The 72089-nt window shown below is 44.1% G+C and overlaps 1 protein-coding gene and 1 long non-coding RNA gene across 2 annotated transcripts; one reads left to right on the forward strand and one right to left on the reverse strand.

The window, feature by feature from the left end:
* Window positions 1-1418: 1418 nt before the first annotated feature.
* LOC137301489 (uncharacterized) lies at window positions 1419-9902 on the forward strand. Its single transcript, XM_067971005.1, has 4 exons — window positions 1419-1665; window positions 5229-5418; window positions 6515-6573; window positions 7582-9902. The coding sequence occupies exons 1-4, from the start codon at window positions 1506-1508 to the stop codon at window positions 7938-7940; spliced, it is 768 nt and encodes a 255-aa protein (XP_067827106.1). The 5' UTR covers window positions 1419-1505; the 3' UTR covers window positions 7941-9902.
* Window positions 9903-29319: 19417 nt separating this feature from the next.
* LOC137301340 (uncharacterized) lies at window positions 29320-50190 on the reverse strand. Its single transcript, XR_010958282.1, has 3 exons — window positions 50162-50190; window positions 38036-38057; window positions 29320-29474 (listed from the first exon to the last, which is right to left on the reverse strand). It is a non-coding gene; the product is annotated as an uncharacterized lncRNA (long non-coding RNA).
* Window positions 50191-72089: the final 21899 nt, after the last annotated feature.

The raw sequence follows: 72089 nt of genomic DNA on the forward strand, positions 1-72089 counted from the left end.
TTGTTTTCTGGGAAGTTACCCAGTAATTACCATCAAAACAAACAAGTCCAATCACCCTCTGGGGACATGATGCTTTTATCACCATGACACTATAGGTAGTTCATACAGTAGACCAAGACAATGAATTGGTCTGTATTATCTGATTAATAGATTGTGCTCTTAAAAGTAAATAACCTCTGTTCTATCGCCTCTCCTTTTATCAGTTGCATATCATAATTCAATATTTTTTATTTGCTTTTACAAATGGAAATTTACAGCATCATACTCACAAACATTTGAATAAAATATATTTCCTTTTCAACTGCACCGTCAGAATGTATTGTAAGAAAATGAGGTTCGAGACCATAGGTTAATATGAGAGATCGAGAGAGCGATGAGCACTGTACTCTTCAGCAGGGTTAGTTATAATAAAAAGATGAAGGATTCTTGCTGATGCCTGTTATAGGGAAGAAAGAGACAATTGTCTCAGGAGGGGGAATTGAGAGGTTCCTCCTCCCCTCTCCCTCTCCACCCCTCTGTCCCAGCCCCCTCCCCAACCACCCCCACCCCCACCACCCTTCTTGAGCAGGAAGGAGTTCAAAGGAATAGCTAGTATCAGTGTGTGCCTTTTGGGAAACAAGGAAAGATCAAAGGCAAGCAAGTGGCCCATCTCTCTCCATTCTGCACAACTCATCTGTCGTCTACCTAAACTTTACTAGAAGTTTAAAAGGAGCTACACATGCCTCAGCTTTTCTGCTGTATGATTGAAATATTCATTTGGTAATGTATAATCCTGAATTATGCCATGGATTAAATATGTGTCAGAAAAAAGCTCTGGGACCAGGGTTTGTTAATAATATCTGCATTAGCACTAACATGAACACAGCAAACAGATTTTTCTTCCCCTCATCGGGCATTTGAATGTTTTTGTGCAGGTGCAGTGATTTAATCCCAAGATTTTCCTTTAAATTCTTGTACTGACTAAAATATTGTACTGAGAACACTGTACAAATTTGATATCTTGGAGTCCAGGTGTTCATGGCATAAAGCTAACTACACCAGAACCACATGTCAAGTTGTAAAAAGTAGTGGAGTATATTTTGACTTTGTGCGATTGTGTAAAATGGGTGATCGCAAATCGGCAGCCCATTTGACTTCTCTCCCGAATTTTATTTCCACTGAAATTAATAGCAATAAAAATCAGGAGCGATATAAAACGGGCGGCTGATTCACGTTTTACACTATTGCACAAACTCAAAATCTACCGCTGTTTGTCCAAAATTTGTGAAAGAAACAATGACAGTAGGGGAAACAAGAAAGAGGGTTAAAAAAGGTGGTCTCAGCACAAGGAAATGCCATCAGATAGTGTCATCAATATTCAAATCTCTTTCATTTGAATAACCTGGGGGAGGTGCATCCTGTTCTGTTTTAAAGCACTGCACCTGACATTCAAGAGGCATCAGAACTAAAGCAGCTGCTGATATTTCATCGTTTTAGCAGCCCAGAGGAGCTTCCAGCAGAGAGAAATGGCTTCAGTTTTACCTGTTCTACTTTTTTGCCTGTTCCTTCATTGTTTACCAACCTACAGAGGGGAACTGTGCATGCTATCATCTACTAATGGAACTAACAACTCGTTCAGTTTGATGGTTATGCCAGAATACTTCAAACCAGACATGACCTACAATGGTGAGTTGCTGATCAACCTCACAAAAGGCATAACTTGTTTGTTTTTTTGTGCAACAGTTCTTAAAATTTTTTTAAACTTCCTTTAAAACTGTAGTAACAAATATGTTTTCCACCTCATAGGATTTGAGATCAATGAATCTCGTTATTTTGTGTATTTTAGTTTGTTTTCACCTTACTTTACTTTTGGGAAAAACTTGTTTGTGAGCTGCGAGGTACAATGGCTATTTAGGTACGTGTGGAGGAAGATTTCCACTGTGCATGAGGTGTAGTGAGATCAGAAACACGTCTTTTTTTAAATATCAGTTTACGATTTTGCTACACCGTGTGCCCAGAGGGAATCTTCCCGGATGGATGTATAGAGGCTTTAGTCTTTTTTCTGTGTTTGAGAAATATTTCACGGTGTTGCAGAAATCTGATTTTAACCAATCCATGTTAATTGGCTTCTGAGCCACGCTACCTTAGCCGAGTAGAACCTGCATGTATTATTTGTTCAGTTGTGGTGCACGTTGCAACAACTCTTGTTTAGCGATTGTACAGAAAGCTTTTGGATTTTAAAATAAAATTGTTGGACTATAACTTGGTGTTGTAAAATTGTTTACAAAAGTACAGAAATAGAGTGAGAGGCACTGGGGCAATTAGTAATTTTGCATGGTGAAATATTAAATTCGGGCTGCAATTTTGTATGGGTCCTTCCAGAGATAGGTACATCACAAACAACTAATTGGATGTTTGCAGTGACTACAAGTGTAGATTGTAGAGTGCATAGAAATATCCTTTTAAAAAATTAGCTCAATAAATGACTGCATTGTACACAGGAATTTGGGAGATAATGGTGTTTATTTCATATATAAGGAGGGAACTTTCATTCTTGCTGACCATCAGGAAAGGAGCAGTTAAAATGGAGTGGTTTCATTTTCCGCTTCTTTCCTGCTGATCTGCGATTTTAACGCCGCTGGTTTTGGTGGCAGTTGAGGCTCCCGACAGACTCTGGAGGGAGCCTCATTACTGAACACATGTTCCATGACGCGCACAGGAGCCCGATGGCATTTTACCCCACTCCGAAGCTAAGACTGTTGGGAAGCGAAGGAGGTTTTTTTAACTTTCCATACTGGGGCCAAGGAGGAGCAGGATGGGTGTGTCACCGTGCATGCACATCACAAGTTTCAGGTTCATTTCCCTGCCTGCGATGAGTCGGCTGATCAGCACAGGAGCAATAGTTGGAGCACAGCAATTGAGTGCAGTGCCCCAGACTAGTGAGAGAAAAATGAACCATCCTTCCTGCTCAGGGCATGTGTGTCGGTGGTGGCAGTAGCAGGCTTGGTTATAACAGCTTCCACAACAACAACTTGCATTTATATAGCGCCATTAATGTAGTAAAATGTCCCAAGGTGCTTCGTAGGTGGGTAATCAGACAGAAATTCACACCGAACCAAAAAAGGAGACATTCGGACAGGTGACCAAACGCTTGGTCGACAGACTTAAAACACCTGCCAATACTCCAGGTTCACACATGAACAACGGTCACTTGGGTGAAATCCTGGAACTGTAGCCCAACAAATTTCAATGCCTTTAGAAGAAAAAGGGGGGGTTTAAAAAAAAAAATTCCAAGATATGCCAAATTAACATATGCTGTGTGGAAGTTAAATATTGGAAAGATTAACGTCTGTATTTTCTTTCTTTTGAAACAATGGAAGAATTGGGTGGAGCTGTGGGTTGGCAAATGAGCCCTTCACAAAATCCAAGTTTGAATTCTTTCCAAACTGTGGAATGAAAGTGTCCTCTTCTGATGACTGTGGTGAAGTGAGATTTGTCAGCCTCAGCCCAGTTCCTATTAGGTATGAGTCCACACCCCAGTTTACAACCACAACTTGCACGTATACAGTGCCTTTTTAGTATAGCAAAAATGCCCTAAGGTGCTTAACTCTTGCTTAGGGATTTACCCAAGCCAAGAGTAAGGGAATAGTCAAGGGAGGTGGCTGATGACAAGATTCAAAAGATAGGTCTTAAGGAGGCTTTCCAAGGTGGGGAGAGATGTGGAAAGGCAGATGGGTGTGGGAAGGGAATTCCAGATTGTTTGGAATAAGTAGCTGAAGGCTCTGCCACTCATATTGAAACAAAGTGGGGGGTTAATAGAGAGTACGAAAGTTGGAAGTGATGAAGATGCAAGTAGTGTGGAATGAGGCCATGGAAGGATTTGTAAACAAGGATTTTGAAATCAATGATTTGGGAGATGGGGAACCAATGAAGATCAGCAAAGACAAGGGTGATATGTGAGCAGCCCTTAGTGCAGGATAGGATGTGGGCAGTGAAGTTTGGATGAGCTGAAATTTCTACATAGCAGAGCTGGGGATGCCAGTGATGAGGGCAATGAAAAAGTCAAATCTGGAGATGACAAAGATTTTGATCAGGATTTCAGTGGCAATGATGGCAAGCTAGGGATGGAAACAGGCAATATTATAGAGGTGGAAGTAGGCAACCATGCCTTCAACTGCCTAGGTCCCACCCTCTGAAATTCCCTCCCTAAAGCCCCTCCATCTTTCTATCTCCTTCTCCTCCTTTAAAACCCACCTCTTTGACCAAGTTTTAGGTCACTCCTCCGAATCTCCTGTTCTTTGGCAAAGTGTCGACTTTTTTCTTATAACTCTGAGGCACTTTGGGTCATTATTCTACATATAAAGGAGCTTTATAAATGCAAGTTGTTGTTGTTGTCTGGATATCGGTTTGAAGTTCAGCTCACAGTTGAACTGGACACTGAGGCTGCACACTCAGGTACACCCTGAGCATGCCAATAGAGATCAAGGGGTAAGGTGCAGAGTTTCTGGTGAAAGCTGAACAGGATGACTTTGGTCTTGCTAACGTTGAGCAGAAAGTCATGATTTCTTCATAACTTGACATTGGACGAGCTGGCAGACAGGACAGCAGCACTAATGGAATTGAGTGCGCAGGTGGATGGATGGATGGATGGATGGGTGGGAGAATAGAACGATGTTAGTGTGCTGCCTTGGAGTTAAATCATGAAACTAAAGTGGTGTATGAAGAAGGGCATGGTTGTCAGTATTGCAAGCTACGGAAAGAGTATGATTGATGAGGGATTTCACACACCACGGTTTCAGTCACATGGGATGTCACTAGCACTCTTGACCAATGTGCTCTTGATGCTGTGTTTGGGGTGGAAACAGAGCTGAAGTGATTTGGACAACAAACAGAGAAAGAGTATATACAGTGTTGTGTACAAATGCCTCATTTGAAAACCTTTGAGAGGAAAAGGAGCCTTAATTGGAGAGAATGGAGGATCCAGGGACACGTGTTATAAGGAGGGGTATGTAATGACAGTAGTTTTGAATGGAGTGGGGGGGAAACAGTGTCTGAGGAGAAGGAATAGTTGACAAATCATTTTTAGAACTGTATCCCAAAGATATTGTACTGTAGCATTGATATTGACACGTATGTGTGTAACACAAAATGAACTTCAGATACCCTGAAAAGCCCTTGTAAAGCTAAGTGTATATTTTTCAGGTGTTGCCTTCCATGCAAATAACAATAATGTGTTTGCTTTTTCCCAGTTAGCATTTCAGGACCTGAATCTGTAGTTACGGTGGCTCTATCAGCTTCCTATAAATATAAGGCCGTTGGGGAGTGGGCCAACAATTCCCCAAACTGCTCAGGAGTTGCTGGGAAAAGAAACTTAACACTTACTGAAAAATGGATTTCACCTTCAAACAACAATAACACGGACATCGAAATTAAATTCAGGTGTGGTTTAATTTCATCTCTCCCATCATAAAATCTCACAAGTTGCTTCCCCTTGAAGTCTGTTCAATGTTACTGATATGTGTGTCATTATTTATAATGCATAAATATCATACAAGGGAGTTTGTATGTAGTAGAACAGGATCTATACACCGTTTGTCACGGATGTGAGTCTGGCTCCTTTTAACACCAGCACAGCTTGTCCTCTTTAATATGATACATCTGCAGTGGGACAGCAGACGAATGGGCCTCAAAGGTTGTTTACAAGGTCAAGAAAGTTGTGCAGGATCTTGGACAACCGTCCTTTGTGAAACACATAAGGAATTGTTTCTTGCACTCATAGTTAGCCATTTGTCTTTTAGAAATCATTATTTTGGCTGCAGTGTTACAAAAAAATATGTATCCTTCTCTCTTTGATTGTGTTAACCTGATTTAATCATTGGCATTGAATCATTTTAATAACTATTCAGATTGGGTGGACATAGTATATACGAACAGTTATCGGAAACAAACAAATGAAAAATAGTGAAAGGCCAGCTGGTTCATCGAGCCTGCTCCATCCACCATCTATTCCTTCGATTCCCCCATTACATAGCAAGCAAAAATTGATGCAAACTTAGCTGCCGGAGTTCATAGCACTTCCCACCCCAATAAACCAGAAGATTTGGTGTCCCACCTTCTTTGTGTCCAGGTAAGTAGCGAAACCAGATATAAAATTAAATAAATTGATCAAACACCGAGCTTTGTTGCAATTGCTCATAATTACTTGATGTAGCTGTTAATTCTCATGGTGAGGAAACTTGTGGTCAAGATAGAAGAAAACAGTATGGTCCATTGCCCATTTTATTAAAAAGGGACAGGCCACACAAATGATTAAAATGAGGAAAAGTCTAAAATAGGATTTGTAAATTAACCTCGTATCAGATTACTTTTAATTTCCATTCATGTATAAATAGCAATGGAGGGATTTTCAACATTAGCCCATATCAGGTGGGCAGAGTAATTACACTGGGTAGTTTGAGTATAATTCAAGGTGTTGCTTAACATGTAATTAGAAATATGGGCACGTGACATTAATATTTTTCTACCTTTTGTCCAGAGCATACATCCAGACCCTTGGAAATCAGTCATTTGTTATGGATAAAATTATCAAACAAGGTAGGATTTAGTGTTGAATAATGGATGGATAGTGATGGTATAATAAAGAGCATTTTCTATTATTTTGATTCCTATGATTTTTTTAGTTATTCTTGTCCACATTATTTTTAAAGTGTGAATACTTAAGAAAATGTTTTGAATTCTCCCCACCACTCCTTCTCTTTCCCCCCTACCCCCCTCCAATAACCTAGTCAGTAATTATTCTACCTATTGTAATAACAAGTCCTATGGACCTGAAGATTACAGGTTCCATTCCTGGACTGTGTTGAGTTAGCTGCTCTCAGCTGGAGCAGTCAATGAGACACTACAATTGACCTGAACACCAATCTGCTTACAAAGGGGAAAATTGGCCTGGTTTCCTGCTCCTCGTCATTATCCAATGACTTCTCCTAGAAAGTAAATGTATGGGAGTTCAGTTAGGATAGGATCTGGCTTTTCCGTTATGTCCTGCATTATCACTGTCTAGGTTTGCACTTAAAGAGCGATCACTTGGGTGAGATACTGTAGGGGTGTTAGGGCCTGTGGAATCATACCTTAGAACCTATAGGAGGGGGAAAAAGTAATCGGAAGTAGGAACCCTGGCTGATTTCCTTAACAATGGGTATTCAGGGCAATTGTAGCACTGCAGTTACAGTTCCAGCTGAGGTCAGTTATCTCACCCAGATGTAACTTGGGAGATTCTGGTGTGTATGGATTAGTGTTACACCAGGCAGTGCTTTTACTCATGTTAATTACAAGAGGTGGCTTTTACCACAAAAACACTATGGCTTTTTTAGATACAGTCCTAAAATTGGAAGCTTAAAACAGATCTACGACAAACCCCTACAGATTGGGAACTGCGGTAAATTAAGTATGATGATTATATATTTTATGCTTGATAAACCCGAATATATTTTTGAAATCTATTCAGACTGAGATGTTCCCTTGTGGCAAATATTTAAAGGTTACTGGCTCATCCAATATAACCAAATTCCTAGGAAAAAGATTATTTGAATGTTTTTTACACAGCTCCTGCACCCACAAATGCCTCAAGTACTTCGGACAACTACACTATGAGTACCAGTATGCCCGTAACTGGCAACATGACCTACACCAATATGACCACAACTGGCAACATGGCCTACATCAATATGACCACAACTGGCCACATGGCCTACACCAATATGACCACAACTGGCCACATGGCCTACACCAATATGACCACAACTGGCCACATGGCCTACACCAATATGACCACTTCTTCACCCAAAATGAGATCAACTGTTGAAGCTGTCATGACCACAGCAGGTGCTATTACCTTCAAGCCACTGGGTGGATTTGCTAGTATGCTGTTGCTATTTATTACAGTCCGAGAATTGCTGTTATAAAAAATTTGAAATGCCTACCTCCACGATTCCTATCAACAGGGTTTGTTACTAACATCTGCAGGCATGGAGGCCAATAAACCATTCTGAATCCTTGTCTATAAAAACAATAAGTCCTTTTCCTCTGTGGTGTCAATCTTAAGGGACCAAAATGTGGAAATATATTATAGGAACTTTTGCTTTCATTTTTAAAAAAGATTGCATATTTACCACAATTACAAATATTGTACTCTGCTTCTCACTGTCTCAAGTTCCAGCTGGTACCCAGTTCAAACAAGTTCAATAGATCACTTTCTGCTCAGGGGTGTAAGTAATATTTTTGTTCTGCATAGAGTTGAGTTTTATTGGAAATATAAACCCCTTTAGAATTTCAAGCAAGTCCTTCAATAAGTCAATATGGGCCTACTATATATCTTTAGGATTTTTAGTTCTTATCTGTGATTAAATTTCCACATCTTTTCCGATCCCTGTTTTTATTCTATTTGCTTTGATATTTCTAGACTGGGGTGCCTAAAATGTCACAATTTGAATATTCAACACCTTCAATGTAGTAGCATGATCAAAATACCTCAGACATTTTGGGCCAGCTGTTAAATTGCTTGAACTTTTTATGTAACTTTGACAAGAGATTGCACTGAAATCCTTGGCCAACCAGCATGGCAGATGTTCTTGTAGTCAAAATGACAATGAACCCAAGAAAAGCCTCAACATTCGAATACCTACACCTTTAAAATATGGAGTATGTGACTGGTTTCTGTTTCTTTAGGATCCTGTTCCATTCTGAAAATTATAGTCTATTGGATTCACAATGCAATGATCTCCTATACCCCCAATGGATAATTTCATAAAGGCTAGCAGAATACATTGATACATTTTTCATTGGAGTGTCACTGTTATTTAGTGGAATGTAACAACCAGCCCTCCCCTCCCCGCACCCCCCCCCCACCACCCCACCTCCAAATTTAACCATCTTTCTACTATATTTGAACTGCAAAGTGCATCATGTTATGTTTCCTGATAATAAAAAATCTCATTTGATTGTTGATGTTCCTAAAACTTCAAAGGGAGAAGCCCAACAACTGTGTCATTGACTTTCTTTTAGCTTTTGTGAAATATTTTGCTTCGCTTGATCTTATGTTGAGTGTTGCACAGTACAAATCCTTCTCAAGCCTTTACAAAAGTGCCAGCAGTCAACTTTCAGTTAATATCAATCAGTGGTCCTGCGACTGCTGTGCTTGATTTAACATGGCTTTACTGGTAATGTAAGCTTAGAAATTATATTACTGTACAAACATTTAACATGTGCATATCAAATTCCATTGTTATTTTAAGTGAGGTGTCAGTCTGTTTATTTTAAATGGGTTCATGGCACCATTGAAACAGCAGGGTTTGTTACAAATACGTTAAGCGTTCATCTGATAATATTGCTCAGTATAACTTCCAGTCTGTAATCATTTGTCATGGTTCCCAAATTAGTGTCCTTCGTGCAGTTATTCAATGTCAAAATATTGTGCACTTTGTTTTGTCTCCAAAATTAAATGGTTTTCAATCACAAAAGGTATTGTTGATCCTAAATGATAATTATTAATCATTTCCTTGGTTTCACTTTTGACATAATCAATGTCACTTCATAACTCCACTTAATGCTTTATTTTTCTTTGACGAAATGTGTAACTATCCTCCATTTGTATTTGGCCAAGAAGAAAATTGCATAATTCTGAACAATCCAGACATGATACCGAAGGTAATAATCTTTTGAAGCACTGTCCATGTTATGAAGACTTGTAAACATGAGCCTGAAACTATTCTAAAAATGAAGTATGTATTTGCTGGTACAGTGTTGAAAGATAAAGCCAAGGTGGATAATTACTGTTAGAAATGTATTAAACTGTTCATAAATACAATGAAGTGATTTACTAAAGCATTGTTAATCTCTTTAATAATAAAAGTTGAATTTGATCTTTATATATCAGTCTGGAGTATTTTTTTGAGAAGTGTAGAAATTGGTCAGTAGAATAGCTTGTTAGACAAGCAGACTCTTTTTTTTCCTCTAAGATTAAAAAAAATGAAATGTGAATCTGGGACAATTTACTACAAGCAACACAAAATAGTCATTGTCCAGGAGCAACCTTTTGAACTATGGGAGAAGGATGAGTGTAACTACTAGAAATTAGGAGAGTAAAAAATAAAAGTTTGAGTTGAAAACAAATCATGTAGTTCTGCAATTAAATTTTTACAATGTCTGGGGTCAGTGCAGAAAACAGAAGCCTAGATTTTTTGCTCAAGTCACTCAGTGGAATTTGCTAGAAAATTCTTTAGGAGCGGTTCTACCAGGAGGCCATTAGCCCTCATCACTTCCAGCTAAAGTAACATGGGGCATACTTTCGGAGGAGATGTTAAACCGAGGCCCCATCTGCCCTCTCAGGTGGATGTAAAAGATCCCATGGCACTATTCGAAGAAGAGCAAGATAGTTCTCCCCGGTGTCATAGCCAATATTTATCCCTCAACCAACACCTTAAAAAAACATTATCTGGTCATTCTCACATTGCTGTTTGCAGAACCTGGCTGTGTGCAATTGGCTTCTACGTTTCCCTACATTACAACAGTGACTACACTTCAAAAGTAGCTAGCTAGCTTTGAACTTGGGGCAATTCAGTAGAACAGGCTTTCCAGGTGAAATCGCGGTTTACTTGTACTTCTTTCAATTTAGTATACTGTATTCACTGCTCACAATGTGGCCTCCTCGACTTTGGGGAGACCAAACGCGGACTGGGTGATCACTTTGCTAAACACCTCTGCTCTGTCCGCAAGTATGACTCTGACCTGCCGGTCGCTTGCCATTTTTATTCCCCTTCCCACTCCTACTCTGACCTCTCTGTCCTCGGCCTCTTACACTGTTCCAATGAAGCTCAACGTAAGCTCGAGCAACAGCACTTCATCTTTTATTTAGGCACTTTCTAACTCTCGGACTCAACATTAATTTCAATAACTTCAGATCATAACCACTGCTCCCATTTTTTCGGTCAGCTAGTGCTGGTAATGGTTCTGTTGTTGCCATTTACAGCTGCTACTGATCGATCTTTTGTTTCTTAACCTGTCCCATTACCACCCTCCTTGCCTTGCACCATCATCCCTTTTGTCATTTAATCACTCGTGCCTTCCGCCCTATCAGAGACCTTCCCTTTTGTTCTTTCCTCCCTTCCCACCCCCGCTCCTTTCCCTGACTCTGTACTTGCTCAAAAACTTTAACTCTTCTTTAACATCTTCCAGTTCTGACGAAAGGTCTTCGTCCTGAAACGTTAACTCTGTTTCTTTCTCCACAGATGCTGCCTGACTTGCTGAGCTTCTCCAGCATTTTCTGCTTTTATTTCAGACTTCCTCTTTTAATGTGCCTTAAAATTTGCTTCAGCTTATGAAGGGATATGGTCATGTCCTTCAGGCACTGCTCTTTGACATTCAGTAGGCTGTCTGCATTCCTGAGCCATTGTGCAGGAAAGGAGCTTCAGGGCACCTCCATTTATCTGATAAATGAAGGAAAAAAAGCATTTGGGTAATTGTAGACCCTTCACTTGCTCAATGAGTTCCTCGCAACCTGCTCCAGCAATGTGCTGAAGGATTCAAGCCTGGAATAAGTGATGTCGCAGCATGTAGGTTCTATTGAGGTAGTCATGGGCTTGCACAGCTGTTAGAGAATACTATCCCTCCTTAAACCAAGGATACTTTAATAAGAAAATGCCTAGTCTCGTCAAAATAAGATGACATGATGAAAGCTAAGGGTTAAAAGCTTGGAAAACCCAACCATGTGCAGCAGTATGACTGACGTGTTCCTATTCATGCAAATAATCCCCTGTTTTATCCTTAGTTCCAGTCAAATTTTCTTTGATGTTTTGCTTAGTAAATTCACCGAAAACCCTAAACTTATGGAGTGATCTGCAAAGCTTCTGGAGCAGTTTTAATAATTCAGCACAGAATATTATTTTAATAGAACATAGACTTGTAACAAGATATATATAATAAGTGACAATTGTAAAACATACAACAGCTTTGTAGCGACAGTGTAAAGAGTTACAGTCAGCTTTTTGCAAAAGCTAGCAGAACTAGCAATAATAATTATTATTTTGTCGCAATTCACACTGAGCAAAAGAGGGCAACTAACAGATAAATGGGAATATATACTTAGTGTATATCTTAGTATTCATACACTGTATATACAATACTGTACACTAGCTAAGTAACCTGCCCAGTGAACATAGGAACTGGTATTCAGTAGGAATAGGCAGCACAAATTAACTCTGAATAATAACTATGAAACATACAGCAATTATTTATTATTTAGTAAAAATAGAAGCAAAACTACAATGTTTCCTTGTTTTGTACACTTTAGATTTGACAAGAAATGCTGATAGCTAACAATCAGGAGCTTGGAGCACTGCTATGTACCCATTTGAGAGGTCAAAGTTCAGCAAGATCACCTCATTGCTCAACATTAGCCTTTTTAAAAAAATTGTACTTTAGTTTCAGCTTTGAGTTCTGATTCAAATACTCAGCTCACCTAATTTGCTCTAACTTCTTAAAATTTGTGTTAGTGTTTTTCTTTATCTTGTGAGTCTTTACCCCTCCCCCCTCCTCTCCTGCCCTACACCTGTGACGGCATTGAATCTTTGCTGGAGTTTGGTTTCACAGGCAGCAGTTGTCCTCCAGTACCTCGTATAAGTAGCCATTATTTACGTGAGCCTTCTTTGGCAGCCTACTCGGCTATGAGGGTATCACAGCTAAGTCCGATCCTGGTGTCCACACCACAGGTTGCTGGAGAGCAATCTGAACTGGAACCCTGGCTGACTTTCCCCTCTCATACCTAAGGGCACAGAGGGCAATTCAACCATCCAGCTAAGATTGGCTAACTCGACAGTGGCCAGGGATTGAACCTGGAATCTTCCTGGTCTGCATGGCTTAGCTATTCATTCAAGAAACCAGCTGAGTCATCAGGAGAGCCCCTGTTCCATCTCCAATGACACAACAGCTCACTGTCCTTGTTTTAAAATTGGGATTGCAAGCAACAAGAAGAGAGATTGTTCCTTTTTAGAAATGGAGCTATTATTGTACTTTTGTTGATCTCCAATATATGTACCAGCATTTGTGTACATATGTAAAGAATTAGCTGGCATCAGTTGGCAGCTGTTTTTTGCATTGGACTTAGAAGTTTCTACATTCAGGCTCCGCTCCAGGACTTGAGCACGTAATTTAGACTGACACTGCAATGCAGGACTGAGAGAGTGCTGCATTATTGGAGGTGCTAATTTGGGGAAGATAATCAAATTGTGACTCTCTCTGCCTATTTGAGTACCGAACATTAACAATCTCAGCATATTTGAAAAAGAACAGCGAGTTCACCTGCTACCCTGGCCAACATTCCTCCATCAACCAACACCGCCCAAAAGAAATTAACCAATCGTTCATCTCATTGATGTTTGTGTAATCTTCCTGCGTGCAGAATAATTATTGACTCTCCATTGGATTGTACTCCCAAATTAATTTATTAACACAAATTACAGGGCTTAAAGTGTGCAACATTTGTAATTCTAAGTATATGTAAATATATTAACTTTTTTGTGCAAGGACGCCATCTACATGAGAAAGTATTTGCCAAACCTTTCTTAGTTTGGGGAGGAAGAAGAGCTATTTTCATCATGGTGCAATGCCCAAGTGATGCAATGATGCATTTTGATATCGATTTTGTCATCATTTGTATTTTTTGAATAAATTAAAGAAAACAGTTCTTATAAAGACAGCACCCCTTAAAGCTGTTTTCTTTTCTTCACATGTTAAAAGTCAATAATGAAGCCGCGACAATATAAACGGACAAGCTGACTATCAGTGATGTTATGGTCTAAGTTTAGAGAGAAAGTAAGTTGCACATTTATTGTTTTATACATAGGGAGTGTGAGGAAATATATATTTCACTGTGTTGAATTGTGCACTGTTTGTTTATCTATTTTATGAAAATAAAACTATTTATTGGTTCAAGCCTCTGACTGGGTAGGAGTATTTATCCAGTCTGCCATCGATAGGAGAATTCAGATGACAACACGTGATACATTGCAGTAACCAGTGTACAGACTACCATTCTCTGTTATGAATCCTGGATCCTGTTATTGTTTTCCGAGTCAAGCTCTTAATGTACACATACCAAATCCTTTGCACTGTTTTAACAAAGGCATCAACCCAAAATGTCTCATTAAATTAGCATGTTTGACACAAGCACATTAAACATTTGTATGATAACAGCCCGGCCAGTTATTTCTACCTGATATTCTCCACATTTGATTTTTATTCAGTAACAATATTTTTTCCTGTTCATTTTACATTTAAACTTAATGATTTTTTTCTGTACTTCTTTTTTAACTGTTGGTGCAGTAAGCTATTTTTCTTTTCCATCCTGTATCTAATTGAATCGAACAGAGGAAAAGTTTGCAGGGCTATGGGGAAAGAGCAGGGGAGAGGGACTAATTGGATAGCTCTTTCAAAGAGCCAGCACAGGCGCACTGGGCTGAATGGCCTCCTTCTGTGCTGCATGCTTCTATGATTGTAAGATCACTGGTTGACTGTCCCCCAGAGCTTTTGAAGGTGACATGAAGCTTGCTGTTACATTGGAAAAGGATTGGTATTTTTACAATATTTATTATGTTCACATAAAGCATTGCATACAAAACAGTTCTCATGGTTGCAATGAGATATGCCACGAGTTTAGGAAAATACTGGCGATAGAAACTGCATCACAGCACGCATGATGGGACTTTTAAAAAGCAGATGAACCAGTTCCACAGGAAATACAGCTTCTTTCATCTATGATTAGCAAAGTGCTTTCCATAGGATAAATAAGATGTGTTCCTGGCAGAACAAATTAAGTGGAAGTCAAAACAAGTTATGCAGTCACCATTGCATGAAAAACAACTTCATTTAGCAGTGAGGAGTGAAAAGTCTTAATACTGCTCTGCGCCATTAATTTATCCATGTTTCATTTTTGCATGCTATCCTTCTGAATAAAAGCTCTAATGTTTGAACTGCTCAATAGAATTCAGTGAAAGAACTTGCCTTTACATATGCACCTTTCGTGACCTAAGGATGTCCCAAAACACTTCACAGCCAATGAAGTAGTTTTGAAGTGTAGTTACTGTTGTAATGTAGGAAAACACAGCAGCCAATTTACACACATTGAGGTCCAACAAACAGCCATAAGAGAAATGAGCAGATAATCTGTTTTAGTGATGTTGGTTGAAGGGTAAATGTTGGTCAGAAAACTCCTCTACTCTTCTTCAAGTAGTGCCATGGGATCTTTTACATCAATCTGAGAGAGCAGACAGGGCCTCAGTTTAATGTCTCATCCAAATGACGGCATCACCAATAGTGCAGCACTCCTTCAATACTGCACTGGAAGTGTCAGTCCAGATGTTGTGCTCAAGTCTCTGGAGTGGGCTTGCACCCATGACCATCTGACTCAGAGGTAAAAGTGCTACCACTGAGCCATGGGGCAAATTTTAACCCTCAAGGACGGGTGGGTTGGGGGCAGGTGGGAAATTGTAAAAAAATAAAACCCGACCCTAATTCACCTCCAGCCCACCCACTTCTGATTTTAATGGTGGCGGGTCAGTCAGTGAAACTCTTAAGGAGGCTGAGGGCCTCCATTTTAACAGCATTTTCACTTTTAGCTCCTGGGGGTCGGGATTCCCGAGCCATCTGATTCTCGCCACGTAAGAAGAGGTGAGAAAGCCTGGATCAACAGGTGAGTGCCTTTATTGCACTGCTGGTGGGCCCGGAGAAGCAGGAGTGTTTCCTCCAGGCCCAATAATCTTACCTGCCGTGATCCCACACAAACAAATGGCTGACCCCCCCTCCACCCCCAATATACGACCCACCCATGGGGCATCATTTTAGCACCCGCTATCAGGTGCGTTCCTGGCAGGGGGGGGGGCTCCAAAAATCGGGGAATCCTGGAGCGGGTTCGGAGCCCGGCTCCAACCCGCCCACTTCCGGGTTCCCCACTGACGCGCCAGCGTGCGCACGCAGCCCCCGCAGGTGGGAATCCCGCAGGCAATTAAAGCCAGCAGGGTGCCACTTGAAAGTATTTATGTTGCTAGTTCAGGTCGTTTACAGACCTGATTGAGCTGTTTTATTAGGAGGGGTGGGATTTTACACTGAACTGAGACTGTTTCCCATACTGGGGGAAACACTCCCAGTTCAAACGGAGGTGTTGCAGCCAGCAGCCTGTGGCAGCTGCAAAGGTGCATTCGACAGGTGGCCACTCCGTCACATTGGACAAAGTTTGGCCTCCACCACCCTCCTCCTAACAAGAAAATTCACTGACCTGGAACCGCAACCCCGGTGTGGGGACACATTTACCTACCTTGCAGACCCCCTCAGATATACATCTTCCGGATGGGGGCCGCCGTAGCTGCAGTCATGACCTCCTCGGAGGGCGAACAGCATCACCAGCCTCGCCGTCCACCTCTGACACGTGGAGCTCCACAACAGAGTGCTGTGACACATCCACCTGTACAGCAGGAGGGAGGGCTACTGCAGAGAGAGATGCGTCGCAGAGGGCACTACCCTCGCCACAGGGTCCACAGACCGAGGCTCAGCTTCCTGGACCTCTCTGAGCAGCAGTGCACACGGAGGCTCAGAGTCACTTGACATGTAGTCGTGGACATCTGCAGCCTCCTTCATGCCGAGCTGCTCCCGGTTGGCGCAAGCACCATCTTCTTACCTGTCGCTGTCAAAGTCACCACTGCCCTCAACAACTTCTCCTCCGCATCCTTCCAGGGTGCCACCAGGGACATCGCCGACGTCTCTCAGTCGTCTGCACAAAAGAGCCCTGCAAATACACCTACACCCACTCTGCAGTGACACAACGGGTGTCATCAGTTGTGGGTCTTCATAGTGATCCTCAGGAAAGGGCATTATTGCACAAACCGGACAAGATTCACAAAGACGTGGCAGTAGTGGTGCCAATATAATATGTAATGTGAGTTGGTCAGAAATTCAATATAAGTAAAAACCATGACAATCCCTCAAACACCCTTGTGCATCCCCTTCATGCTCATGACACGTTTGCCTTACGCTGCCTACTGCACATATGTGATGCATGCCGTGTGGCTACAGCACAGGTAGTGGCAGGTTGAGTGAGGCTGAATGTGAAAGAGATGCATGAGAGGGTGAGTATGAGATAGAGCCATGAGATTGTATGAGGATTGGGTTGAGTGGTAGTGGCGGGATGAGTACTGGCGAGGTGAGTAAGTGCAGGTAAGATGAGGATGAGCTTTGAGTGGGTATGAGGGGTGATGTGACAGAGTAGTGTTGGCAGTGCAGAAGGAGATGTGGGGTGGGGGCGGTGATGTGGCAGACGGAGTGTAGGGGAATGAGTAAGTGTACTCACTTTGGCTGACCTACTGAGGTCATTGGAGCGCCTCCTGCACTGTATGCAGGTGGGCGATATGTTGGTGGTGCTGGTGACCTCCTCTGCCACCTCGAGCCAGGCCTTCCTGGTGGCAGAGGCAGGCCGCTTCCTCCCTCCTGCCAGGGGGAAGATCTCCTTCCTCCCCCTCCTCCTCACCACATCTAATGATACCTGGAGTGAGGCATCATTAAACTGGGGGCAGCCTTCCCCCTGGGCTGCTCCATGCTGTAATTTTTTCTATTTGTTGCAGCATCTGTCAGTGGAGGACTGCCCCTTTAAATAGAGCTCCTCCAGCTGACAGAGCTTAGTGCGCATGCGCAGCCCGCCTGATGCGCAGATCAGCAGTGGGGAACCCGGAAGACCAGGTAAGTGGATCCAATTGGGCTGCGATCGCGCGGGGGGCAGACTAATTTCACCGGGCGCGTTACCCACACGCCCAATAGCCCCCCCGCCGCGAACCTGCAGCCCTGGTAACATCGAGCCCATGATCTCCGACCCCCCTCCCCCATGATCTCCGAACCCTACCCACGGTCTTCAACCCCCCCCCCCCCCCACCATTGACTAACCCCGCCGATGACCGACCCCCAACATGATCAATCACCCCCATGACCAAACCCCCACCCCCACCAATGACTATCCCTCCCCACCAAAGACTGACCCCCCCCACGATGATGGACTCCTAAGCCCCCGATGTCAGACTTACCTGCTGGCATCTGCTACCCGGCTGCTCTCCTGTCCAACTGACAGCTAACCTATCAATCTGGCCGGCTGTTGCCCAGGATACCTACAGAAAAAAATTGAATGATGTCCTTACGTCAAAATTGTAAGGATGTCCAGGAAACCCATATTTCCGAGTTCCCCATTCGGAAATCCGCCTACCCCGCACTCTTCACGGTCCCAAGTAATTATCGGGGGTCAAGCGTCAGCACGGCTCAGTGGATAGCGTACTTGTCTCCGGCTGAATTCTGGGTGCACGAGTTTTGTAAGGTTGAGTCAATACCGGAATTTGTGCACATTATCCAGGCTGGCACTTGAGTGAAACACTAAGGGAGTGCTGTACTGTGCGAAGTGACATCCTTCAGATGAGAGGTTAAATCAAGAGTTCATCTGCCACTATCACAGGTTCAAGTGCATGTCAAAGATCTTATGGCTCCATTCAAAGAAGAGCAACGATCCCTCCCAATGGCCACACCAACATTCATCCCTCAACTAATGATATTAAATACAGTTTGAATGGACATTGATCACATTTCTGTTTGTTGGATCTTGCTGTGCACAAATGGTGCCCATGTTTACCTACTTAACAGTCACTGTATGCCAAAAATAATTCATTGTTAGTGAAGCACTCAGACACCTGTTAAGGCACTAAACAAATGTGCAGTGTTGATGTTGGTGGTGGTAGTGGTATTGGTGGTGGTGGTTGTGGTGGTGTTGGTGATGGGGTCTAGGAGTGAGGGAGATGGCACTCTTTGCCATTGCCACCTCTCTCCAGGCAGCACAAGTTATATTTCTGGGTGGCTTGGTTGCAACCACACACAGGGGTCTGTCTGCTGCCTCCTGCCTTTGATTTCCTTGAGGAGAACTTGTAGGTCTAAGTCAGTGAATTTCTATGTTCTTCTTGGCTGGCTTGGTGCCATGTCCTGCTGCCTTCCAGGTCCAGGTGGTGTCTGCGCAGTCATAATTCTGTACAAGTATAATAAAAATATTGCTAAAACTTGCGGTGCAGTTATTGGAGAATGAAATGAATGGGCCTGTGTGTCCCCCCGTCTGTGCTGAAAAGGGCAGACTGAACTGTAGTTTTAAGGGCTGCTCAGAAGTTTCCAGGTAGTTCAGCTGCTAACATCCATTTAACACTGATTTTATGCCAATGACTGCACCAATAGGAATGAAAATGAGCAGACCCAGGAAACCTGTGTGTAAATCTCTTTGCAGGCCATGGAGGGCAGAATTTCTTTTTAAAGGTGCAACAGTGGTGTAACTCATTTTGAGAAATTCTAAGCCATTATTTTTAATCTTAATAACAACCCTCGTGTAAATACAAAGGTCCTGAAATTACACATGAGTTTCTTCTGTAACTTCAGCAAGAGGCCGGGAGAAAGCCTACGGAATTTCTGGGCGAAACACAGCCAGTAAACTAACTTGTGTGACGGTAGTATTGTCACTTTGGCAGCCAACATAATGGGGCCGATTTTCAGATGGCGGAGTGGGTGCGTTGGAGGCGGGGTAGGCTCCTAAAATCGTAGAAATCCGGAGCGGTTCCGAGCCCAGCTCCAACCCGCCGATATCCGGGTTCCCCAGTAACACGCCTGGGTGTGCGCGCACCTCTCGAATGCGGGACTCCCACCGGCAATTAAAGCCGGCTGGATGATCATTTCCATAGTTTGACAGGGAGTTAAAGTACTTGAAATACTTGATTGACTCGACATTTTGGCAGGGGTGCAATTTTGAAGGATCCTCAGCGTGTTTCCCGTGCTGTGGGAAACACTCCCTGTTGCAACAGACGTGTTTCAGCCAGCAGCCAGTGGGAGATGCAAATGATTATTTGACAGGTGGGGAGAAAACGTCATTTATTGCTCTCGGACACTCTGTCACTTCAGACAAAATTTTGGTTGCACGACCGCAACTAACTGCGGACTGGGACCCACCGAGATGTGTGCATCTACGCTGATGGATGGCTCGCTCACATGTGACGGTACACCCTCAGAGGCCGGCAGGTCCTCTGAGGAATCGCTCTCTACCAACACAGTGGTTGCTGATGGCCCTGTAAGAGAACAGAAGGCAATATTAAGCATGAGGACAGATGTTGAGGTGCTGAAGGTGGCAAGGCATGTTAACATCAATTCATATTGTGTGTGTTGAATGTTAAAGTTCTGTCTCCAGCCATTTGGCGGGTGCCAGACTCAACGTCCCTCGACGGACAGGCACTCGAGGGTCCTGCTCAGCTTCAGAGCCTCCTGCTGCGTGTCTGAGGACGACTATCTGTTGCGGACCCCCTCCGGTCCTTGCCCTCTCCCGTGCATTCAGGGCTCTCTTCTCCTATAAGGAGAGAAAGTACAGACGCGTGAGATGGCGAACCGATGAATGCATTGGTTTGGGTGAGGCTGACCATGAAAGAGATGCATCAGAGGGTGAGTATGAGACAGAGCCATGACATTGTATGAGGATTGGGTTGAGTGGTAGTGGTGGGGTGACTAATGGGGAGGTGAGGAAGTGCTGAGGAAGTGCAGGTAAGTTGAGCATGAGCTTTGAGTGGGTGTGAGGAGTGATGTGATAGATTAGTGTTGGCAGTGCAGAATGAGTTAGGGGGTTGGGGGCAGTGATGTGGAAGATGGAATGTAAGAGAATGAATAAGTGTATTCACTTTGGCTGACCTAGTTAAGTCATTGAAGTGCTTCCTGCACTGGATCCATGTGCAGGAGATGTTGCTGCTGCTGGTGACCTCCTCTGCCACCTCGATCCAGGCCTTCCTGGTGGCAGAGGCAGGCCACTTTCTCCCGTCCATCGGGTAGAAGACATCCCTCCTCCTCCTCACCCCATCCAGTGGCACCTGGAGTGAGGCATCACTAAATCTAGGAGCAGCCTTTCCCCTGTGCTGCTCCATTGTGCTGTGTGGGTATTTGCTCCAGGAGCAGCCATTGGAGGACTGCCACTTTAAATAGAGCTCCTCCGGCCGATAGCCTGTGATGCGGGTGTGCAGTCCGCCCGCTGGGCAGCTTTCAGACGGCAAACCCAGAAGCCGCATTAAGTGGCTCCAATTTACCCATGATCGCGTGGGGAACGGACAGATTTTATTGGGCGGGTTACCCACCCGCCCAGTCACCCCGCCTCCACGCTAATATCGGGGCCAATGATGTGGTAGTGGGATTATCAGAATCAGCTGTTTTTAGAATTCAGTCTCTCAAAGCTCTCTCTTAGTCACCTCCTTTTCAAACTGAGAAGCGCAAGTCTATCCAGTCTTTCCTCATAACTCAGACCCCTGACACCGAGGATCAGCCTTAAGGCTCTTCTTTGTACTGCCTCGTGCATTTGAATCTTTCATTTGTTTCTTGCCAACCAGAACTGGACACAGTTTCAAGGTGCGGTCTGACCAGAGAACAATAATATTTGATGACTACCTCCTTTGACTTATCTTCTCCTGTTTTGGCTATGTGTTGTGACATGCTTGTGGCTTGTTGCTCTGCATTGGTTGGACATGTTTAGCCTTGAGTCTACTAAAACTCCTAGGTCCCTTTCAGCTTCATCTTTACCTATTTCAACACCATTCATGGAGTACATGTCTCATCTGTTTTTCTTCCTATGTGCAGTACTTCACACTTGTCTGCATTAAATTTCAGCTGCCATTATTCTGCACACGTATATGTCCTGTCCAATTCATTCTGTAATTTTGATGTGATTCCACTGCTGTTCCTGGTTGAGTACCATTTGACCACTTTGCATTGAGGTTCTGAATCCAGGTCATTTAAGTAAATTAGAAACAGCTCTCAATACCTCACTCTGACATAACTCCTTGAATGGGTACTCATTGTTTCCCAACCTTCAGCCAGCTTCTTAATCATTTCCACAGTTTTGAGTTTAATGAATAGATTTTTGTGTGGAATTTTATCAAAAGCCATTTGAATATTATGAACACCATGTTGTAGCGCTTACCGCAGTCCACTTGGGTTGTCCCTTCCGCAAAATAGATGCAGAGGCTGATCAAGTAGGATCTTCTCCTTCTGAATCCATGTTGCCTGCTGTTAACCATGTCATTAGTGTACAGATAATCCTCAATCTTCCTAATTTTACAAATGGGACTGTAGTTGCCTATGTTCGTTTTGTTACCTTTTTTCATTATGGGCACCATATCAGCCTGTTTCCAATCGACTGCTAACTCCAAATGCTCACTGTCAGTACCTCACAAAACTCCTCCCTAGTCTCTCACAGCACTGTACAATAAATATTATCTTTCCATAGGGATTTATTTGTTTTGAGTGCCTTTAGCCTGCCTAGAACTATCATCCCATTTATAAAAAGTTATTAATTTTACTTGGGATATCTGAATGCTCGATATTATACCTTTAAAGTTATTCCGCTTGTCTTTTACTTAAGTACAGTTGAACAACCTCTCCCAATTTGTTTGCTTAAGCTGTTCCTTTATTTCAATAAATTTAGCTCTTTTAAAAATTCTGAATGACGACTTTCTCCAAGTAGCCACAAGATAAGACATGAACATGTATGTTACTGGACTAGTAATCCAGAGGCCTGGACTAATAACGCAGAGACATGAGTTCAAATCCCACCATGGCAGCTGTGGAATTTAAATTCAGTTAATTAAATGAAATCTGGAATAAAAAGCTAGTATCAGTAATGGTGACCATGAAAGTACTGGATTGTCGTATAAATCCATCTGCTTCACTAATGTCCTTTAGGGAAGGAAACCTGCTGTACTTACCCGGTCTGGCCTATATGTGACTCCAGACCCACAGCAATGCGTTTGATTCTTAACTACCCTCTGAAATGGCCCAGCAAGCCACTCAGTTGTACATACCTGCTACAAAAAGACAAAATAAGAATAAAACCAGATGGACCACCCAGCATTGGACCACTAGGCACCAGACATGACAAAGGCAAACCAGTTGACTCTGCAAAGTCCTCCCCAGTAACATCTGGGGACTTGTGCCAAAATTGGGAGAGCTGTCCCACAGACTAGTCAAGCAACAGCCTGATATAGCCATACTCAGAGAATCATACCTTTCAGCCAATGTCCCAGACACCTCAATCACCATCCCTGGGTATGTCCTGTCCCACCAGCAGGACAGACCCACCAGAGGTGGCGGCACAATGATATACAGTCAGGAGGGAGTGGCCCTGGGAGTCCTCAACATTGACTCCGCACCACATGAAACCTCATGGCATCAGGTCAAACATGGGCAAGGAAACCCCCTGCTGATTACCACCTACCGCCCTCCCTCAGCTGATGAATCAGTCCTCCTCCATGTTGAGCACCACTTGGAGGAAGTACTGAGGGTAGCAAGGGCACAGAATGTACTTTGGGCGGGGGACTTCAACGTCCATAACCAAGGGCGGCTCGGTAACACCACTACTGGTCAAGTCCTGAAGGACATAGCTGCCAGACTGGGCCTGCGGCAGGTGGTGAGAGAACCAACACAAGGGAAAAATCTACTTGACCTCGTCCTCACCAATCTACATGTCGCAGATGTCCATGACAGTATTGGTAGGAGTGACCACCATACAGTCCTTGTGGAGACGAAGTCCCATCTTCACAATGAGGACACTGTCCATCCTGTTGTGTGGCACTATCACTGTGCTAAATGGGATAGATTCAGAACAGATCGAGCAGCTCAAAACTGGGCATCCATGAGGTGCTGTGAGCCATGAGCAGCAGCAGAATTGTATTCCAGCGCAATCTGTAACCTCATGGCCCGGCATATCCCTGACTCTACCATTACCAACAAGCCAGGGGATCAAACCTGGTTCAATGAGGAGTGTAGAAGAGCATGCCAGGAGCCGCACCAGGTGCACCTAAAAATAAGGTGCCAACCAGTTGAAGCTACAACACAGGACTATATGCATGCGAAACAACGGAAGCAACATGCTATAGACAGAGCGAAGCAATCCCACAACCAATGGATCAGATCAAAGCTCTGCAGTCCTGCCACATCCAGTGATGAATGATGGTGGACAATTAAACAACTAACAGGAGGAGGAGACTCTGTGAATAATCCTCCGCATCCTCAATGTTCACAGAGCCCAGCACGTGAGTGCAAAACACAAGGCTGAAGCGTTTGCAACCATCTTCAGCCAGAAGTGCCGAGTGGGTGATTCATCTCGGCCTCCTCCCGAGATCCCAATCATCACAGAAGCCAGTCTTCAGCCAATTCAATACACTCCACGTAATATCAAGAAACAGCTGAGTGCACTGGATACAGCAAAGGCTATGGGCCCCGACAACATCCCGGCTGTAGTGCTGAAGACTTGTGCTCCAGAAATAGCCACACCCTGTAGCCAATACAGTTGCAGTACAGTTGCAACACTGGCATTTACCTGACAAAGTGGAAAATTGCCCAGGTATGTCCTGTCCACAAAAAGCAGGACAAATCCAATCCGGCCAATTACCGTCCCATCAGCCTACTCTCAATCATCAGCAAAATGATGGAAGGTGTCGTCGACAGTGCTATCAAGCGGCACTTAACCTGCTCACCGATGCTCAGTTTGGGTTCTGCCAGGACCACTCGGCTCCAGACCTCATTACAGCCTTGGTCCAAACATGGACAAAAGAGCTGAATTCCAGAGGTGAGGTGAGAGTGATTGTCTTTAACATCAAGGCAGCATTTGACCGAGTGTTGCATCAAAGAGCCCTAGTAAAATTGAAGTCAATGGGAATCAGGGGGAAAACTCTCCTTTAGGTCATACCCAGCACAAAGGAAGTGGTTGTTGGAGGCCAATCAACTCAGCCCCAGAACATCGCTTCAGGAGTTCCTCAGGGCAGTGTCCTAGGCCCAACCATCTTGAGCTGCTTCATCAATGACCTTCCCTCCATCATAAGATCATAAGTGGGGATGATTGCTGATGACTGCACAGTGTTCAGTTCCATTCGCAACTCCTCAGATAATGAAGCAGTCCGTGTCCGCATGCAGCGAGACCTGGACAACATCCAGGCTTGGGCTCATAAGTGGCAAGTAACATAGCCAGACAAGTGCCAGGCAATGACCATCTCCAACAAGAGAGAGTCTAACCACCTCCCCTTGACAGTCAATGGCATTACCATCGCAGAATCCCCCACCATCAACATCCTGGGGGTCACCATTGACCAGTAACTTAACTGGACCAGCTATATAAATACTGTGGCTACGAGAGCAGGTCAGAGGCTGGATATTCTGCGGCGAGTGACTCACCTCCTGACTCCCCAAAGCCTTTCCACCAACCAAAAGGCACAAGTCAGGAGTGTGATGGAATACTCTCCACTTGCCTGGATGAGTGCAGCTCCAACAACACTCAAGAAGCTCAACACCATCCAGGACAAAGCAGCCCGCTTGCTTGGTACCCCATCCATCACGTTAAACATTCAGTCCCTCCCCCACCAGCGCACTGTGGCTGCAGTGTGTATCATCTGCAAGATGCACTGCAGCAACTCATCAAGGCTTCTTCGACAGCACCTCCCAAACCCGTGACCACTACTACCTAGAAGGACAAGGGCAGCAGGCATATGGGAACACCACCACCTGCACGTTCCACTCCAAGTCACAAACCAACATAACTTGGAAATATATTGCCGTTCCTTCATCGTCACTGGGTTAAAATCCCGGAACTCCCTACCTAACAGTACTCTGGGAGAAACTTCACCACACGGACTGCAGCGGTTCAAGAAGGCGGCTCATCACCACCTTCTCAAGGGCAATTAGTGCTGGGCAATAAATGCTGGCCTTGTCAGCAACACCCACATCCCATGAATGAATAAAAAAAAGTTGTACGTCTTCCCTTTGAGCACGTTGTCCTTCTTATGCTAACCTGGTGGTCTATAGCATTTCCCCACTCTTAGCTTTAATAATTTTTGCATTTTTAGCTGTCTCTTCCACACCAGTACTAATGCTCATGGTTCTGCCAAGAGCCACAATCCTAGTCAATTACTTGCTTGACAACTGCTCTCTGGAAAAGAAAGATTTACATTTAAATATCATTTCTCAATTACATCTCAAAGTACTTCATATACAATGAATTTGAAGTTCAGTGACTGATGTTGTGCATGCAAACATAGGAATACTCTAACAATTTGTATCACAGAGTAATAGTCTGCACTTGAGATTAAAATGTGCATTGTGGGCAGTTGCCAAGTGAGGCCTAGCACTTCTCCAAAGGAAGAGAAAGCAAACACAAAACCATATGACTGACTATAGTCTACACTTGCTGTGTGGATTCGGTGATAGTTCTGCCTACTAAGAGCATTCCATTGCCATCTTTTAGTGGGGCAGAAATAAAGGAGGACTGAATCCCACACTCAATCTACATCACATTGGGCAGGCCACAAATGGAGCCTCAGAAACAAACAAAACAGCAGGTGCACCAAGGGTCACTGCAGGAGTGGGGATCCCATTGCAAAGTTACATCCTTTGCAAATTTACACCATAGTAATGTGAATCTGGAACACTTTAAGAAGGTGACAACAGCATTGAAATAGCCACCTCCTGGATTTTAAAATTGGCACCAGGTGTGATTCCAGGATGTCCACTCTTTGCCAGCTTTACTACCTGACATTCATGCATAGCGTGTCCTGCATCAGAGCAACCTAATGTATGCTTTGAACTGTGCTACAATAGTGGCAGATAAAATATCTGATGGTGAAGATAGGGACATTCTGAAAATTCTTGCTTTACCCTGCGTGTCAGTTGATGTGCTAAAACAGAAAACAACATTTGAAGGAAACAGAAATCGAACTGATGGCTTATTTGATTGTTGTGTGTAAAATAAATTTGTGGCAAAAAATCCAGGGGGAGCTATTAGGAGAATTTTTTTTACGCAGCGAGTTGTTATGATCTGGAATGCACTGCCTGAAAGGGTGGTGGAATCAGATTCAATAGTAACTTTCAAAAGGGAATTGGATATACACTTGAAAAGGAGAAATTTCCAGGCTGTGGGGAAAGAGCAGGGGAGAGGGACGAATTGGATAGCTCGTTTAAAGAGACAGCACAGGCACGATGGGCCAAATGGCCTCATTCTGTGCTGTATGATTCTATGAACAGTAAACAGTAAAGCCAAGTGGTGAAAGACAACACTCAAAATTTGAATGGTGATCTGCTGAATGTGCCAGTGTTTGGGAATGATCACACATGTTGCATGGGTGAGAAATTAAATTGAGCTTTGATCACGCTTTTTTCATGTAATTCACGCTACATGCATTGCACACATGCTGGGATTTGCTGGTGACATTTTCTAAATGGAATCAAAAAATCTTTGCTTTTAGAAAGTCTTCATTTTGTGCACAGCATGGGTAGCTCACATCAGACAAAATTTTTATAACATAAAAGGATGAAAGGAAGTTCGGATGAGATGTCGCTTGTGATTCCAATTAACAGAATACCACAAACATCTTCATGATTGTATTGAATTCTTTCAAGGTACGCGTGCCAGTATACTACCACAGAATGTGTGTGATCTAGCCTCAGTAGACAATAGGAATGCCTACCCTGACATGTTTCACACGTACGCTACTCCTATCCAAAGAAAGCACAGAGTATGAAGGACCATGAAATACGTTAGTAACTATTTAGAATTAAACATGTAATTTACAGGGGCTACAACTCAAGGTGAAACTGCCCCTAAAGTTGCAGTTATCATGCTCAACTGAACATCCAAGCAATTTTTGCTGTACATGTGCACAGGAGCAAAGATGCACCATAATTCAATTAGCCAGCCAGTGCATTTGCTGAATATTTTTGGTCCTGCATAGGCTGCATTTACACAGCTCAATAGAGATGAAGTTTGAAAATATTTGCGGATTTCCTATGCCATTGCTGGGGTCTGCTTTATGATTGTGGTGTTTCGTTCGTGACATGGCCTGTTCCTTTAAGATCACAGCTCAGGTACACCCTGTGGGGTAATGGCCAAAATAGGCCCTGATGTCAATTAGAGGCTAATTAGTGTTGCTGTTGAAAATTTCTGCCTTAGCTCTGGAAGGGCTGGAAACATTTTCTCTCTCTCACACACACTCTAATTTTTTTTTAAATCCATAGAAATTTGACTTCACTAAAGCTTTTGACATTTTTCCTCTTATTTTTCAAAATGTCATTAAATGAAAAGCTACTGAGTAAAAACTGCAAGAAACTAAAGAAAAATATTCCATTGGTTCAGCTGACTGAACTGCACTGACGCATCCTAGAAAATTAGATACAATTCTCCTGCTAAAACGATGCAAATTCAACTCACAGAATTATAGCTTTGAGAAAATATATCAGAATATTCAAGCTTAGGGCTTTAGGACAGGCTGAAGCCGTCAAGTAAAAATTTAACAACGGCATTAAAAGACAATTCAATGGATTAATTCACTCATATTATTGTGAAATATGCAACTTTTAAATTTTGTTTAAACTCTTAATTAGAACCAACAGTGGTATTTTGAGTTATTTTAGAAGCTCAGTGGTCAAATTGCACAATGATGGAGTGGTGAGTTGATATAGGAAAAATCCATTATAAATGTGGACATAGCAATTTATAATGGGGAAAAGTTAACACTAAAGTGTGTCAAACACATAGCAACAGGAAGTCAAGTTGTGCAGACAGGAAAGATTTAAGATTTTTATTAAGAGAATGCTGCACCTGTTGTCAATCGACATATTTTGATGTATCTTGACAGAAATTATGAAAAATGGAACCACCTACACCTTTTCTAACTCTCTACCCTACAGTGAGTAATATAGGCAGCTTTTCAGAACTTACAAATAAAGTAGTTCTTAATTCCTTTGTATAATATGAGTAGGTCTCTTCCCACAGCTTTATGTCTACTTCTTGCACTCCCTTTTTGATAAGGTGTATGACTTCTTGATCAGCGCTGAGAGCTTTGATGAGGCTCTCAAGATTTTCAATGATTTTCTTCCTCATCTCAGCTGCAAAGTGATTGCATTGCACGTGTTTTCACAGGAGGGTTCATAGGTTAACTCCGTTCAGCTGTTGCAGATCCAGCTGGTTGTCATGGTCACTGAATGGTTGGTGAGGTGGTAAGTAATCCTGAAAGCATCCTCAGGAGCTTGATCCGCACCCGCTGCCATTTCCTCCATCCTGCTCTCAGTCGCCTTTGTCCACCTCTGTTCTGCTATTTTATGTCCCTGGATGTGTGTTCTGGAATCACAGAGTGATTTTCATCTCTGTTATGCCCCATGTGCACCAATTTATAGGGAATAATCGAACAGGAGGTTTGAACTGTGCATGTGTTTCTAGGTGTAAAAAGGTAGCCAGGTAGCTCCCATCTAAAAGAGAAGGGAGCCTTATTGTAATATTAAAATTAAGGCTGGTTTTGACATCATTTCGATGTGTTGGTGTTGTTAAGTGCAATTGTGCATTAAACTTTGAGACCACTGAATCCTTCGAGCCAACCCTGGGGATGTATGAAAATTTAGCCAATTAGATTTCAACATTTGCAAGAGACAACAAGAAAGGAAGTATCAGCTGGACAAGGCAAAAATAGTTTTCTGGGTGCCAGGTTTCTAAAGATTAGAGAGCATCGTAGGTGTCACCCATGTACTGCACAGACCGCTGAACCTAGCCGCCACTTTCTAACAAGCAAGGTGCACTACTGTCCTCTGGGGAGGGGTCCCTAAAGTGCAATGCTTGCAAACCCCCCTCGCATCCACCTCATAAAGTGGTACAACCACTTTGCTAGCCATCATAAAGGAGCTTGGGCACTCCGCTGCTCCATCACTTGCCCACAGACTCTGTCTTATATCTCTATATCGGATTTCCTTTCACTTCACCTTTGTCTGACATTTCTCCTCCCTCACCCCCTCCATCCTTCCCTAGCTTTGGCATAAGCTAGTAATTAGTTAAAATCCATTTTGAAGCTTTATAAATGTTGAACCAATATTTGCTTCCATATGCAGCTACTTACCTTTGACTGCACACATACCTTTAAATTTGAACGTAACCTAGCTGCTGCCACAAAGCAAGCTGCATTGGCAGTTTATGGTAATTACTCAAACAAGCAGACCTGGCAACATTGACCGGTCAGCTCAGCGTATGGTGGATCAGCTTGATCTGGGCTGCCAGCCATTCCCAGTACTGACTTTGCCGATCTTGCAAACCCGAGGCTTCTGTTCCTTGATCTATTATTCTTTCTTCTCACAGTTTAGATTCACTTCGATTTTCCTTTTTGAAATTTGAAACAGCTATGGGAGCCAGGAGGGAACAAAAAAAAACTTTCCTTTGCATCCACCTGAATTAAAAGAATATTAATAGCTGTTTTTAGCTATTAAGCATGTGCGTGCCAATGGAAAGCAAAAATGGATATATGTTGGATGCACTCCACAATACCCCTGCACAGAGCTGTCCCCCAGCAAGGAATCAACACTACCAGGAGAGGAGAGGATAAGAGATGGGGAAATTGACAAGGAAGGAGGAGGAATAAAGGAAAGTTCAACAATAGAAAAGACATCAACTATTTAAAAGAAGATCTACCATCAGATTATTTTTAATTATCGTAAAGAAGCCAAAGCAATGTGTTGAGGATAAGTGATACACCCTGAGGTAAGTGATACACCCTGAGAAAATAAACCATCATCTACAAAGAACCACACATCCTCTTAAAGAAGATAGACATTCATTTCTGTAAAACCAGTTCCCCACAAATAATCCCTGTCTGCAGGGTGAATTGAAAATGTCACGGCATGAAGATGAAACCTTATTGTGTATGATTGATGTCAGTGCGAATGACTCAGGAGTGCTCCAGTGTTTGAGTATTTTGTCCTCATGAGGGGTCATTTGGAAAATATGAGCTTGAGGCAGTACAATAGCCTTTTGTTTCCCTGTAGGTGAGTCCAACTTAAGCGAACACTTACATAAATTCATTTGCATTGATGGTAGAAATTTTAATATCTTCTAAATCTAGCCTCCTAAAGTAAATAGATGCAAATATTTTGACCTTATATTTACCACACATTAGTTGTTTTTTGAATAACTTTGCATGGCATCGGACGTTCCTTACATTTTGTTCAAGTACTACAAGTGGAAAGAGCCAATATTCCCCCTGGAACGCCCCATGATCACAATGAGCACACTGATCTACTGGCCCACTGGGGAGCTTGGTAGCTGATAATGTCTGTTTTCAAGAAAAAATATTGTGCTTGTAATTGGAAATGTGGAAATTCTTGTATTTAACTGTAAATCAGGTCCCCACAGTCATAAGGCAAGAAAATGTTAAATCCTGTGAAGCTTAGTGATTTTTTTTGCTGTTTGTCCTTAATGCTCTGAAATAGCTGTCAAAATTTGCTGATAGTATTTGTAGATCTAAAATCATTGAGAGTCAGACTAGTAGAGAGAGAGAGAGAGACCAAAGATTCTATAGAGTGGGTTCAGAAAGAAGCAAAAAGTCTGAAAAAGGGGAGAAGGAAACAGAGTTAAAAAGTTGACAGAATGGAAGAAATAAAGAAAAAAGTAGACAGAGAAGCAAAGGAAGGGAGGGAAAGAAAAGCAAATGTACTAAGAAACAAAGACAAGTATAAAGAGGAGAGAGCAGGTGAACAACGAAGAAAATAAATAAAAACAGAAAATACTGGAAACATTTAGCAGGTCGGGCAGCATCTGTGGAGAGAGAAACAGATGAAAGGTCATCGACCTGAAACATTAACTGTTTCTCTTTAGATTTCAGATTTCCAAAATGAGAAATAAAGAAAAAGAGAATTAAAGTAAGAGAGAACAGAAAAAGTCTGCTGTTCATTGTTCTACAATTTCTGATGGATCTTTTTGGAAAAGTTATTTGTTTTTAATATAACATTATTTTCGGTGTTCATTTCAGTCTCAAAGCACAGAACAGAAAAGTGGAAATAGAGCTGAATGTATCAATAAGCCAGTGGCCCTGCTGACCCAGTGACAGAAGCAGAGCTCATTGAGATATCCATATGGCTGCTGGTACATTCAGTTCAGCAAGGCTTTTTTGGGGAGGAAGGAGGATGGTTTGAAGCAACATCAGCTTTCTGAGGTTAACAGTGCAGCTGTTGGCCCTATTGGAAGGTCAGGGCCAACAAGTAAAAAATTGCCAATCACTTCACAGAATTTCCGTGCAACAACCATTTGCAACGGGTGCTAAGCAACTGGAGAGCTTCTCAGCTGCATTATGGAGAGAATACCACTTTTAAATAGGAAACGTGGCCTTAATGAACCTCATGCACATTTGCTGTGCAGGCTCTATGTGCTGCCTATGTAGTTGATATGCTTCAGGTCCTGAATAGACTTCAAGCCTCAGCACTCTATGATGAACCTGCACTTTTGGCACCAAGGATTTCATTATTGACGTCTGGGGTTCTTGGCCTGGATTTTCTCCAGGGCAGGTTTGCCGCTCGAGAAGGGTCTAGATTGTTCCATCCCGTCTATGACCCTAACCCATTTTCCTGAGTTGGGGCTGTTCAGCTGTGCAAGGTGTACTCTTGATGGCATTCCTGCTGACAATGACAATAACTTGCATTTACATAGAAAAACATCCCAAGGCAGTTCAGATGGGGTATGATCAGGCAAAATGAATGCTAAGCCAAAGAAAGAGATATTAGGAAAGGTGACCAAAAGGGTTTTAAGCGAGGTCTTGAAGGAGCAGAGGCGGAAAGGTTTAGGGAGGAAATTCCAGAGTGCGGGGCCTAGACGTCTGAAGGCACAGCTATCAATGATGGGGTGAAGGCAGGGAGTTCTCAAGAGGCCAGAGTTTGAACAATGGAAAGTTTGGTGCAGAGGGTTGTAGGGCTGGAGTGGTTACCAAGATAGGGAGGGGCGAGGCCATGAAGGCCATATGAACGGACAGATGAGAATTTTAAATCGGAGATATTGGGGATCGGAAGTCAATGTAGTACAGTGAGGATAGGGGTGCGAGGGGACATGGTGTGGAAAAGGATGCAAGCAGCAGAATTTTGGATGAGCTGAAGTTTATGAAGGGTGGAGGATGGAAGGCCAGCCAGGAGAGCATTGGAATAGTCAAGCCTGGAGATAACAAAGGCATGAATGAAGGTTTTAACAGTGAATGGATTGAGGTAGGGGGCAGAGGCAGGGGATGTTAATGAGGCAAGAGAGAGCCCACACTGCCGGGGAGGAAGACAAGGTGTTGCTGTAGTGGGGCGCCCATTAACCGCAGAAGATAAAGATCAAAGTTTAAAGGGAGCAACAGAGACCCGAAGATCTGTAGATCACAGGCCTGAGGAAAGGGAGAGTTGCCCACCACTTAGCTCTCTTTCCAAAAGAAGTTTCGCTGTTACCCCGCAGTCTACCATAACCCTTCTGCCGGTAGTCCTGGGGATCAGTGGTAGTAGCGGGGGAATGGGGAATCGAGTGGGTTTTTGAGCCACATCTCTCTGCCATCTTTTTAGATGAGGTGGGGTGGTCAGGGGCAGCCGGTCGCCTTGCCTTCTGGAGCAGCGGGGAGAAAAAGTGAAGGCGGCACTGGTAGGGGCTAGACTGTGGCTTCGGACCTCCCCACCTGCTTTCCCTTGATTCTCCCCTCCTATACTGCCTGAACTAGGGCAGTAAAGCAGAGGAGAATTCAGCCCCTTTCGTCTTGGTGTTGGGAGAGGAAAACAATGCACAAAGTCATCTAGAGAAAGATATTAGTTTTGTGGGGATGCAATGGACTATTGGTTTGGTATTATTGTCTGATCAGAAACTAATCAGGTCACATTTCTTTGGTTGGTCCATCAAGTTAAAGTATATTAATTTGCAAACCCATGTCAAACATTTAGGATGACAGCTGTTGCGGCCCAATATTATGAGTAAACAACTCAACAGACAACCAAGCAACTGCTTTTCACACCTTGTAGTAAATTTTCATCTGTAGTGCTCCTTAAGCAGAGCTTCCCATGCTGCAAGTGCATATTTGGAATTCGTACATGCGTGGATTCCTGATACGCACGGCCAGCATTCAAACCTCTATCCTAAAGCACTAGTGACAAAAAATGTGCCCTCTTTGCTGCTTGAGTGGTAGAACTGTTTAATGTTCTGATTGCCTGACTATTGAGACAGAACCCCTCTGAACTTTAGAGAGAAGTTGCACTTTAGAGTCCCAGAAGAATTGTTTAAGAACAATGTGCTTCCCCTTTTTTGACTGTCTGTTCCAGGTTGAGGTGGTGAAGTGGGCTTTGTGGTGTCAATAGTCTATCTAACATTTCATCTAGGACTCAGTTCAAAAGTTATTGGAATTGACTGTTAAAGATTTAGCATTCTTTCCTGTTTTTAAACAGTTAATGTAGATGGCAAAGTATCCTTATGTTTTTGCTTTTCTGTAATTAGTCTGCTTGGAAATAAATTTGATTATTAGTTTTAGCCTGGATGCAATAGTCTGATGGTGTGGAGTTTTCTGCCTTTTGAAACGATCAGGATCAGATATAGGAGAGCCTATATAATCTCAGGTACATCAGCTATGATAAAGGTTAATTGTTAGTCCTGAGGCATAGTATCCCATTCATATCAAGCATAAGATTACCAGTTTCAGTCCATAGGAGTCATGGATCTGCTTATGGAAGCTATCTTTTTGGTGTGAATATGAGTAACCAGTGTTCGGAGGCTGCCTAAAATATTCCCATATCTCTTTAGGAGCACTTAAGGTGTAGGGCTGGGAGTTTAAAAGCACTTTTATACTTTCACTTGCACTGCAGTCAATTTTGAGATAGGTATCAATGCATCAGAATGGGCTGTTGGTCTTTGTAAACACACCAGGCTCCAATTTTACACAGACACTCACAGACAGCAAATGTTTACATAACTAAGAATAACTCTCTTTTCCCAAAGGAAGGTCATACTACAATGTCATCAATTGCTAAACACCTGGGCTTTACACCGTAGGGTACAACTTGCTGCAGTTTGCTGCATTGCATCTGCAGTGGGCTGTATATCCATAGTGTAAAGCACTGTAAAAGTCTCTTATGTGCATGGTTTGAACTGAATTCTTGCTGGATTGGGCTATAGTTCTACTAATGGGCAAGAAATGCTTTCACCTTTCCCTAAGCTGCTGGTCATCACTCACAAGGTATGGTTCCAATAAGGAAGACAAATCAACCAGATCTACTGGCTGAACAGCATAGAAGCCACCATGAGAAAGGCAAAGAAACAAAAGTATTAAAAACAGCGAGCTAACAACAATAGAGTGGCGTCGAAAACACATTACAAACATCACAAACCCAAAATACCATTTACATTCCATGAATGGGCTTAACCCAACAACATTTCTTGCTTAGTAGCTAGTGAATGTTTCTTTTTCTGGTGACTGATTTTTCAAATCTTTATAGTTTATTTTCAGTTAAGTTTAGTTAATAAACTAATAAATCAAGGCATGGCAGGGCAGCTCAGTCCCATGGAATTCACATCCTGTGCCATGTGCAAAATCCAGGACGCTTCCCATGTCCTGGACAACCACAGGTGCAGGAAGTGTTCAGGCAAACTCTCTTGACCAATACGTTTCTGGCCCAACAAGGAAGGAGGCATTGCTGGACTTGGTTCTAGGGAATGAGGTGAGCCAAGTGGAGCAAGTATCAGTGGGGAAGTATTTAGGGGACAGCGATCATAGTATCATAAGGTTTAGAATAGCTATGGAAAAGGACATGGACCACTCTAAAATAAAAATATTAAATTGGACGAGGGCCAATTTCAGTGGGATGAGAACAGATCTGGCCCAGGTAAATTGGAATCAAAGATTGGCAGGCAAAACTGTAATTGAACAGTGGGCAGCCTTTAAAGAGGAGATGGTTCGGGTACAGTCCAGGTACATTCCCACGAGGGAGAAAGGTAGGGCAACTAATGCCAGAGTTCCCTGGATGACAAAAGAGATAGAGAGCAAGATGAAGTGGAAAAAAAGGGGTATGACCGATGTCAGGTTGATAACACAAGTGAGAACCAGGCAGAATGTGGGAAGTTCAGAGGGGAAGTGAAAAAGGAAATAAGAGGGGCAAAGAGAGAATATGAGAATAGACTGGTGGCCAACATAAAAGGGAATCCAAAAGTCTTCTACAGGCATGTAAACAGTGACTGGGTAGTAGGAGGAGGGGTGGGGCCGAATAGGGAGCATAAAGGAGATCTACTCATGGAGGCACAGGGCATGACCAAGGTACTAAATGAGTACTTTGCATCTGCCTTTACCAAGGAAGATGATGCTGCCAGAGTCTCAGTAAAGGTAGATATAGTTGAGATACTGGATGGGCTAAAAATTGATAAAGAAAAGGTACTAGAAAGGCTAGCTGTACTTAAAGTAGAAATGTCACCTGGTCCAGATGGGATGCATCCTAGGTTGCTGAGGGAAGGAAGGGTGGAAATTGTGAAGGTACTGGCCAGAATCTTCCAAACATCCTTAGATATTGGGGTGGTGCTAGAGGACTGGAGAAGTGCAAGTGTTACATCCTTGTTCAAAAAAGGGTGTAAGGATAAACCCAGCATCTATAGGCCAATCAGTTTAACCTCGGTGTTGGGGAAACTTTTAGAAATGATAATCCGGGACAGAATTAACAGTCACTTGGACGAGTGTGAATTGATTAGGGAAAGCCAGCATGGATTTGTTAAAGGCAAATCGTGTTTAACTAACTTGATAGAATTTTTTGATGAGGTAACAGAAAGGGTAGATGAGGGCAATGCAGTTGATGTGGTGTTTAAGGACTTTCAAAAGGCATTTGATAAAGTACTGTATGGTAGGCTTGTCATCAAGATTGCGACCCATGGAATAAAGGGGACAGTAGCAACATGGATACAAGATTGGCAAAGTGACAGGAAACGGAGAGAAGTGGTGGACAGTTTTTTTCGGACTGGAGGGAGGTGTTCCCCAGGGGTCGGTGCTGGGACCACTCCTTTTCTTGATATGTATTAATGACTTGGACTTGGGTGTACATGGCACAATTTCAAAATTTGCAGATGACATAAAACTTGGAAGGGCAGTAAACAGTGAGGAGGATAGTGAAAGACTTCAAGAAGATATAGACAGGCTGGTGGCATGGGCGGACATGTGGCAGATGAAATTTAACACAGAAAAATGCAGGGTGATGCATTTCAGTAGGAAAAATGAGGAGGGGAATATAAACTAAAAGGCACAATTCTAAAATGGGTAAAGGAACAGACAGATCTGGGGGTATATGTACACAAATCGTTGAAGGTAGTAGGGCAGGTTGAGAAGACGGTTAAAAAAGCATATGGGGTCCTGGACTTTATAAATAGAGGCATAGAGTACAAAAGTATGGAAGTCATGATGAACCTTTATAAAACACTGGTTCAGCCACAACTGGAGTATTGTGTCCAGTTCTGGGCACCACACTTTAGAAAAGATTTGAAAGCCTTAGAGAGGATGCAGAAGAGATTTACTAGAATAATTCCAGGGATGAGGGACTTTAGTTGCGTGGATAGACTGGAGAAGCTGGGGTTGTTCTCCTTGGAACAGAGAAGGTTGCGAGGAGATTTGATAGAGGTATTCAAAATCATGAAGGGTCTAGACAGAGTAGATAGAGAGAAACTGTTCCCATTGGCAGAAGGGTCAAGAACTAGAGGGCATAGATTTAAGGAGATTGGCAAAAGAACCAAAGGTGACATAAGGAGAAACTTTTTTACACAGCGAGTGGTTAGGATCTGGACTGCACTGCCCGAGGGGGTGGTGGAGGCAGATTCAATCGTGGCTTTCAAAAGGGAACTGGAAAGGAAAAAATTTGCCGGGCTACGGGGATAGGGCAGGGGAGTGGGGCTAGCTGGATTGCTCTTGCACAGAGCTGGCGCAAACTCGATGGGCTGTAATCTTTTTACAAATCTATGATTCTATGATTCTTCCAAAGCATCATGACTTTGCTCAACTGCAGCATTCCTTGTAAATCAAATCCTCTGCAGGCTCCACACCACTGGCAAATGCAGTTTTGTTTTCCTCTGCCTGTAGATTCTGACACAGAGATGGGAGGGGGGTCAAGAGTTCTTCTTATCACTGTGTGTAGTAAGCAGCAGAGTTCTTACCTCCCAATAGTCATCCGTACAACTGGAACACAAATCGATTCTTTGTTATTAAAGGCAGGTATCAGTAAAATGAAATACAATTCATATCAATTTGTTCCTAAAACACTGATGGCAGCTAAACTGCTTTGTGATATCAGGAGGAAGCAGATGTACCATCAGAGCAGTTATTTTGCCATCATCAAGGAAGGAAAATTGCATGGAAAAGAAATATTTACAATGAGACTTTTCACGGAACTTAGATAATCATGTGAAGTCTGTGATATGTCCAATTGAAAGAAGCCCATTACAATGCACAAATTAGGGTAGATGAGTTATTCCTGATTAATGCCCTGATTAGTGGGCATAAAGTGGGCGTAACCGATTGGAATCATAGGGGACAATTTTCATCTTCACCACCAGGTGGTAATCTGTTGGAGCAGATCGCTTGAAATCAATCTGATGAAAATTGGTGGGTTCGACAATGCGCAGGCAATCCACTTCACTAGGTTACCAAACAGGCAGTGAAGGTGAAAATTAACCCCGGTGGACTTCAGCCCATTAAGTGCCCCATCTAATGTTATAGTTTGCGTTTTGAACTGGTGCCAGAGTGCTGGCCAGTTTGCAGTCATTAATGTTAAAATTAGCATCTAAATACACCGTTCAAATACACCCTTCCCTGTGTTTACACCAGTATAGTGCTTAGTCATCTACCCAGCCTTATAAAATGTCTGTTCAGTGCAGTTTACAGAAATGCATTTAAAGAGCCCCACATTAAAATTTGTTGAAGCATTTTGAGGCTATTTTGGAATGTTTATTTTGTTTTGTTTTGTTTCTTTTCTGTTTCTATTTAGTTGGTCAGGAGGCTTTATACCAAGTGGTCTGCCACTGCTGTTTTTTTGGCACATCAATGCTATTAGGACAATGGGAATCTTTTAACATTTCTGCCTTTGGAAGGAAGAAGAGCAGGAGCAATGGAAGGATGGCAAGCGGGCCAGACTGAAGCAAAGGCAGGCTGTACCCTTCCATCCACATTTACAGATGCATCTACCTGGCGATGATCAGGTGGAACTGGCTGTAGATCTGCAGAGCTGTGCCGTCTGCTGCCGGGACATATGGCGCCTAACTTGCACCATAGGGTTGGCACTGCTAGTGGCCCTAATGATCTGCTGTGCCATCATGTCCTCTTCCTCTGCCTCCTTCTAGAAATGCTGCAATGCTGCCCTATGAAGAAGCTGCCCTGGAGTTGAGAGTAAACCAACCTTCCTCATTAGCATCTCAACCTGTACCACGTGCACTTTGCCAGCCATCAAACAGGGGCTGAATGTTCTGTTGCTCCATCACTTGGCCACGACTCTGTTTCCTGTCTTAACATTTATCACATGGACTACTTTTTCCAGGCCATTTGTTTTACTCAAACAATTTTTGCAAAGGCTAAAATATTCATTAAAGATATTAGTATCCATTGGAATTGTTACAAATACTTTTTTTTAAAGAAAGGAGAAGACATGAATATACTTTATAAAATTGCTGTACAGCTTTGTCACAAGGTGCGTACAGGAGAATGCATTGGCACATTTATGGTTGTTGTGTGGTTGTGCTCACCTTGGAATCCTTTGAATATGGTTGGGCTCCTAAGGAGTGTTCAATCTGAAGGTAGTGGCATAAGTCGTGAGATGGCAGTTGTCTACCAATTGTTGGAAGGACATAATTTGGCGTCTGTCAAGGAGTTGCCTCTCCTGGTAATGCCTCTCTCATACCAGGTTAGGAATCTACCAGTGGTGAATATATCTGGGAATTCCCCATTATGTTGGGGAAAAAGTCAATAGGCACTGAGGGATTTTCAAAAGCATGCAGTCCTCTCTCCAGGTTAATGGTGTTATTTTGGTGTTTTTCTTGTCCTCGGTCAGCCTTTTCTAGGAGTCTATGAAGGGCGGGCTGAGAAGCAGCTAAAGAATGTGAGGACATACCAGATTCCAAGCCTTGATTCCCTGACAGCACTGCCTAAGATTGAGAACCATGATGTGGAGATGCCGGTGATGGACTGGGGTTGACAATGGTAAACAATTTTACAACACCAAGTTATAGTCCAACAAATTTATTTTAAATTCCACAAGCTTTCGGAGACACCACCTGAGGAAGGAGGAAGCCTCCGAAAGCTTGTGGAATTTAAAATAAATTTGTTGGACTATAACTTGGTGTTGTAAAATTGTTTAAGATTGAGAAGAATGAGCGAAAGCTGTCTCCCACTCGTTATACTGGTATTTCTGGTTCTCTTATCCCAACAGCAGACTTGTTCCGTTCACCAATCACTCCTGTGCTCGCTGACCTACATTGGTTCTCGGTCTGGGAACGCCTCGATTTTAAGATTCTCATCCTTGTTTTCAAACCCCTCCGTGGCCTCACCCCTCCCTATCCCTGTGACATCCTCCAGCCCTAAAACCCTCCGAGATCTCTGCGCTCCTCCAATTTTTGCCTCTTGTGCAACCCCGATTTTAATCGCTTCACCATTGGCAGCCATGCCTTCAGCTGCCTAGGCCCTAAGCTGTGGACTTCCCTCCCTAAACCTCTCCACTTCTCTACCTCCCTCACCTCCTTTAAGACCCTTCTTAAAACCTACCTCTTTGACCAAGCTTTTGGTCAACTGTCCTAATATCTCCTTATGTGGCTCGATGTCAAATTTTGTTTGATAATGCTCTTGTGAAGCGCCTTGGGACGTTTTACTGTGTTATTAAAGGTGCTATATAAATACAAGTTGCTGTTGTTGTAGACCCATGAAAAACTGGTGATACAAATCTGTCACTGGGATAAGAGAGCTGGGTTTAATAATGCAAACAATGGGAGCCAGTTCACAGATGCTTGTTTCTCAAAGTCCAAAACTAAAACAATGCCAATGCAAGAGCAACTTAAAATTGGTTACTTAAGAACTCCCTCCCCCAAATACTTGCAGATTATTCCAGTGAAGAAAGATAAATGCACAGGTTGAAAACGTTTGACAACTTTTTTAATCACAAATTAAACCAAGCATTTTCATAAGATTTGAGGTGGAACTGCAGAAGTTCAAATGTAACCTATGAAACAATATACAAAACATCAGCCCAATTTTCCTGCATCAATATGATTGGTGAGGTACGCCATACATTTTGCCATGTTGTGTGCTGAGATTACCATTGCTGATTTACTCCAAAATTTGACGGCTTTCTAATTAGCGAGCACAGTGGCGAATCAGAAGTGGCAAAGCCAATGGCAATTTGAGAACAAAGGAAAAGGAGTAGGCCATTCAGCCCCTCGAGCCTGTACTGCCATTCAATTAGGTCATGCTGATCTGTACCTCAATTCTATTTACCTGCCTTTGATATTCTTACCCAACAAAAATCTATTGATCTCAGTCTTGAAAGCACCAATTGTCCCAACACCCACAGCCTTTTGGGAGAAAGAGTTATCGATTTCTACTACCCTTTGTGTGAAAAAGTGATTCCTGATTTCCCTTCCAAATGGCCTGGCTCTAATTTGAAGATTATGCCCCCTTGTTCTTGATTCCCCCACCAGAGGGAATAGTTTCTCTGTATCTACCCTATAGAATCCTCTTAACATTTTCAACACCTCAATCAGGTGACCTCTCAATCTTCTAATATCAAGGGAGCACAAGCCAAGTTTATGACTGGAGAGAAATATGCAGTGGGGACCCGATGATACAAAACTTGGCAAATAGTGAGTAGGATAGTAGCAGACTTCGGGAGTACATAGACAGACTGGTGAAATGGGCAGACATAGCAGATGCAATTTAATGTGGATAAGTGTGAAGTGATGCACTTTGGGAGGAACAACATGGAGAGGTAGTATAATCTAAATGGCATTATTTTGAGGGGGGTGCAAGAGCAGAGGGACCTGGGGGTACATATACACAAATTTTTGAAGGTGGCAGGGCAAGTTGATAAGGCGGTTAAGAAAGCATATGGGATACTTGGCTTTGTAAATAGGGGTATTGAATACAAAAACAAGGAAGTCATGCTAAACTTTTACAAATCACTGGTTAGGCACCAATTTTGGGCACCACACTTTAGGAGGGATGTCAAGGCCTTAGAGAGGGTATGGAGGAAGTTTACCAGGGATGAGGGACTTCAGTTAGGTGGAGAGATTGGAAATGTGTCACCTATGAATTAGTGAACCACTCTAAACAAGTGTTTCATATCTTTACTATTTAGCAACGACCCCATATTTTTACAGACTTATTAAATTGTTAATCGGGATAAATCGAAAGGAGCGACCTGTTTAATTTTAATTTGTTTGCAACTGCCCTTACGGAATTCGCAGGCTGGTGGCTGAAGGGTGCAAATGGATGAAATTCAGCAAAGCATGCAGAAAAGGCGAACATTTAAACTGTAAAACTTAAAACTTAAAACTTCTAAATCCTCATTTTATAATCCAAATGATTAACTGCAGTTTAATATGTGCAACGTTCATAAGAAATAGGAGCAGGAGTAAGCCAATCGGCCCCTCCAGCCTGCTCCGCCATTCAATAAGATCATGGCTGATCTGATCCTAACCTCAAATCTAAAGAACACAAGAAGTAGGAGCAGGACCCGGCCACTCAGCCCCTGGGCCCACTCCGCCACCCACAGGGCCTTGACCGATCCGAACTCAGCTTCATGTCCAATTTCCTGCCCACTCCCCGTAACCCCTAATTCCCTTTAATTCTAGGAAGCTGTCTATTTCTGTTTTAAATTTATTTAATTATGCAGCTTCCACAGCTTCCTGGGGCAGCAAATTCCACAGACCTACTACCCTCTGAGTGAAGAAGTTTCTCCTCATCTCAGTTTTGAAAGAGCAGCCCCTTATTCTAAGATTATGCCCCCTAGTTCTAGTTTCACCCATCCTTGGGAACATCCTTACCGCATCCACCTGATCAAGCCCCTTCACAATCTTATATGTTTCAATAAGATTGCCCCTCATTCTTCTGAACTCCAATGAGTAGAGTCCCAATCTACTCAACCTCTCCTCATATGTCCGCCCCCTCATCCCCGGGATTAGCCGAATGTTCAGCCAGCTAGCTGTACGCACAATGTTATCGGAAAACATTTCCATTCATTTACTCCGAGAATCGATGGCACAATAGCAATCTGAGTCCAACAGTAAGCGCTCATGGGCAATCAGTCCATTCCTTTCTAACATGGACAGTCTAACCTCCCGCTCTTTCTGAATGTAACTTCAAACGGAATTGGCTTTTCTAATTTACAAATCTTGCAAGCATTTTCACATGAATCCTCTCCTCAGTCAATTAATCTCGCCCCTGCCAAGTCACCAGTGCTGTTGTTTTTCAATCTATGCTGCAGCGGTGTGAAAACTGACTTAATTGCAGGCAAATCACGATCACCATTGATTTTAAGGGGGCGGAACATGGTAACTATCTTTGTAAATGTTTTTGGAGATGGTAATGGCAGAGCAGCACAAAATTCCCAGAAAATATAGTGGCATAATTAATGGTGCAAGTCACTTATTCCATAATTTCTTCTTCTTCATCATTCAAAGGTTCCTACAATGTTGGTGCACCATTACAATGGCACAAGTCCCCAGGAACAACTGGGCCATCAGGTCCTTTGTGCACTCAAAATAGATATTGGCTATATAAGCCTCAGCTTATCCTTTGTCACTGACTCTAAGGTCTCTTGGAACACTAAAGCCCTGATTTTAAATGGGGCAGGATTTGGGCATGTGAGGGCCAAAACGGACATGATCCATCCGGTCCACCAGAGCATGAGGCCAGGGAGATTTTAACTCCCAGGCCTCATTTGAATGCACTGACACAGACTCCCGCCTGAAGTCAATGGAGTTAATGTCACCATTAGCATGCGGGAATTGCCATCGGAAATCCACGGAAATGGTCCCTGCCAAGTGAAGTGAGGAAGGGAGAGGGATCGGTAAGGTTTGCAACCGCAAGAGTGGGGGGGAAGCCCGGAGCAGGGGAGGCCCAAGGAACCTGTAAAAAGTTAAAAATAAATGGACTTACCTGGGCCTCCTGCTGCCAGGATGCTGCCAGATGCCAGCTTTCGTTAGTGGGTTCGAGACTGTGTGGGTCTTAATCGAGCCCACAGTCAAAGTGGCATTTGCATCCGATGATGTCATCAGGACGCAACTTCGTCATTTAAATTAAGCCCCTGCTCCTTTGCCTGAATTCCAGCAAGTTGGGGGGGGGGGGGGGGAGGGGTGGCTGGGTGGGGGAGGGAATACTCCCTCAGTACTGCACTGAAGTGACAATCTAGAACAGGTAGTCTAGTGCTGCAGGAGGACTTGAGTCCATCACCTTCTGACTCAGGGGAGAGAGTGCAAACTATCACTGAAGTGTCTTAAAGGAACAGGCAATGCCTAGCCAGAGGTATAAAAGATTAATGGGGGTCCAAATGTATGGTTGAACAGGTTTTCTAAGAGACTTCTGAAAAAGGTATGGGGATTGGCAAGGATGAAGGGATAGTCTCGGCCAAGGCCATCAGCGGGACAGCTGGTACAATCTTCAGGGCACTTCTGCCCTTTTAAGGACCCTCACTTTCTTTTCTGTTGCTGCAGCGGCATCCCACGGAAGCACCATTGAGATTCTCCTTTTCACACTGGCAGACTCCCTCATGGCAGCCAGGTGCCCGTTGTGCATCATTAATGAAATGGGTCAGGGTTAGGGTAAATTCCGATGAATGGGTAGCAGTCCTACCCCACTGGAATTCTGTCGCAAAGAGGAAAATTCCAGCCTTGGAGTCAATGATGGTGATGGCATATATGTGCTTGCAGATAATGTTGCCAGGGGATAGCATATAAAAATAATAAGTAGGAAAGGATCAGGGATGGAGACCTGGGGGTGACTGCAGGTGACTTTGTGAGCATGGGAGGAGAAATTGTTCAAGGAGACATATGATTGTATAGGCACAGATAGGAACTAGGAGGGCATGGTGTGTGAAGATGGATCAAGAAGATGAGGCGATGGAGGAAGATGTAGTGGCCGATGGCAGTAAAGGTGATGGAGAGGACAAGGAGGGAGCCACGGTCACAGTTACATAGGATGTTGTAAATGACTTTGACCAAAGCAGTTTCAGGGCTGTGGACGAGTGGGAAACCAAACTGAAAAAGGGAGTCCCGGATGTGTCTGGCAAAAATGTGCAGTGTATAGGTCTAGCACCTCGAGTAAAATGGAAAATTTTGCGTAGTCATTTTTAAGAAAGAATAGAACAAGAAAAAGCCATCAGCCCATAAAGACTATTTGCACTCTACCCAAATTATTGAACCTTCCAAGGAAAGTTCTGCAAAGGAAATTGTGCAAAACCCCAAAATATCAGTCTAAGTTACAGCCTCCATTACTTCATGCTAACCAGTTGCTTTCACAGGCGATGCTTCCGTGATTCCAGAAAATAGGAACCATAATTTATGTTCCATAAGTAGCTCAATGTAACTTTTGATTCTGTCTGAAACAGATATAACACCAGTTCTTTTTTTTTTGAATGTATGATTGAATATACTATTAACCAGGAATCTACTATTTTGTCAAGGGGGGTGAGCAGAGTGAAGGGAAATCCTTCTATTCTTTAATTTTATTTTTATCTGAAATGGATAACTTCACACTTCCCCACATTAAACTCCATCTGCCAGAGTTCTGCCCACTCACTGAGTCCGTCTATGTCCCTTTGTAACTTCCTGCTCCCATCTACACAACTTACTGTGCCTCCTTACATAGTATCATCTGTAAACTTGGTTGTAAAACTCTCTATTCCTTCATCCAAATATATATGGTGAAAAGCTGAGGCCCCTGTGTAAATCCCTGGGGAACACCACTTGTCACATCCCACCAATCAGAGAACGAACCCTATATCCATACTCACTGTCTCCTACCTCCCCACTCATTCCCAACCCATGTCACAAGGTGACAATTCTGTACGCTTTCTGGGATCTCTCCAAATAAATCGTCCAAAATACAAAATTACATTTTATTATTCAGATTTTACGTGCTCATAGGGGGATTGCGGACTTGACTTTGCTGAAGCAGTCTAGGCCCCGTGGGGTTCAAAACCCCTTTAACAAAAGACATTTGAAAGAAAGGGTTAACTGTAATCCTTTTAAACAAAGACATTTGAAAACCTGCAAACACAGTAATGTGGTAAACTGTGTTCTTGCAAATCCTGTTTTTCCCTCACTCGACGCTGATGGCATTGGAGAAGTATGAGTTTCGGGATTGAAGACATTGTGCTGCGGATAGATATCTAGATTATTAAATATAAGCTGGATGGATAATATTGAGCTTAAAGTGTTGTCAGGCTTTCAAAACACAGGCTTTTGGAAGCACAAGCTTTTCAACACAATAATGTAAGAAAAGGCAACAGGGACATACATCAAAGACTTCGGATCAGGAAAGCAATGATAGGTGTGAGAAAAAGCACTCCCTTCACCGCCGGCGCACTGTGGCTGCAGTGTGTACCATCCACAGGATGCACTGCAGCAACTCACCAAGCCTTCTTAGGAAGGGAGTTCCAAGATTTTGACCCAGCGATGATGAAGGAACGGCGATATATTTCCAAGTCGGGATGATATGTGACTTGGAGGGGAACGTGCAGGTGGTGTTGTTCCCATGTGCCTGCTGCTCTTGTCCTTCTAGGTGGTAGAGGTTGCAGGTTTGGGAGGTGCTGTCGAAGAAGCCTTGGCGAGTTGCTGCAGTGCATCCTCTGGATGGTACACACTGCAGCCACAGTGCGCCAGTGGTGAAGGGAATGAATGTTTAGGATGGTGGATGGGTGCCAATCAAGCGGGCTGCTTTGTCCTGGATGGTGTCGAGCTTCTTGAGTGTTGTTGGAGCTGCACTCATCCAGGCAAATGGAGAGTATTCCATCACACTCCTGACTTGTGCCTTGGAAAAGCACCTCAGAATGTTCTGCAATCTATAACTGTAAGTTGTTGGTGAATTCTTGCCCCTGGGTACAACATTCTTCAAAGGTCCTGTGCATTTACCGTCAAATACAATCTCAACAGCATAATGTCTTACATTGTGTACATACATCCATGTGTGCAGTACTCTGAGACTCAGAGCATCCAACCACTGTTAGCATTTAAGATAAGTTTACTTAGTTACAAATTGCTCATCAACCCACGAGTCACAGTCACGCTAGTATTAAATATGTACAAACATCATGAAGCAAATGAGATTTTGGAGTACATATGTATTATGTCAGCTCTGGGTGTTCTATCATACTTTGTGTTTAATGAGAATATCTGAAGGAACAGTAACTTTGGAGGGAACAGCAGGTCAATCACTCATGGAATATATACTCTGGTCCATAGGTCTTCACAATGCATCCTTTTTTTCAAACTTAGAATCAGACTCACAGAAGGAGGCTCTTCGGCCCATCATGCCCATGCCGGTTCTTTGAAAGAGTTGTCCAACTTAGTCCTACACCCAAGTTTTTTCCCCATAACCCTGCAAATTAGTTCTCTTCAAGTGCATGTCCAATTGCCCACTGAAAGTTCTTATGGAATCTGCTTCCACCAACATTTCAGGTAGTGCATTCCAGATCTTAACAACCCTCTCTGTGAAAAAAACTCTCCTCATTTCCCCTCTAGTTTTTTTGCCAACCATTTAAAATCTGTGACATCTGGTTACCGTTCCACTTGACGGAGGAAACAATTTCTCCCTACTTGCTTTATCAAAACCCTTCATAATTTTGAATATCTCTATTTGGACATCCCTTAACCTTCTCTGCTCTAAGGAGAGCAATCCCAGCTTCTCCAATCTCTCCACATGACTAAAGTTCCTCATCCATGGTATCATCCTGGTAAACTTTCTCTATACCCTCTGCAAGGCCTTAACACCCTTCCTAAAGTGTGGTGTCCAAAATTGTACACAATACTTCAGCTGAGGCCTAACCAATGATTTGTAAAGGTTTAGCATGATTTCCTTGTTTTTGTATTCAATGCCCCGATTTACAAAGCCAAGGATCTCATATGCTTTCTTAACCGCCTTATCAACTTGCCCTACCACCTTCAAAGATTTATGAATATGTACCCCAAGGTCCCTCTGCTCTTCCACCCCCCTCAAACTAGTACCATTTAGATTATACTGCCTCTCCATGTTGTTTCTCCCAAAGTATATCACTTCACACTTATCCACATTAAATTGCATCTGCCATGTGTCTGCCCATTTCACCAGTTTGTCTATGTCCTCCTAAAGTCTGCTACTTTGTTAATACGTTACTGTATGGTATGGAAGGAGATTTTATATACCCCCATTTCCCTACCCCCACCTCCCTCAATGCTGACATTTTCTAAATGCATCAGTCCAAAACATATAATTACATTTTTATTGTTCAGATTTTCATGTGTTTATAGGGATCAAGAGCTGTAATACTACTCCTCATTGGGTTACCGCTACTGAAAGGGTGAGAAATTGTGTCCTGTTGTAGCCTTTAAAGGGCTACAGTGAGTTAAAGGGAAACATCATTTTCTAAGCTGCAGGAAGCACAACTGCGAGAATATCTGAAGGAACAGTAACTTTGGAGGGACCAGCAGCAGAAAGAGCTCCCAGGTTCCAATGTTTCTGTGAAGGTATAGCTGAAGTAAGGAAAAGGGGAGATCGACTCTTGGACACTGAGGGCAGGAAGCCCCACAAAAGGGTGGTTCAGGCTGTTTGAAGGAAATTGCAGGAAGAGTTATTGCAACCTGCACCACCCCAAGAACAGCCACACAGGGCAGGAAGAGGTTCAATAACCTCACAAGCATAGCCAAGGCAAGCCAAGGTACTCTTGGCAATCCACACCCTGCACTGCTGATCGAGGCTCCACTCAACTTTCATACTCTTTATCATCACTTGGATGCCAAAGAAACTCAGTTATGCAAAATGCAACCTCTGCAAACAATCAAACACCCATCTGAACTCAAAACTACTCTGTCAATTCACATAGCCTGCCACAATGGGTTCCGTTAATCTTCAAGGACAGTTCATTTAAAGGACCAATACACCTGCTCCTCTTACTCTGATGAGATGCATGCGCTCACATGAAGGAATACAGGTCTCCATATCAATCTCATTCCTTTAACATTGTCTTCTCTCTCCACAAACGAAAAGCTGGCACACAACCACTGGCAGAGAGCTGCAACTGGGGGATGAACACCAATACTGAAAACTCTGAGGAATTTCCACAAGTAATAGGCAGATAGACAGAAGAAGTTGTGAGAGATAGGTTGGAGGTGGGGTGGCTACAGAAGGTTGATAAAGACTGGGCAAGGATTGTCATAAATATGTCAGGATCCTACACTATCTCAAAGTATTAAGACACTATTTCTTCAAGGTCAATTATCCTTGTGGACACATCCAAACAAGCTCGTCTGTGTTTTGCATTATGGGGAATACCTTAGAGGGACAGATCAGCCACTCTGATGACCACCAAGGTGCTCCCAGAGCTGCAGCTGCTACCACTTCCAGATCTGCAATTCTTGCCACTTCATCACCAACTCTGCTGTGGCATCTTACCTGCGCAAGCACAGAGTAGTTATTGAATCAGAAGGGTTTCCTAAGCACTAGTGAACATGAGGACCAGGAAGTGGAAGACAGGGAGATTGTTCCCAAGGTCTTATTTTGATTTATTTGCATTCACTAACCCACCATTCCCGCATCCGTATATCCCCCCTATCCTCCATATGCCCCATCCCCAATTCCCCCATCCTCACCACCCCCTACCCCCATCCCCTCTCACCCCCCTCTCCGACGGTATTGGGGAGATATGTCAACTGCTCTCTGAAGACCTGCAGGTCACTTTTACCAAGAGAAGAGCACTGTCTGTGCTAATCAAGGTCACGATTGCCTTGAATTTCTTTACAATTGGAGCCCTCAAGGTGGCATCAGGGGATTTTTGCCATACTAGTCAGGCAGCAGTTCACCACTGCATAATGAAGGTTATTGATGCTCTCTTCAGGCAGGCTGTTCCTTTCATTTCCTTCTCAATAGAACCAATAACAAAAAGAGAGAGAGCTATCCAGTTCCACAGACCGGCAGAGTTCCCACAGGTGCAAGGAGCAATTGACAGAACGCATGTGCCAATCAAAGTCCTCTGTGACAACCCCCTCAATTTCATGAACAGGAAAGGCTTTAATTTGATTAATGTGCAGCAAGTGTGTGATGCCACTTACCTTATCCTGCATGTGAATGACCACTACCCAGGAAGCTGTCATGCTGCCTTCATTTTTCAACAATCTACCATAACAGCCCTGATGATTCAAAGCGATGTATCAGGATGGTTGATTGGTGATCAGTGCTATCTCCTGCAGTCATGGCTTACCTCAGTAAGGTTTCTGCAGGCAGAGGGAGGAAACAGATCGAATGAGGCCCATATCTACTAGAAATAAAGTGTTGTAATTAGATATATTCCTGTACTGAAACAGCAGACTTGTTAATAAGAACAGGTATCATCAAAATGTTACTGAAAGGGTCACAATACTGATTGTAATAAAGCTAGCAATGATGTATTTATATTCTTAAGTTGAATTGCTGTTAACTGAACAGGTGTGATCATTGAAGAGGAAAACCATTTAAAATTGTAATTGGGAGCATGAAAAAATAGCCTCTCTTCGAACACAACAGCACCACCATTGTACTTACCGTGCAACTTCCTTCTTCTGAGAACAACACTTTTCAAAGCACATTTAATTGTGGCAGTGAGGTCATATCACAACACACCCTGTTCCCTTCAGCTTCCTTTAACTGTTGGAGCACATGTCTAAATAAGTACCAGCTCAACAGTCTGTTACCTCACATTGTGTCCATGCAAATACATGTGCAGTGGTAGCCTGGGTCTTAAAACCTTAGCTTCCAGAGTGCGCAGCCAGTGTCAGCATGAGTTAATTTTCCCTAGCCAGACACACTCTACAAACCTAGGGAGTCAGATTCATGGCATTAGATGCATATAAACATCATAATGTTCTGGTATAAAGGGTAGATTTTTATTTGCTTGCTTAATAGATCGAAGTTCAGTTAATGTCTTTGGCAGTATCGATGCTTTCATGTGAAAGAATGGGTTTGTTCCATTGTATAGATTTGTATTCATGGATGCATACATGCCAAAGTGTTTTCAACATTATAGAACTGATTCCCCAATTAGCCACTTCCAGTGACAATCACAGGGAGCACTGATTCAGAAATTGTGGGCTTGTAGTCCTTGGTTTTATGCCAATTTAAAGAATGGGTGGAAAATCAGAAGCTGCTGTCCTGCAATTTCCCCACCTGCCCTCCCTGCAAGCAAAGTTCTTCAGCAGGGATACCCGACTGGAGTACCAGCCCTTATAGTCCCATCATCGCTAATTGTAAACATATGAAGTATTGTGAGGCTGCCTGGGAACCTCTACATCAACGTAGTTAACAAAAGTAGTAGATTTGGCACTGAAGGGGTTAAATGTTTGTGATTGAAACAGTGTAAAGGTTCTCTCAGTACAAGAATTCTCAAGTGTAGTTTTGGATTTGAGTGTTAGCTTGCAGCCGATGTGGGTGGAGATTCAACATGACACTATCACCTTGATTCGGTCTCACTCTTGTCAACACAGTTCACTGCTTACAGTAACAACAGGTCTGTGCTTAGTGTTCAGTGCTGAGCAGAACAATACAAAGACAGCACTGAAAATTAAGTATAACTGAGCAACTTCATTGCTGTCGTTGGTCATCACAGCCCTGTATCACCAGAACTGCACAGAAACAAAAGTTCCTAGGGAATCAGCCTTGTCACATCCAGGAAAAGCATATTTGGCCCACTAATTGACTCCTTCTACAGAGCATGTGCAATCCCTGTCATGGACTCTATCCCAGCCCTTTTATTTCCTGAGAGAATGGGTTGTGTAGTAGTCCATGAATTCCAGGGTAACTAAGCAAAACTCCAGAACATTTATCCAACCTCACATCTCCATTACTCAGCTACTGAAATGTGCTCCTAAATACATGGGGTGAAACACATGCTTGAGAATAATTAGTCATTTTTTCTTTGAAGGCACCAAGATGCAATATCTATTTATTATTCTAAGTCTCAAACAATGAATTAAGTTCATTGGTGCCACATCTCTCTATCCATCTCTCCTTCCTAGTCCTCCATTTACTGTCTAACTGCTAGAAATTTTGTGCTCCCAATAATATTTTAAGTGCACTAGTGTAACTTGATTCCAGGGTACCCGAATAGTACAGTTTCCAGTTTAAATAAGGAACCTTTCTGGCTCATTCCGGCAGCACCAAGTGTAGGACTGAGCTATACAGATCTGGTCCAATCCCTGCCTTATGTTAAGTTAGCTGATCTTAGCCACAACAGCAGGTGGGGGTGTTACAATTGACCCCTTGCCTCTGAGGCAGAAGGCCAATGGATCAAGTCCCACTCAAGGACTTGAGCACTGACGGAGCACTGCATTATCGGAGGTGCCGTCTTTTGGATGAGACATTAAATCGAGGTCCTCTCTGCCCTCTCAGGTGGACATGAAAGATCCCATGGCACTATTTTGAACAGCAGGGAAGTTTCCCCCTGTGTCCTGGCCAACATCTCTCAACCAATATCACTAAAAATGGATTATCTAGTCATTATCATGTTGCTGTTTGTGGGACCTTGATGTGCACAAATTGGCTGCCATGTTTCCCTACATTACAACAGTGACAACACTTCAAAAGTATTTCATTGGCTATAAAGCACTTAAGACTTCCTGAGATCATGGAAGGCGCAAAATAAATCCAAGTCTTTCTTTCTTCCTTCCTTCATTTCTTCCTCCCTACCTCCTTCTTTCTTTCTTTCTCCTCCAGCTACAAGGTTTCTACACGAAATTAGTTTAGGCAGTCTCAACCCAATCCAAAGGTGACACTGGCCCGAGGCACAAATTAGTGCTAAATTGGTAATCCACACAGAGAGATCACAGGTTGCAATAGGAGGTGTTTTTCTGAGGTTGTGTTGAAGTCAATGTATGGGGAACTTTACTCTGCATCTGACCCACACTATACCTGAATGGTAGGTACTGATGCTGAGCAACCAAACTCGAAAGGCATTCCATTCCTCAGTACGTCATACCCTCAAAGAGCATGAAAAAAAATCAACAAAAATATAACTTTAAAACTAGAAAAATACATCGAAATGATTGATTTCAGCAGCATTATTAATTTTAATTCAAATATTATTCCAAAAATGTGTATAATCAGTAATGAAAATATATATTTCCTGGGTATTCAAACTGAGTGAGGAAACAGTTGTCGTTTATGTAGAAAAGTGAGGAAGGTAACAGCCCAGAGCCTTTACTTTCTGATTCTTTATTACATGAGCAAAGTTGATTTGCCTGTAAGCAAACAAAGGGAAGAAGCCATGACAGGTAGGTTATGCCCATTTGTTGATGTTAAAGGCTCTTAAAAATGTTCTTCTGCATGTGAGACATTCTGTAAATTTAAGCTGGTGATGATTGTCGTTTTTGTGATTGTAATGATACTGCCACCATTTAGCAGACCTGACTGTTCAGTTTTTCCCTCCATATATGTTACATGTTCCTGAGCCACCATAATGAATTCAGAATTTCCCTGCAGACTGTGAAAGCTAGGGTGAAGATTTCACCCAACACGTCTGCTATTTCCTGAGCTTCTCCTGTATAATATGTTCACCCAACTTATATTAACCTAAAGGGTCCCTCTTGTCCTTAATATGCTGCCGATATTTACATAGCTATTAAAACTTCCAGCTATCTGCCCTTTTAGTCTTTCTTACCTCTTAAAATATTTATTTTAGTCACCTTCAACTGCCTTGTATGAATCCCAGTCCTTACTACTTGTTTCACAGAATGGTCCTGTATCTATTATGAGCCCTGAAATTCCTCTGGAGGGCTTTTAGGGGTGGATCTGGGATGGGGAGGAACTTCTGCCCTTCTCATTGATGCGCTCCAGACACCATCACAAATCCTAGGAGTATTTGCATATTGTCAGTAAGTGGCAGCACAACCAGATTGCCCGTGTCAGCCAGAAAGGGAGGGATTTGGGCTTCCTAGAAATGAAAGAAGGTATTAGGTGCCAGCTCCCGAATGCACAGGAATTTGTGACAGGTGGGGAAAATAGGTGGGGACTCAGCATCCCGCCCCAAACTCCTCCCCCACTCATCCAGATTGTGCAGTTTATTCCAGGGGGCAGACTGGCTCCCCTGAAAGGGCAGATGGTTCTTTGGAATTCTCACTGAACAAGGTGGGGGGACCGATAATACAGCACTATGGAACCATTCATGGGGCCCATGCAGGAAATCTCCCGATTTCACACATGGCCAGTCTTCACCTGGTTTATTTTCCCTTAGAATGGAGGAATTTTGGGACTACGGTGAAACCTGTACAAAGGGACACCTACAAAAAAGGACACTCATCAACAATCCCAAATAATTTAATGTATATACAATGACCATTTTGAAAATAGGGACACCTGCTAATTTACAGGTTTCACTTTATAATGTTTTAGCCTCTTACTTGTCTAGGTGGAGATCGGGGAAGCCTATTTAATGAGTGTTGGTAATTTTTACGCCAACTTAGTGCCAATTAAAAAATAGCTGGGCATCAACACCAAACCTTTCAGGTGGTCTTAACATCATGTTGTACTTTCCAATATGGATGTAACAAAGCAGTAAACATTTACTGCCCTTTTTTTTATTCATTCATGGAATGTGGGCGTCACTGGCAAGGCCAGCATTTATCGTGGACTAATAACAGCAGCTACTAGCTGGCAATTCAATCAAGTAGTAACAAAGTAGTTTCTGATATTAGTAACTCTTTCCAGCATCTGCATTGTACACTTTGATTTCTTGCATCTGGCTGATTTTTTGAGGTTGTTAATGTTTCAACAATCTGAAACCTTTTGATCAGCACGAACCCGTACTTTAGTTCATTCCTGTTTCTTGTAAAGGGGTGCTTGTTTTACAGGGAATGAGTCTTTCCAATTTTGGAAGGTCAACTTTGCAAAAATGCGGCCTCATGTCATCGTTCTTTTCCACATTAAGCATTAATACTGGAATAAATCAGAGGTTCAGTGACTCATTCACATGCATGAAATATCAATGACAGCATCTGATATGTGATTCAGTGATTTAAGTTTATGTGGCATAATCCAGAGAAAATAAGGCTGTGAAACTGCCCAAAGTGCTTTAATAATTCAGGCCCTCAAACAGGACCACAGGTTTCACCAGCAGCAGTAATGGCCAGAAATTCCACCATTGCACAATTGTACAAAATAAGGGTGCATTATCTCTTGGAATGTAAGCCTTATAGCTCAAGGCAAATACAATATGCTAAACAAGTTCTCAATTGGCCTTGAAGCTGATATTCTGTTGAATTTGCATTACTCGATTTACTTTAAAGAGCTATTTTAAAAACCCCTCGGCAGCATTTCACGATTTTTTTCTTCTCCGTACAACTTGCCATAACTATGGAGGACCCACATTAGCAGCAAGCATTGGTAAAACCAGTACAGAGAAGAACAGGGGATCTTTGGGATATCATGCTGATGATTTTGCTTTTACTGTAGAAATTTACAGTGACAGGAAAGTAAAGTTTGAAGCTGTATCTAATAGTACGAGTTTCCAAAAAGTCAGCTTTTGCTCGTTTGTACCATCAACAGCTGCAGAGGAGAGTCAATAATGATTTAATTTACTATAATTAACCAATATGTACAGAGTTCTTTTCCTTTGCAGTAGCTGGTAAAGTGATACCATTCATGTCTCACCTTGAGGACTATATATTCTGGCTAGCCAAAGACACCATCTGCCATAAAAGATCTATCTGATTCTTTTTGCATGAGTTCTTCCACTTTCCTTCAGAATTGCTGAAACTTATCACAACAACTTGCATGTCTATAGCACTCCTCACTCATGGGAAGACATTTTAAAGCACTTTGCATCGAGGAAGACAAGATAGCAGATACCGAGCAGAAGGGAGAGAGAGAGAGAGAGAAAGCTGACGTGGTTAAGGTGAGGGGCAAGAGGGACAGTCAAAGAGAAGGATTTTGAAGATGTTTTTGAAAACATGGAGGAAGGTGATAAGGCAGAAGGAATTCCAGAGAGCAGCATGTTACTGGACGAAACAGAAGCGAACTATGGTACAACAGAGGGAGCAGGGGACAAGGAGCAACCTGTTATCAAAGGAGTAGAGGGTACTTGCAGACCTGTAAGGTTGAGGAAATTGTTATGGTAGGATGGTCCAATAAGGGATTTGAAAGCAAGCATGAGAATCCTGAGGTCAATTTGATGGGACATAGGAAGCCAGTGCATGTAGGTGTAATAAATTGGATAGCCAGGTGGTGAAGGATAGAATACTAGAGCCTGATCTTCACTTGCTTCCAAACCTTTATTTTTTTTTTTTTTTTTTTTTTGCTTTGAATATTGTCTCAACATCACAATCACTAACAAGTAATAAACTTGACCAGATTATGAAAAGCCACTTCAGTGAAAATATCAAATTATTATCAAATAATTCAAAGTTATGATTCCAAGAGATTGAAACAAAGAGAAATTTTCAGATTTTTTTTTTTCTTTTTTTTTTCACTTTCAGATTTTTTTTTTTTTTTTTTTGTTTTTTTGTGTATTAGGCCCCCCTTTTATAAGAAGGGGGGGTGTGGGGTGTGCTTAAATACTAAAAACCAAATAAACCAAAACCAAGTGTTCAAATTAAAATTTTATTATCCACGTCCAGGATGCACTCCAGCCCCTGCGGTGCCCACCGGTCGCGGAAAGCCTCGAGCGTACCGGCAGACACCGCGTGCTCCATCTCCAGGGCCACCCGGGCGCGGAGCATTCCGCGGAAGAGAGGCAGACAGGCCGAGCGACCGCCCCCACGGACCACGATCATCCTAGACCTGTGGATGGCCACCTTGGACAGGCCCAGGAGCAGGCCCACGAGAACGTCCACCGACCTGCCCGCCCCCCTCCTCACCGGGCGGCCAAAGATCAGGAGCGTGGGACTGAAATGCAGCCAGAACTTGAGGAGCAGCCCCTTCAAATAATGGAACAGGGGCTGCAGTCTCGCACACCCAGTGTACAGATGGAACACGGACTCCTCCAGGCCGCAGAAATCACAAGCGGCCTGGGTGTCCGTGAAATGGCGTAACCGCCGGTTGCACGCGACTGCTCCGTGCGCCACCCTCCACCCCAGATCCCCAAAGTAACACGGGAGGACCCCTGTATAGAGAGCCTCCCAATGGGGACCCCCGTCTCCGCCGGACGGCAGGATGGTACGCCAGGGCGTGTCCGGCCGAGAGACGAGGGCGAGGAAGTGGATGGTGTGCAGGAGCAGCCCGTACAGGAAATCCCTCCGCGCGGTGTGAAACGGCACGGAGGGAATTTCCGAGAGACGACTCAAGTTGTGAGGCGCGGCCCCCCGAGGGAGGTTCCGGGGTTTGGCGCCGAGGAGGAACTCCGTCCGAACGGGGGTCAGGTCGGACGGGATGGCTCCGCACGCCTGAGCCGCCTCCACATCCCGAGTGGAGTCAGGGCCGAGCGCCGATTTCAACGCCCGGATGGCGATGGCCGCGTCCCCGGCACGCCACGAGGACATCCGTGCGGCGAGCGCCCACGGCTCCAACCAACCCGACCCACCGCCATCCAGGACGTCCCTGACTCTGGTCACCCGACCGGCCACGGCCCTCCGCACCGACAGCCGCGAGCGGCCGAAGCCGATATCGCGGAGGAACGGATTCCCGAGCAGCGGCTCCTGCAGGACGGCCGCTACCCCTGACGGGCGAGAGCTCCGACCGGAGGCGACCGTGTTCCAGACCCTGAGCAGATCCTGGTAAAAGACAGGCAGCTCCTGCAAAGACATGCGGCCGCCCACCAGCGAGATGAACAGGAGCTGCGTGTCGTAGTTCAGGCCGTGCAGCTGGCGGAAAAAATACGTCGCCAGCGCACGCCATCTAAGAGGACGCTCAACGTACAGGTATCGCCGCAGCGTCCGAAGGCGGAAAGTTGCCACCTGGGTGCGGACGCACACCAGCCCCTGACCGCCCTCCCTAAGCGGGAGACTCAGGACCGCGGCAGCGACCCAGTGTATCCCTCTGGCCCAGAAGAAGTCGACAAACTTCTTCTGAATCTTGGCGACAAACTCAGGGGGGGGGGTCAAAGTGACCAACCGGTACCACAACATGGCGGCCACCAGCTGGTTTATGACCAGCACACGACCCCTGTAGGATAACACTCGGAGCAGTCCTGTCCAGCGCGCCAGGCGAGCGGCGACCTTGGCCTCCAGCTCTTCCCAGTTCGCCGGCCAGGCTTCCTCGGCAGGGCCGAGGTAGACTCCCAGGTACCGGAGGTGCGTGGTACTCCAGGCGAAAGGCCTGAGCTCCTCCGGCAGGGAGTCCACCCGCCACTGACCCACCAGGAGTCCGGAACATTTCTCCCAGTTGATCCTTGCGGAAGACGCCGCAGAGTAGACCTCTTGGCACTCGCGCATCCTCCGCAAGTCAAGGGGATCCGTGACCACGAGGAGCACGTCGTCGGCGTAAGCCGAAAGGACGACCTCCACGTCCGGCTCGCGCAGAGCCAGTCCCGACAACCTCTTGCGCAAGAGGCGCAGGAAAGGCTCCACGCAGACGGTGTATAATTGGCCGGACATGGGGCACCCCTGACGCACTCCTCTCCCGAAGCGAAGGGGCGCCGTCAAGGATCCGTTAACCTTAATCAGACACTCCGCGGCGGCGTACAGAAGTCGGATCCGGGCGACGAAATGCGACCCGAACCCGAAAGCGCGCAGAGTCCCGAATAGATACTCGTGATCCACCCTGTCGAACGCCTTCTCCTGATCTAAGGAAAGGAAGGCGACCGACAGACCAGCCCTCTGGGAATGGTGGATCAGGTCCCGGACCAGATGGATGTTATCGTGGATCTTCCGGCCCGGGACCGTGTAGGACTGGTCGGGGTGGATCATGTGGGCCAGCACGGTGCCCAGGCGAGCAGACATCGCCTTGGCAAAGACCTTATAATCCGTGCTGAGGAGGGAGACCGGGCGCCAGTTTTTAAGGTTGCGGAGATCCCCCTTCTTAGGCAGCAGGACCACGACCGCCCTGCGCCACGAAAGGGGCATCTCCCCGGTCGCCAGACATTCCCCCAGGACCCGCGCGTAGTCGCCCCCCAGGACGTCCCAGAAGGCCCTGAGGAACTCCACGGTCAGCCCGTCCAGCCCCGGGGACTTGCCCCTGGAGAGCTGGTGGAGGGCGCCGGTCAGCTCCGCCAAACTGAGCGGAGCGTCCAGACGCTCGGCGTCCTCCGGGCCGACCCCTTTATTCACGGAGATCCACGCTACCCAACCCCCACATCCGAGATAAGCTCTCATATAAATGGATATAAGAGAGTCCCCAATTGATACGCAGCACCTGAATACAATTAACACTAATTGATATAAATCATTTGGATACAATTAACAGCAGGTGAGGATGTGGGCAGTGTCCTTTTTAAGGAGTTGTAATTTGTGGTGGGATGAGGGGATGCTGGCAAGAGCAATTGGAGAAGTCAAGCCTTGAGGTTATGAAGGGATGGACTAAGGTTTCAGCACCAGTGGGAGACATGTAGGGGTGAAGGCAGGCAATGTTCCAGAGATGGAAGAAAGCAGTGTTGTTAGTGGAATGGATGTGGGGGGTGGTGGGAGAAGCTTAGGGTCAAGCTGGATGTGGCATTTCCAAGCCTCCTGACTTAGTCTACAGTTGCAGCCGAGGATGTTAATGGAGTCAAGGTCAGAGGCGAATAGGGACTGCCAGGAACCAAAGAGGATGGTTTTTACATAGAATGTACAGCGCAGAAACAGGCCATTCGGCCCAAGAGGACCATACCACAGTTTATGCTCCGCACGAGCCTCCTCCCACCCCTTTTCATCTAACCCTATCAGCATAGCTAACTTGTTTTACTCACGTTAAGCTGTACGAAATCACTGGCTTATCAATGTCTTAAATATGGAGAAGCAGTAGGAGAATGGGGCAAACATATTTTGGATTGATGAAGGAGCCAAAGAGATAGAGCTAGAAGTCATCAGCGTAAATATAGAAGCTGATCTCATGCTTCCAGATGCTATTCCAGATAACTTAGGGGACTCTGCACAAATAGATTAAGCCGCCCTTACCTTCCTGGCATTTCTAGCATGCACCATTCTGTCCAATCGATGCACAATTTAAACTGCTTAAGTATTGTGAAATCTATTCAGGATTTAAAGTTGAACAAGGTAGAGCCTGAAATTGCCTATAGATTTGGGAGTTTCCACTGAATGGAGTCAATTTCTGTCTCAAGATCCATTTCGTAGTACGGTCTAAGAGAATTAACAAGTTATCATGTTCTTTATACATGATAATGCTTTCAGCCATATGTCATAGCTTATAGTTTTTCTTTCCCAACCATAGATAAGAGTTGGAAATCCATGTTGTTTCTGAATGCATTTATTAAAGATCATTACTGCAGTTGAATATATCACAAAAGTAGATGTTTCCCACACCATAGACTGGTTGGACTAATAGAAAAGAAACAGAAACTGTAACATTTTTCCAGATTTCCCTTTGTGACAAATTGGATGACCAATTATTTCAATAATTTATATCCAAACACCCAATGACCAACTCAGCTATGAGGTTTTTACTCCATTATTACAATTTATGTTCAAACAGTAGAGTTCCCACAACCATTTTTCCCCTTCTGTCTCCTTCTCAGTGCTATTCCACCCTGATCACATGGCAGCCATGTTATCACTGCTTCAAACTGAAAGGCCAAAAGCATTCCTGAAAGTCAATAAGATTCTGGCGTGAAGCTAAAGGCCCAGGAATCCCGGGAGTTAAAAATTAAAAAGCTATTAAAATAGAGGTCCGCAGCCTCCTTAAAAGATTTTATTGACTCACCCACCTCCTGAGAGTGGGTTGGACGCCCGCCTCTCGACCCACCTCCGTTAAAACCGGAAACAAGTTGGGGTCGGGTTTTACCTTCCCACCTGCCTCCAAGTCACCCATCCTTGGGGGTTAAAATTACCCCCCTTGGAGTCATGTACTGTGTAGAGCTCTAACAATCTCTTGAGTGTTCTTACAGAACTTCTTTGCTGATTCAGTGGATAAATGGACCATTTGGCATGGTACTGAGCCAGACAGAGCGGCAAGATCACAAGCTTGATACCTGGTAAGTAATAATATAGCTGATCTCAACCTAGATAGTTATTGATTGTGACAATTAATCTCAGTCTGGCAGGGCTAGGGAAGGGGAAAATTATCCATGGGTCCTGTTCCCAAGATGTTTGTGGGATCTTGCTGTGTGCAAATTGGCTGCTGCATTTGCTTACATAACAACACTGACGACACTTCAAAATGAATTCATTGGCTGTAAAGCACTTTGCATTGTCCTGAGAATGTGAAAAGACATTAAATGAAGGCAAGTTCTTTTTTTAAATTTGTATGCAAACTCCAATTCATCGAAAGCTCTGCCACACACATGCAATTCCACACCAACACCAACAACAACTTGCATTTATCTAGCACTTTTAATGTAGGAAAACGTCCCAAGGCACTTCGCAGAAGCATATTCAGACAAAAATGAATGCTACGCCAAAGAAGGAGATATTAGGATGGCTGACTAAAAGGTTGGTCAAAGAGGTGTGTTTTAAGGAGGGTCTTAAAGAAGGAGAGAGAGGTGAATAGGCAGAGCGTAGGGCCAATGGTGGGCTGAAGGTAGTGGGGATGCACAAGAGGCCAGAGTGGAAGGAACACAGAGTTCTTGGAAGATTGTAGAGCTGGAGGGGGTTACAGAGATAAGGAGGGGTAAGGCATGAAGTGATTTAAACATGAGGGTGAGAATTTTAAATTTGACCTGTTGGGGGACGGGAGCCAGTGTAGGTCAACGAGCACAAGTGTGATGGGTAAGCAGGAATATGGTGTGGGATAGGATACGGGCAGCAGAATTTTGGATGAGATGAAATGAATGGAAGATAGCATGTTGGAGGCAGGCCAGGAAAGTGTTGGAAAAGGCCAAGTCTCACTCACCTATCAGCCTGCCTTTGACAACCTCCACAGATTCCCCAATGCATTAATTTCAAATCCTTGTCTACAAATATTCTGCAACCTCCTTCAGTATTACTTCCAAGTTCATTCCCTCCATTCCTCTGAGTTTCTGTATGTTCCCCACCCTCAGTGGTAGAGCCTAAAGCCACCACACCCCAACATTCAAAAGCCTCCTGAACACCGACTTCAGAGCCTCACCATGTTACCTCCCCACTCAGCGTCCAATTCCCCTCCCAATGAAGTGTTTTATGACATTAAAGGCACCAGATATGTACGACCTGTTGATGTATAAAAAAATTTAAATTTTTTTTTATTCGTTCATGGGATGTGGGCGTCGCTGGCGAGGCCAGCATTTATTGCCCATCCCTAATTGCCCTCGAGAAGGTGGTGGTGAGCCGCCTTCTTGAACCGCTGCAGTCCGTGTGGTGACGGTTCTCCCACAGTGCTGTTAGGAAGGGAGTTCCAGGATTTTGACCCAGCGACAATGAAGGAACGGCGATATATTTCCAAGTCGGGATGGTGTGTGACTTGGAGGGGAACGTGCAGGTGGTGTTGTTCCCATGCGCCTGCTGCTCTTGTCCTTCTAGGTGGTAGAGGTCGCGGGTTTGGGAGGTGCTGTCGAAGAAGCCTTGGCGAGTTGCTGCAGTGCATCCTGTGGATGGTGCACGCTGCAGCCACAGTGCGCCGGTGGTGAAGGGAGTGAATGTTTAGGGTGGTGGATGGGGTGCCAATCAAGCGGGCTGCTTTATCTTGGATGGTGTCGAGCTTCTTGAGTGTTGTTGGAGCTGCACTCATCCAGGCAAGTGGAGAGTATTCCATCACACTCCTGACTTGTGCCTTGTAGATGGTGGAAAGGCTTTGGGGAGTCAGGAGGTGAGTCACTCGACGCAGAATACCCAGCCTCTGACCTGCTCTCGTAGCCACAGTATTTATATGGCTGGTCCAGTTCAGTTTCTGGTCAATGGTGACCCCCAGGATGTTGATGGTGGGGGATTCGGCGATGGTAATGCCGTTGAATGTCAAGGGGAGGTGGTTAGACTCTCTCTTGTTGGAGATGGTCATTGCCTGGCACTTATCTGGCGCGAATGTTACTTGCCACTTATGAGCCCAAGCCTGGATGTTGTCCAGGCCTTGCTGCATGCGGGCTCGGACTGCTTCATTATCTGAGGGGTTGCGAATGGAACTGAACACTGTGCAGTCATCAGCGAACATCCCCATTTCTGACCTTATGATGGAGGGAAGGTCATTGATGAAGCAGCTGAAGATGGTTGGGCCTAGGACACTGCCCTGAGGAACTCCTGCAGCAATGCCCTGGGGCTGAGATGATTGGCCTCCAACAACCACTACCATCTTCCTTTGTGCTAGGTATGACTCCAGCCACTGGAGAGTTTTCCCCCTGATTCCCATGGACTTCAATTTTACTAGGGATCCTTGGTGCCACACTGGGTCAAATGCTGCCTTGATGTCAAGGGCAGTCACTCTCACCTCACCTCTGGAATTCAGCTCTTTTGTCCATGTTTGGACCTAAGGCTGTAATGAGGTCTGGAGCCGAGTGGTCCTGGCGGAACCCAAACTGAGCATCGGTGAGCAGGTTATTGGTGAGTAAGTGCCACTTGATAGCATTGTCGATGACACCTTCCATCACTTTGCTGATGATTGAGAGTAGACTGATGGGGCGGTAATTGGCCGGATTGGATTTGTCCTACTTTTTGTGGACAGGACATACCTGGGCAATTTTCCACATTGTCGGGTGGATGCCAGTGTTGTAGCTGTACTGGAACAGCTTGGCTAGAGGCGCAGCTAGTTCTGGAGCACAAGTCTTCAGCACTACAGCTGGGATGTTGTCGGGGCCCATAGCCTTTGCTGTATCCAGTGCACTCAGCCGTTTCTTGATATCACGTGGAGTGAATCGAATTGGCCGAAGACTGGCTTCCGTGATGGTGGGGATATCGGGAGGAGGCTGAGATGGATCATCCACTCGGCACTTCTGGCTGAATGATGGTTGCAAACGCTTCAGCCTTGTCTTTTGCACTCACGTGCTAGGACTCCGCCATCATTGAGAATGGGGATGTTTGCAGAGCCTCCTCTTCCCGTTCGTTGTTTAATTGTCCACCACCATTCACGACTGGATGTAGGCGGGACTGCAGAGCTTTGATCTGATCCGTTGGTTGTGGAATCGCTTAGCTCTGTCTATAGCATGTTAGCATGCATGTAGTCCTGAGTTGTAGCTTCACCAGGTTGGTACCTCATTTTTAGGTACGCCTGGTGCTGCTCCTGGCATGCTCTTCTACACTCCTCATTGAACCAGGGTTGATCCCCTGGCTTGTTGGTAATGGTAGAGTGAGGAATATGCCGGGCCATGAGGTTACAGATTGTGCTGGAATACAATTCTGCTGCTGCTGCTAGCCCCACAGCACCTCATGGATGCCCAATTTTGAGCTGCTAGATCCGTTCTGAATCTATCCCATTTAGCACGGTGGTAGTGCCACACAACACGTTGGATGGTGTCCTCAGTGCGAAGACGAGACTTCATCTCCACGAGGACTGTGCAGTGGTCACTCCTACCAATACTGTCGTGGACAGATGCATTTGCGACAGGTAGGTTGGTGAGGTTTTTCCTTCGTGTTGGTTCGCTCACCACCTGCCGCAGGCCCAGTCTAGCAGCTATGTCTTTCAGGACTCGGCCAGCTCGGTCAGTTGTGGTGCGACTCGAGCCACTCTTGGTGATGGACATTGAAGTCCCCCACCCAGAGTACATTTTGTGCCCTTGCTACCCTCAGTGCTTCCTCCAAGTGGTGTTCAACATGGAGGAGGACTGATTCATCAGCTGAGGGAGGACAGTAGGTGGTAATCAGCAGGAGGTTTCCTTGCCCATGTTTGACCTGATGCCATGAGATTTCATGGGGTCCAGAGTCAATGTTGAGGACTCCCAGGGCCACTCCCTCCTGACTGTATATCACTGTACCGCCACCTCTGGTGGGACAGGACATACCCAGGGATGGTGATGGAAGAGTTTGGGACGTTGGCTGAAAGATATGATTCTGTAAGTATGGCTATGTCAGGCTGTTGCTTGACTCGTCTGTGGGACAGCTCTCCCAATTTTGGCACAAGGAGGACCTTGCAGGGTCGACTGGGCTTGGTGTTTTGCCTTTGTCGTGTCCGGTGCCGTGTGGTCCGATGCCGGGTGGTCCATCCGGTTTTATTCTTATTCTGACTTTTCGTAGCGAGATTTTACAACTGAGTGGCTTGCTCGGCCATTTCAGAGGGCAATTAAGAATCAACCACATTGCTGTGGGTCTGGAGTCACATTTCGGCCAGACCGGGTAAGGACGGCAGGTTTCCTTCCCTAAAGGACATTAGTGAACCAGATGGGTTTTTACGACAATCCGGTAGTTTCATGGCCATCATTACTGATACGAGTATTTTAATTCCAGATTTTTTTATTTAATTAATTGAATTTAAATTCGCCAGCTGCCGTGGCGGGATTTGAACTCATGACTCGGGATTTTAGTCCAGGCCTCTGGATTACTAGCCCAGTAACATAACCACTATGCTACCGTACCCATTACAGCTTGTTCCTGTCAGGCATCAAGTATGCCTAGCCTGGTACTAGAATGAATCAGCATGACACAGCACCTGAATGTTTACCTCAGGACTGACGGTAGACAGCGTCATATAACAGCTCCTGCAAGTTACTTCCTTTTCCTTGGTAGAATATTATTAATTTCTAGAATAGTTGGCCATGAACTTTGTCATGCTGATAATTTTAGCACATATTATTGACAGGGAGAATTTTACCCTTGCAAGACAGGAATCTTGTCAAGAGGTTTGGATGTTTAAATAAACCATAGGATAAAATGTTCAGCATCCCCTGTGATCTAAACTTGAGATCTATTGATAAATTGCTTTGATATCACCCCACAATATTGATTTCCTTCTATATATATACTGTATCAATCGGCTCAATAGCTCAATTGATAAATGCATCATGCGCTACAGTGCTGGGCAGGAAAATTCCATATTTGATCCCTGATCTGCACTGGAGGAGCCAACAGTAAAAGGCCAACATAAAAGCAGCTAAAGGGGGCATTGCCATTGACCTCAGTGACCCCAGGTTAGGAAGGAGAATAAAAATCAGCCCAAGTACCCATTCTGATTGCTATTCACCAACTTGGTAAGCTCGTGTTTGTGGACCTTGGGTTAAGACAGGATTGGGCTGTGTTGTTAGGCCCCCCCACTATTGAATATTCTGCTGATACTCACTGTCAAGGGTCACACACAAGGAATGGGCACTTCACTTTTACTGGATATTCATGTTAGTTTGAATGTAGATCTTGTTCTGATGCTTCTGTTTAGCTGTTGGAATTCATTTATCGGATTGCACCTCCCTCTCATTTTGAAGAACTGTTCACTATTATCCTTATTAAACATAATATTGAAAACCACCCCACAAAATAAAGGGAAATAAGGGACATTTCCTGGTATGTTTACATTTTTGAGTGTGATCAACTCGATTAAACCCATGTGCCAGGAGTTGTTAGGACTGGAATATCGGAAAAGTGCCTTATTGAGCACCATCAGAAAAATTAATGAATACTTGGCAGATGACAGAATAAACCATTAGAAAACTGTATGGCGACATACTACCCACTGGAAAATTGAGGCCTTCAGCTATAGTACCATTTCCGTATTAGAAGAGCTGTGGTTAATTGTAAATGAGCCTGAGAAAATAAATAACACTTTGGGGACAGTCACTGAATCTGCAATGACTAAATCTTATTATCAGCTCTGTAATGAAAAATTACCAATAACTGTTTAATTCCCAACACTGCAAATGTAGATGAACACCACACATATGACTAATGCTATTGCCTTTGCTTTACTAGCCAGACAATTTTACAAAAGCCTCTTAATGAAACTGGCAATAACAACCAGAAAGATGTCACTTCTGTTTACCTAAGTTTGAAACTCTACAAGACCACGAGTGGGACTCAGCACGGGATCCCTGTACAGATCAAGTCCAAATAGTTCTCATGGCAATAAGTTGCCATGGTTCCCTTGTATACTTTTGTGACAGTCAGTCGGTTTGGCCAGTCAGGTGGTGAAACTAGATAGCATGTCATGAAGGTGTGGTACTACATCAGCAGAGCTTTAGCCTGGGGGGACATGAAGTGGGTTGGTACAGTTTAACTGGGTTTTCAGGCACACAAAAGGTTTATTCCTCTCTTCATAATAAAAATCCTTGTGGGACTAGAAGAATTCATTACCTCCTATCTTATCCCAAGTAGATCCTTCAAGGCTACCAGAAACGGGGCACCAATAATTAGGAAGAGCCAACATTCATTCAGAAGGGAAAGATCTTGTCTGAGCAAACGCCTTGACTTTTTTAAGAAAATGACATCCCAAGTGAATCACAAACCTTATGATAAGACGTACGTAGACTTCCAAAAAAGCAGTTGGCAAAGTTCCACACAAAAGTCTGCTAGAAAAGTTCAAAGTGCTGGGATTTAATGCAAATCTTGAGAATGGCTAAGTAAGTGTTGAAGTATAAAAGCAGTGGTGTGACAAAAATGAAGCTTGGTTCAGTTGGAAGCACTCTTGCTTCTGGGTCAGAAGGTTATCAGTTCAAGCTCAACAACAACAATATTTATATAGCACCTTTAATGTAGGAAAACATCCCAAGGCACTTCACAGGAGCATAATAAGACAAGAATTGACACCGAACCAAAAAAGGAGCTATTAGGACAGGTTATTAAAAGCTTGGTCAAAGAAGTAAGTTTTAAGGAGGGTATTAAAAAAGGTGGAGAGACAGAAAGATTTAGGGAGGAAATGTCAGAGCTTAGAGCCTAGACGGCTGAAAGCACGATCGCCACTGGTGGGGCAAAGGGAGTGAGGGATGCACAAGAGTCCAGAGTTGGAGGAATGCAGAGTTCATGTAAGGTTGTAGGGCTTGAGGAGGTTACAGAGATAGGGAGGGGTGAGGCCATGGAGCGGTTTGAATACAAGGATGAGAATGTTAAAATTGAGACGTTGGTGGTCTGGGAGCCAATGTTGGTCAGTGAGCACAGCCGTGATAAGTGAGCTAGACTTGGTACAAGTTAGGATGCAAAGAGCAGAGTTTTGGATGAGCTGAAGTTTATGGAAGGTGGAAGATGGGAGGCAAGCCAGGAGGCAAGTATTGGAATAGTCGAGTCTGGAGGTAAAAAAAGCATGGATGAGGGTTTCAGCAGCAGATAAATTGACGCAGAGGCAGAGGCGGGCGATATTACGGAGGTGGAAGTAGGTGGTCTTTATGATGGAGAGGATATGGGGTCGGAAGCTCAGCTCAAGGACAATTACGACACCGAGGTTGCGAACAGACTGGTTAAGCCTGGGACTGTGGCCAGGGAAGGTTATGGAATTGGTGACAAGGGAATAGAGCTTGTGGTGGGGGCTGAAGACAATGGCTTTAGTCTTCCCAATGTTTAATTGGAGGAAATTGCAGCTCATCCAGGTCTGGGTGTCAGACAAGCATGAGATTCTCTCGCTATGACTGGCTATGTAAGATTGAAACCCTGCGAGGACAGTTCCACTCAGAAGGACAACGGAGAAGCATTGGAGGAGGATGGTGTAGTCAACCATGTCAAATGCTGCAAAGAGGTTGAGAAGGATGAGGGGGACGCGTGCACCATGGTCACAGTCACAGAGGATCTCATTTGTGACTTTGATTAGGGCCATTCCAGTGCTGTGGCAGGGGAAAAACCTGATTGGGGAGATGCAAACATGGAATTGCAGGAAAGGTGAGTATGGATTTGGGAGATGACAACGTGTTTAAGGACTTTGGAGAGGTTGGAGATGGGGTGGTAATTTGAAAGACAAAGGGGTCAAGTATGGGATTTTGAGGAGGGGGGTGGTAATGGCAGATTTGAAAGACAAGGGACAGTACCTGAGGAGAGGGACTTGAAGACATAATCTAAGCTAACACTTCAGAGCTGCATTGTTGGCTGGTATGTTGAACCGAGGATCCGTCTGCCTGTTCAGGTGAGCCAAGGCTGACGCAGCATAAACGCAAGTTTGTTCCTCCTTCACTTTTTTCTCTTTTGTCACAGTACATATGGTGTTAAAACCAGCTTCACTTACTCAAAAAGTGAGCCTAGCTTGTTTTAATTACATAACAACCCCAAAACAGATAATAGATTTGCAATAGGTATCAAGCGGACTTACCATGCAAATGTAATAGATTGCAACCCCATTTATTTGCTTGCTTTATTCATTGTGCTCAACTACTAGCACTAATAGGCAACAATTTGATTGTTCCAGGAACAATTAGGCTGTTTTTAAATGGAGTATAATGTCCCACAACAATTCAAAGAGATTTTGTGAAGGGTTTGCAGCAAAAATTCCATGCAAGGTTATGGAAAGGTTTTAGTGACCAACCCTCCCAGGAGGCGGGTTGGTCACTAAAACCTTTCAAGGAAGCTGCGGGCCTCCATTTTCAAAGGTTTTTCGATTTCAACTCCTGGGGGCTGGGATCCCCGGGCCTTCTCCTTCACGCCATGTGAAAGGAGGCGAGAAGGTCCGAAACTGCAGTTCAGTGCCTTTATGGGGCTGCTTGTAGCCCCGGAGGAGCAGGAAGGTTCCCCCAGACCCAACAAGCCTACCTGCAGCGACCCCCCAACAATCGGGGACCCCCCCCCTCAATCTCCGATCCCCCACCAATGATCGCGGACCCCCGCAATGACCCCCGATCCCACCCCCTCGGTGACTGACCCCCAATCCCTCCCCCAATGACTGACTTCTTCGATGACTGTCTCCCCCCCCACCCCACAATGACCCCCATGCCCATCGGTGCCCCCGTACCCACCCATGCCTACCAATGCCCCCATGCACCCCACCCCCCATCCAAAAAAGAAAGACTTACCTGAAGACTTACCTTTTCAGGTCCTCTTCCTTGCTCTGCTCCTGTCCGACTGAGGCCAGCCTGTCCATCAGGCCAGCCAGTAGGACAGCAAACCGACAACAAAAGAAGACGTCCTTACGTCAAAATCATAAGGACGTCCGGGAAACCCGTACTTCCGGGTTTCCCGTCCGCGATCCGATCCCATCACCCCCTTCCCGGCTCCAGGATAAAATTACCCCCTGCTTTACACTAACTGTTAGCACAGAAGGTACGACTGTGCTAATGTTCTACAATGAAAGGAGGAATAGATGAGTCTGTAATTACAATAAATCTGGTGAACTGAAATGCAATTCTGATGAAAGGTCATCGACCTGAAACATTAACTCCGTTTCTCTCTCCACAGATGCTGCCTGACCTGCTGAGCGTTTCCAGTATTTTCTGTTTTTATTACAGTGGCAAGGGTTTCTGTTCAATTGTTGGACTCTCTACAATTACCCAAATATTGGAGAGGTAAAAGCATTGTTTTCTTCACAGGGAGCAAGGGCTCACTTTTAGAGTCTGGATTTTGGTGCTGAACCCAAGGCAAATAGCTGAGCTAAAGACATGACAACATAATAACCCATCACCCCATGCTCTATGGATTGGTGTCGGGACCCATACTGTTTCTAATTTATAGCAACAACTTTGATTCAGAAACCTGAGGCAGATTGATTAAATTTGTAGATGATACAAAACTAGGTGGAGCATTTCAATCTGAGGAGGCATCTCAGGAGATACAAACTAAGTTGGACAAAATATGTAAGCCCAGGTGAAATTTTGTAAGAACACAATTTGTACTGCACATAGGAAGAAAAATGGACAACATAAGGAGTCCATCAACAGTGTTCGAAATAGCAAAATAGGTCTCGGGATCTTAATAGACTTGACACTCAACAAATCCAATTACTGCATAGCAGCAATCAACAAAACCAATTGAATGTTGAACTATATGCAGTGAAATCTGTACAAAGGGACATCTCCAAAAAATGGACCCTCATTGACAATTGCAAATAATTTACTGTACATACAATGACCATTTTGAAAATAGGGACACCTGCAAATAAAGGACACCCGACATAAGATCCTTAGGTGTCCCTAATTTACAGGTTTCAATGTATCCAATACAGTAAAATGTAATTCAGAGAATGTCATGCTAAAACTGTATTGTACTCTCGTCAGACCACACCTTGAGTACTGTGTCCAGTTCTGGTCACAGAGACACAAGGGGAGAGAGCTGGAATATGGTATTGAGATAGAGGATCAGCCATGATCATATTGAATGGTGGAACAGGCTCGAAGGGCCGAATGGCCTACTCCTGCTCCTATTTTCTATATTTCTATACAAGCTCTGGAGGCAATTCACAGAGCCATAAGTCTAGAATTAGATTATTGAGATATAAAGAAAGACTGGAGAAGCTAATCAACCTGAAAAGTTAACTCTGTTTCTCTCTCCACAGGTGCTGCCTGACCTGCTCAGTGTTTCCAGAATTTTATGTTTTTATTTCAGTTTTGCTTTTGCACTTGAGAAACTTGGGATGTTTTATGACGTTAAAGACGCTATATAAATGCAAGTTATTGTTATTGTTGTCTCGGCTTCAGAAGGGGGCACCTTAGAGATGATCTTAAAGAGGCAAATAAGAAAGTAGTCAGCACGGAAAAGATAGATCCATCAGTAAATGGCGAATTTAGGGCTGATGTCAGGAATGTCTTCATGGCAGGGTGATCAATTTGTGGAATGGATTTCTGGGTAGGTTAGTGGAGGTAAAAACCCTGAAATCATTTTTAAAAGTTGGATGTTGTGACGGGGAATTGAAGTGGCTATCTGAATGAGCAAAGGTAGGCTGAATGGCCTTTTTCATTTGTATCTAGTGATTTTACATTGCCACTTTCTGACAAGTCCAAAACTGGAAGAATTCTGACTGAAGTCTCTCCTTTAATTCAAAGAGTTACTGGGGATATGGTAAAATACAGCAAAGTAAGCAAATTTAAATTCTGTGGCAAACGATCAAATGCACTGCAGAGATTGGAGCAGTGTTTTTTTATTTCCCGGTGACTATCTGAGACCTTGAGAGCTCCAGGACTGTAAACCCTGCCAGGTCATAGGGATATGTGACCAAAAGGTCTGCTCCTGTTTTTCTGGAATCTGCTTGACACTTTTT

Source organism: Heptranchias perlo, chromosome 33 (assembly GCF_035084215.1).
Source record: "Heptranchias perlo isolate sHepPer1 chromosome 33, sHepPer1.hap1, whole genome shotgun sequence".
In the NCBI taxonomy this organism is placed as follows: Eukaryota; Metazoa; Chordata; class Chondrichthyes; order Hexanchiformes; family Hexanchidae; genus Heptranchias; species Heptranchias perlo.

What these genes read in the sequence shown, in the direction of transcription:
- LOC137301489 (XM_067971005.1), top strand. Translation starts at nt 1,506, where the DNA reads ATGGCTTCAGTTTTACCTGTTCTACTTTTTTGCCTGTTCCTTCATTGT. An exon ending in ACCAGACATGACCTACAATG is followed by an intron (nt 1,666 to 5,228) that starts GTGAGTTGCTGA and finishes GCTTTTTCCCAG; the next exon opens with TTAGCATTTCAGGACCTGAA. An exon ending in GACATCGAAATTAAATTCAG is followed by an intron (nt 5,419 to 6,514) that starts GTGTGGTTTAAT and finishes CCTTTTGTCCAG; the next exon opens with AGCATACATCCAGACCCTTG.